Source organism: Lycorma delicatula, chromosome 9, assembly GCF_047948215.1.
Source record: "Lycorma delicatula isolate Av1 chromosome 9, ASM4794821v1, whole genome shotgun sequence".
Taxonomy (NCBI): Eukaryota; Metazoa; Arthropoda; class Insecta; order Hemiptera; family Fulgoridae; genus Lycorma; species Lycorma delicatula.
In genome coordinates this window covers 2,479,538-2,535,931 of record NC_134463.1, presented here as the reverse complement: position 1 = coordinate 2,535,931, position 56,394 = coordinate 2,479,538, and the positions used below count along the sequence as shown (strand labels likewise).

General features: G+C 32.0%; 1 protein-coding gene and 1 pseudogene across 5 annotated transcripts; both read left to right on the top strand.

Moving 5' to 3' along the window:
• Positions 1–823: 823 nt before the first annotated feature.
• LOC142329927 (coiled-coil domain-containing protein 137-like) lies at positions 824–46,101 on the top strand. Of its 5 annotated transcripts, XR_012757624.1 has the most exons (8): positions 824–1,019; positions 5,024–5,205; positions 9,324–9,433; positions 15,986–16,190; positions 16,528–16,718; positions 24,332–24,522; positions 25,331–25,401; positions 28,584–28,953. XR_012757624.1 is itself a non-coding variant. In XM_075374887.1 (7 exons), exons 1-6 carry the CDS (start codon positions 943–945, stop codon positions 24,509–24,511), a joined length of 945 nt encoding a protein of 314 aa, XP_075231002.1. In that variant the 5' UTR covers positions 824–942; the 3' UTR covers positions 24,512–24,522; positions 45,926–46,101. The 5 variants fall into 5 exon arrangements, 4 of the variants coding, with proteins under 4 accessions (XP_075231002.1, XP_075231003.1, XP_075231001.1 ...); XM_075374887.1 differs by lacking the exons at positions 25,331–25,401; positions 28,584–28,953 and adding an exon at positions 45,926–46,101; XM_075374888.1 differs by lacking the exons at positions 25,331–25,401; positions 28,584–28,953 and adding an exon at positions 32,217–32,464.
• On the top strand, positions 41,820–47,366 carry LOC142330380 (phosphatidate cytidylyltransferase, mitochondrial-like; annotated as a pseudogene).
• Positions 47,367–56,394: the final 9,028 nt, after the last annotated feature.

Sequence of the window (56,394 nt, the reverse complement as noted above, 5' to 3'; positions counted from 1 at the left end):
TCTTTTACAGAATGGATGAGGGTGCGCGCGCAACGTACATGCAGTTATAGCACACTCTGATTGGTTGACAGAATGGTGGGAATCTTAAAAAAACAAAATTCGCAATCGTCGCCTCCCTGTGCAAACGCTACGACGACCAAGAACATCCTCGAGTTACGTCTAAATTTTTATTCACACACACACATAATGAGATTCAAATATATATAAATATTGTGTGGTAGGTGTGCCGTCACATACTATGGGACTATAATAATTAAAGAAAAAAAATTTAATTTATTCACGCACACACACATATATATATATATTTGTACGTCACAAGATGGTTAAGTATATAAATATATATTTCATTTTTTCACCGCGCAACTTATATACAGTATTTTTTCTTTATTTAAGTGTTTGACTGCTGTAGTCGAGTGGTCTAAGACGTCAATCACTCGCGTTACGTCTATAACACGGTTCGAGTGCTCGTTCAATTCGTTTTTTTTTTTATTGTTATTATTGAATTAGTATTTATTGTAATATTTTTTACAATCAGAGGTTAATAATTATTAATAAATCAATATATTTAAATTGAAAAAATAAGAGATGATGTCTGATTCGAACCGATGTGCTTTCCCGTTGTAAGATCCAAATATTTCATTATTTAAAATTTTATTGAGCTATAACCCTGGAACCGATGAAAATAAGTACCTCTTATGATATATCGTTGAAAAGCTATCAATGCGATTGAGAAAAAGTCAAAAATATTTAATTCCTTAAAATGTGAGGAAACGATTATATCACATTAACAAACGATTATCGAAAAGGTAAGAATCGATTCATTGCAATTACTGCTCGACTTTTCAGGTTATAACGTAATTTGAGTGTTAAGAAAGTTATTAGTGTTAAACATTTTGTTAGTTTCTGTTTTACTTACCGTATTCGGTTAGAAATTGTTTTCAAATGGGTCGAAAAATTCCTGGAAGAAAACATAAAGGTGTTAAAGACCCTGTTATTCAAAAAGCTGTTAGAGAACAAAAGTAAGTATAATATAACCCTACTGTTTTTATTACGACACGTGGAAATATTCCATAAACGTACTCTACCACTTCTGAATAAATACAAACGTTTACTTTTTAATAACTACCTTTCCATCATTTTAGTTTTCTATGCTTACTTATAATAATATTGTATGTCTCTGTAACAACACTTAAATATGTATTTGGAAATATATTTTAATTTTGTTGTAGCAAAACCACAGCATTATTTTATGTCTACAGCACCTACCTTGTTGATAAAATTTGTTTTTTTCTACATAGGTTACACTTTCATCACTGGCACTTGTGCTAATAATATTTTGATGAAACTCATAATTATCTTTTGTATCTTGTAGATTACACTTTAAATGTTAATGTAAAGTGTAATGTAAAAGCAAAAAGGATAACCACTAGAGTTTACTGTGGCAGACTACTATGCCTCACACCCTAGTCATTCCACTACCAACTTAATCAGATTTTTAGTCACTTTTTAAGTCATTTCTTTGTCTCGCTATGATTATGTAGCCAAGACCTGTAGTTATATGAAATGAATGGAAAAATAAATGGCACATTGATAAATTTTTTTTTAAAATTTGTTATTCATGACATTCTTTACTTTAAAACTGTTAACTTAAGAAAATGACTTCTACTTTTTTAAACAGGGAAACTGAACTGCTGCTAGAATCACTTTATATTGCTTTGTTAATAGATATAGTGCTGGTGTTAGTGAGAAAGTTCTGGAAGTTTGTAGTTGTTTATGGTATTTTTAAAGATTCTTTATAAAATTTTATTGGTTCTCAAACTATTATTTTTATGTCTTTTCTGATTTGCTAAAGTATATTTGTGTCTTGTATTATTTATTTGTTCAATTTTGCTTTTATTTGTTATGCATATGTGATTGGTTCCATTGAACTGGTTTGTAAAAATGAATTCTATAAAGTATTTTTGTTGGTTCTTTGTAGTATGAGTTACTGAGTACAAGTTTTTAATATTAATAAGTCAATTTTTTATCTAAATTTTTTCTCCCATTGTGTATTTTATTTGAGGTTCTCTATATAATGTACCCTGTACATTTTTAATTTTATACAAATTGTTTTCAGGGTTGTTAATATAAATCTGTTTTTGCTTGTTTTGTTATGTGAGATGTAATTTTAAAAAATGAATTTTTTATTTCTATTAAAAAGAATTTACTTTTTCTTCATTATAGATATTGTCTTCTTTAAAGTAGTACTTGAGGGGTATGATGTAATTATTCGAGTGTTTCTTTCAATCCTCAAAACATTTGTTAGCCCACATTTGTGATCATCTTTTTTTAAATTATATCATGCAAATGCTGTAAAACTGCTAAGTAATACTGTTTACTGACTATTCAATCATGTGACAAGAATTTATAATTGGCAACATTACAGTTGAAAGAACTGTAAGAAAAATCTTAACACTCAATCGAATTTGGTGTTCTTTTTTTAATCTTGGCCCTTCAGGAAGAATCCATCAATGAAACCTGTTCTTCCATTGAATGGAAGATTCCAGTTTATGATTGGAGTTTTGTTTCAGTCATAACTGCATATTCATGTTTCATCAGCTGTTGTGACATTATGATGACACATTTGAGTAATTCTGAGTCATCAATGATGTCAAGCCAACAATTATTCTGCGAGTGGCTTTTGTTGAAAATTCAAGTTTTGGAACAAATTTTGCTGCTTCTTATTTCATACCCAAAATTGTAGTAAAAGTTGTTTTACTTTAGCAATAAGGGATTCCTTCCTCTTCAGTAACTTCACTATTATTTATTCAATGATTACTGATTGCAACATCCCTTATTTTGTTGATATTTTCATTAGTTGTATTAGAACATCCTATCTTTTTGTTGTCTTCAACTTCATGACTTTGGAACCGTTTGTACCACTTATAAATCTTATCAACTTATGGTGTTGACATAACATCTTCACCGATAACCATGATTAAATATCTTCACTGCATACATCAAAACACACTGCATAATATCTCCATCAAAAACCTTCTCTAAACATCTTCACATCACTATTTCACTGCATTTTATTCTATTTTTAACAAATTCTTTGCTCCATCATTTTTAAATAAAGTAAATTACCATTTGTAATAAAATGTATTCTAATTACTCGGCTACCAAATTTGAACTGCATTTTAATATAGCTGAAAATATTGATGTGTATTATAGACAGAGCTGCCATGCGTGGGGAAAAGGATGAACCCAGTAAAAGGATATAACGTGCATTATTTTTAAAAAATTATTTTTTTTATCGCACCTCATATTTTTTATTATGAAATTTGTGTCTATCCGTGTTGTTATCCCCACTTGTCTTACCTAAATATTTTATTATTTGCAAGTTCATCTTGGTATTTTTTTGTACCAGGATGAAAAAGGTTGATTGTGTGTATGTTCATGTTATGAGTTTGTATGGCCAAAAGGTTAATGCCTTTTTTTGTGTTAGTCTGTGAATGTTATTACACATTTCTGAATTTTTTTTGTAAATTTAAGAAGTTTATATTGTTTGGGTATTCCTTGTGAAGAAGAGTTATGTCATATACGCCAATTAATATTTAAGGTGGGTAACCCATAGGTATGCATAGTTGGTATATTGTATTCATAGTTTGTCAGATGTCTAGTTTTTTGTGATTATATTGAGTGTGCCTTTTATTTTAATGATAGGTTATTTTGTTTTTTTTTCTATACAGTTAATTTGTTAAAACTATTATTGGGAACTATAACCTACCACTAAATAAACTTACAACACAAAGAAGATGAGTAGCAAAATTCAAACATTTCCAGTATTGTGTAACATTAATATTTTAATCGGGAAAATCACTAGACCATTTTTTTTTTTTTACCAAGGCTAGCTGTGAGACTGCCCCAGTCCAATATGTTATTCAGAAGAAACCTCAACAATTTTTTAACATTTCTCTTTTGATGATTAACATCAAAAGAGATGACTAACAAAACTTAAGATAATCTGGGTTTTATCATTATTACTTTGAACTCATGTTTGGGTAATACCCTCCTGAAAAAAAGGAGAACCACTGAGAATTTATGATAAATAAACTTTTCTTGACTAACCAATCTTTTATTGACTAACCAATTACTTCATAAAAGTTTTCCAGTCAAAATATCTTGAGTATGCAATCATACTGTAAAAGGTTATAGAATATAGAATATATCTTCGTAGAGTAATAGACTACAGAATATATCTTGAGCTTTTTCCTTACTTTCAAAGATTTCTAAAATAATCTTAAGTTTATTTTAACTGTGGATTGTATCCAGAATTAATCTTTTCAAAACAAGACCATCCATAAAACAGGTGACAAAACAAATGGATTCTGTATGATTTTACCCATGATCTTGGTTAAGATAAACTGATCTTGGGAGAAATAAACTAGGATGATAGCGTGTGGCATTATTGTCACCTTCCTTAAATACATGTTCAAGTTTTTCAGAATATCAAATCAAACTCTTATATACATACATTAAAATGACATGTCAACAGTTGGGTCAGAATGTCAGTCATTTCTGTAATTACTTCGTTGAACATGCCAAAGTAGTAATTATATTTATTAGCCTTTATCATAGTGAAAAAAAGAAAAACATTAATGGTTAGGGGAGAAATGTTTGGCTTCTATGTTGGAATTACATCATTTAAAAATTGATTTGTCAACATACAGTAACAATCCTCTGGCTAAAATAATGTTAGTTATATTTGAGAGATAGATTATATCTTTGTTTATAGATTTTATCGTAACATAGTACATTTAATTCTGTAAAAATATAAAAGTAAAAAACAGCTATAAAAACTATCTTTAGTGTGGATCAATTGTAAGATTTAGCATTGAGTAGATTGTGTAATATATTTATTTTTATTTACATTTTGGTAATATCAACATAATGCACCTAGTGAATTAAAGCTTCTGATCATAGACTATTGTTTAAAGTATTATTATGTGTAATATTAAGTATTATTATTACTTTATTCCAGATTAAAAACTAAAATAAATGCTCCACCAACAGATCCTAATGAGCAAGAAACACCAAAAAGTCTTGAAAACTTGATACGTTTGAAACAGATAGCAAAAAATACACAGTTTAAGAAGAAGAAACGATCAAGAAATAAATTGGTGGATACGTCTAAATTTAATAGAAGAGAATTCAGATTACCTGGTAATTATTCCATGCTTTATTTTTTTAAATACGGTACTTACGTATTAACACCACCGCAGGTACAGCTTTATTTAAAAACAAAGTAGTCAATCAGATTTCGGTGGAAAATGGGCTGATATAGAGTTTAACATAGATTTAAAACAGTCTCTTTATTAATTTTAATAAATGGTTATTTATATTTATTTATTTTATTTAACCAAACTTAACCTACGCTCGCTTTGCTCGCTAACCTTGACTAATTAACAGGAGTGTTTTGATTATTTAAATAATAAATAAATGCAATAATTACTGTATTTATTACTGGAAATAAATACTCAAACAATTATGGTGTTAATTAGTCAAGGTTAGCGAGCGAAGCAAGCATAGTTTAAGTTTGGTTAAATTATTTTTATAAAATAAATAAATATAAATAACCGTTTATTAAAATTAATAAAGAGACTGTTCATTTTCCACCGAAATCCCACTGACTACTTTGCTTTTTAATAAAGCTGTAGCTGCGGTGGCGTTAATATGTAAGTACCTAAAATACACCCAATTTATCTGACAAATGTGCTTATAATGAGTCAATTTAAAATAAAGTGTTACAGTGAATTTTGAATCAGAATCATCATTCTAGTTTGGAAAATGTGCTTCCAAAATAGTTATTAATGAGAAGGTTATATTATACCCAGATACAATTCATCAGGCTTCATGCAGTGAATTAATCCTTGATAAAGTTAAAAATATTTATACTCAGAAGTTCTGGTTTTATGTATAATTAAGTTAATCAACTATAAAAAAATTCCCTGATTTGGATTACTGCATATACTGATGATTCTGTGAAATTTGCATTTCTCTTTGAATGAATTTACATCTTTTCACTTGCCAAATAATTAAAAATAAATACAGTGATTATAGAAAACTCCAACGTTATCGGTGTAAGGAGACTTAAAAAAAGGTTTTTAAACCCACTGTTTGTAAAAATATTTAAGAACAATGCTAGTGAAAGAAGTTAGAGGATTTATTATTGTAAAGTTCTTTTTTAATGTTTAAAAAAAAGTCAGTTCATTTCAAAATATTTTACTTTGCTTTTTTGGATGTAAGTAGAGATTCAAAATGTATTATTCTGGCTTTGGAAGACCTAATCATTTCCAATTACTTTTTTGTGTTTTCAAATATCAGTAAAGTTCATTCAAAGCAAAAATATTTTATATGTTTCTTTAGAAAACAAAATGGTGTGTTAATACCAGTACTGAAAAGAAGGCCTGGTGATCTTTATTTTATACTATATCACAAAGTTTTAGATATCTTCATGATTTTTTCTAATTCTTAAAGTCCTTGAAATAATATTTCAGAAATTAAAATTTGTAAAAAATTCCACATTCAATAAGTTGGGTAATAGAAGTTCATCACGTTGTGTGCTGACTGGTTATCATTAAGTAAATTTACATTTAGAAAAAAAAATAATTACAAAATCTTATATTAAAGAGCAAAAAAAGACAAGAAACTCCCTTGGAGCACTTATTTAGTGAGTCAAAATGGTATAGGTTTTTCATGATTTTTGAGAGGTTATAACTTTTTTATTAGTACAATACACCAGAAACTTTTTTATTTTCTATAAACATCTACAAAAAAACTGTAAGTTGTGCAAATGTGAGATTTTTATCACCTGCCTCATCAGAGTTATTTGAAGCCAAAATTTAAATTTAAAAAAAAAAATAGTTTTCAAAAATTCATAAAAATTTAGGGTAAGTGTATCGCCATTAATATTATTTATGATAAAACTACTAACATATACCTACATATAAAAAAAATAATTTTAACTGTGTATGCCATCCCAGCCTCTTGATAAAAATTATTAAGTTCATTTTCACCGTTTTTCATGTTCAAATTGATTGGTAATTTTCTCTTTTACCTTGAGAAAACATGAATAAATTGCTTTTTGTTTCATCCTTCTAGGACCAATAGTTTTTTAGTTATGAGTTTTTCTGTAATCCCTTACAATCACAAAAATAGGTGTGCACACCATAACAAAAATGGCTGCCACAGGTAAACTGCTTAAATAAAAAACTTAAAAAAATATTTTTAAGGTCATGAGACATGTAGAAAACAAGTGAATAAGTTCAATTTGTTTTGAATTGGTTAAGCAACCACCTTATGTTTTTTTGGTGTTTTTATATATGGGTCGATCCATTTGAAGTTTATATATATATATTGATATACACACTAAAGTATATATGTACATATATATGTATATATGTACATATATACATATATATGTACATGTACGTATATATATGTATGTATATATGTAAGTATATATACTTTCTTTGAGATTATCTTGTACTTGGTTTTTACAGGATGAGAACTGAGTTTAGATATCGTAAATTATTTTTATAGATTTTTTAAGATGCAACATTTTCTAGACATTAATGAACTAGAATATTTTTGAAATTGAACCTTTCATTTAGAATTTTCTTTTTGAAATTGTTTTACAATGGCAAAATAGTCAGACATATCCATGTGCGCATCCAGCCTCTTGTTGAATTTATAATAAATTAAGAATATTAAATTTGATAATAAAATATCATCCCTCAATGTGTTAAACATATCTTACACCAGCTGTTTTTGATATTTACATCTGCACTACAGCATGCAGAATAGTAATATACTTAGTATATGAAAGAATGTTGTCAAAAAATTGATAAATCTTGTCAGTATGCAGTTATGAATATTTCACAGATAGCGACTGCATTTAGTAAAAAATAATGGAAATCATACTGTGTGAGAGTATTATTTGGCAAGTGTAATCGAAATTGTATATGTATAGTATTAGGCTGTTCATCTAACACAGTATAATTTTATAGTCATGGTTTTCTCATCGAAACGGGTTAAATTAAAGTAACCATTTGACCCATTTTTCTGGAAACAGTCCCTTTTTTGCAAAATGTCCCAGTGTCCTGAAAGATTTTTTCAGAACATTCAAATATTCTTCTTTTTTATGATAATAAAAAACTTTTCAAAAATTTTCAAAAAAGATTGGACCCACTCCAATGTGTTTTACTCACACCGACCCAGACTCCAATTTTCACTTCATGTAAAAATTCTTCTTGTAATTCATGGGGATTAATGTTTGACCACAGTTATATATTTTATGAACTAATATTCCCTTCCAGATGAAACCACGCTTCATCTGTAAAAAAAGCGTAATGTTGAGGATACCTAATTTTGGTCAATAAAATGTTTAAATTGTTGACAGTAATTTAGTCTTTTGGAGTGATCTGTACGTTTCAGTTCTTCAATACCCATTATTATGTAGGGGAAAAGTTTCAGTTCTTTTCTTACAGCTTTATGAGCGGTAGGAAGTCCAATATCTTGCTACTTTCCTAACGTAACATCTGAAATATCAAACAGCTTCATTCGTTTAGTTTAGGTGTTTCGCTTTGATCAGTGTCTACAACAGAGCCTGTTGCCCGAAAGTTTTTGATAAGAGTTCAAACTGTATTGCGGTGGGGAACATGCGTATTTGGAAACTTTTCAGAAAATGTGTGCTTCACTAAATCAGAATATTTGTCACCTTCACGAAAGACATATTCAATGAGAAAAATGCGTTCCTCTATCAAAAGAACCATTATGTTACTCACAGCTATTGTTTCCAATAAATGAAACAAAGCATGTTCAATCACAACTAAACAACTTATGTCTTGGTTTATTACTGAACAACCGCCAGTGAGCCCACAGGTGAACCAACGTAACACTGAAAGAACAGGATACACCACATAATTCTAAAGCACATCGCACAACAGCTTTCTATTACAATCTCCTGCTAGGTTCATAATCTTTTAAATTTATTACATTCAAGTCATCCATTCCGTCAATCTTGACTGCAAATCTTTCAATTTGTTTAGGGTGTATTGCTCTAATAATTCAAAAGGTGAACTATTCTATCTAACTGCTATATAAGTTATTATATTAATTTTATTGTATTATATTGTTAAGATAAGTGTATAATTTTAGGAACTTTTCTCTGTAGCGTGATAAAATGAAAATTGCAAAGACCTTTATTAATAATCAAACAATAAGATGTTGGCTATCTTTTTTTTTTTAAGTACATAAAAATTTTAGTTTATACTTCTTAGGAATGAAGAAGCCAGATAAAACACTGCCTAGTTTAAATCAATGGCAAGGAGAAACAGATGAAACATTTTTAAAACGAATCGATGAAGCTACACAGAATTTGATAAATGAGGTAAATCATTCAATTTTTTTTATGTAATGTATGATGAATTCATGTTGTTATCATCACTTCAAGATGCACTGCTTGCAGTAAGATTTTTTTTTTAACAGATCATAGATTTTTTTTGTTCACTATCATCCTAGTAGAATGTTCATAGTGTAAGCCTTTTCTTTCTTTTTCCTGTTTAGCCTCCGGTAACTACCGTTTAGATAATTCTTCAGAGGATGATATGTATGAGTGTAAATGAAGTGTAGTCTTGTACATTCTCAGTTCGACCATTCTTGAAATGTGTGGTTAATTGAAATCCAACCACCAAAGAACACCGGTATCCATGATCTAGTATTCAAATCCGTGTAAAAATAACTGGCTTTACTTGGACTTGAACGCTGTAACTCTCGACTTCCAAATCAGCTGATTTGGGAAGACGCGTTAACCACTAGACCAACCCGGTGGGTTTCATAGTGTAAGCCTAGCCTGTTCATTACTTACATTTATGAGTTAACTTAATCATAAACCTGTACCAATAATTCTAACTTTATGTTATAAATTTACCGAAGTCGACAAATTTACTGTAATTGCTAATAATTATCTGTAGTCTGTGATTTTTAATGTTTGTTGAAGTTTATTTGAGTTAATGGTTCCTTCCAACTGATCACGACAGGTTGGGGATTTGGTTATCTATCACTAGCTCATCCACTCTTCTGTTAATTTTGCAAGTTGAGTCAGTTCTGTACAGTTTTAGTGTATTATCTTCTTTGAAAATATGGGTCCAGTTTTTCATGGTTGGTCTTACTATCTTTGAATCTTTATTCTACTGTAACATACAGCCTCTTTAGTCATCTCATTTTATTTTCGCACTTTACATGATTTACATAACTTCTAACATTGTATCATGTTTTTGATTGGTCTATACTCATCCATTTAGAACAACCATGACAGCACTAAAGATTCATATACTTGCTTTCAATCCTTTACTACTATTCCCATCTTTATCAATACTTTTATGTAATTCATAATTTTTTCTATTTTATAATTGTGATAAGTTGTAGTGATATCGGCAACATAAACATTAGTAATAATGATATTGTTAATGTAAAATGTTTTTCATTACTACTGCACACAGGTTTGGCAATAACAAACTTGATTTGCACAGTTATTGAATCTTACTATTTATGTAACTTGTTTTGACCTTTTTTGTGTTTATAGATTTTTGATAAACATTTTATTATGAATGCTGTTGTTTTTTATTAAACAAAATTATCGAAGTCAATGAATACACCTAAACAGTAAAATATGTAGAAGATTTAATAGTGTCTGTATAAGGATAGAACTTTTGATTTATTTATATTTTGTAATAAATAGCATGTCTGTTATATTATTATGCTATATTTAATAAAATTGATCTTATTTTGAATCATTTTCTCTAAAGTAATTCCATGACTGGTTTTGATCGTATCTCCTGGTGACTGAAATACCTTCGAAAACATGTGAATTATTGTAAAATAAGAATAATGTTATGAATAATAACAAAAATATAACAAAGACATGCTGTTTATTACAAAACGCGATTCACAAGTTTTGGAGGTATTTTAGTCACTAGGATATATTTTCAAAACCTTTGCAATGGAATTGTTTTAGAAGAGAATGAATCAGTAAAGCTAGAATTTTATTTAATATACAAGTAAATCAATCAGTCAATCCTTCTATATTTTATTCTCTTTAATTATTGTGGCATGCCCCAGTCTGACTGTTTTTTAGAGAACTAGGTTTCTTTGCTGCTGATAGAAATGATCTCGTAAGTATCAAAATTCTTTTACCTGCTTAATTAATTAATTGATAATAAAATGTATTTCAATTTAGTCGGCCATTGTTGTATAACTTCATTCCTAAATCAATTGCAGCCCTGAAAGCTTCATTCATCATCTTTTTAAAAAGAGGTTGAAGGTGTGATATCCCTAAAAGTATTCCATTTCCATTTCATGTTGGGAAAACATCAGATTTTGTCATTCAATTTATATCGTAACATTTACTATCTAACAATTCTTTCATCTATTTCATCAGCTTTTAATATTTTGATCAGTTCCTTTCTCCACATAAAGTCAAATGATTGCTTAAAATGTATGAACACATAAAGTATTTATTTTTCTATTTTTCAGCAAGTTGAACTCTCATTAAGATAATGAAGAATCTACCTTCCATTATGCAAGCAACCGATTATTTTCATTAACAAATTAATTATTGCTATTAGGATTTTATCAAGATATATGATCAGTTCCTGGTGATTGGACAATTAGTCTGTTTAATAATCCACCTGCTTCAAGAAGTTCAGAGAAATCTGTCTTTTCTTTCAGATTATGATACTGTGGTATTTAACAATTCATCCTTATTATCCTTTTCTCTAAAAATATTGTCAGAATACTTTCACTAGATTTCTTATACTTCTTTTTGCAGCTTTTTTTTTGTATTTCAACCCTGTAGAATTAAAGGTGAGCTTTTTGTTAATTTCTTTTATGAAGTTGTAGAACAGTCTTTTTCCTTATTTTAAACTTCTCTCATAGCATTAATCCATTTTACTTTTTTGTAAGTTTATGTATTTCATTGTTGGGTTATTTTATTTCCAAAGATGAAGCTTCCTTCTTTAATATAGTTTTAGTTACTTTTTGTAGGTCATCTACAATATTGAAATGATTGTTATTTATATTTATAAATCCTTTGTAAGTTTCATGGTTGAACAATTGGTTGATGATTATGTTAAAATGCAATCTTCTCAGTACTTTGGTGTACAGGACATATTTTGCCTATCTCTTTTTTATTAATATAAAGTGAAACATAATTTTTAGTAATTTGTTTCAGGTTTATACGAATAAATTGCCTATGTTTTTCTGCAGAAAATATTTGAAATGCTTATTAACATAAAAACTACATGATGCTAATTTTCATTCATTTTTATCTTTCAACTGTCATGTAGCTTATTGAAGTATAGTGCTGACATAAACTACTGTTTGCATGAATTTTTACATTTCTACAGCTACTAATTCTATTATTATTTTAGATGGAGTTTTGTTTTAATTTCTGTTAAGTATGATAAAAAAAAAGTAATTTGGTTTCTTTCTTAATCATCTTGCAGTTATGAACGATCTCTCTATAAAAAAGAATAGTGTGTGAGTTTGTTTGTTGTATGTGCTCTCATTTTTATTTTAGCTGTTACTGGAGCAAAACGGACCAATGGTGGTGCACCAGGCGGCTGCTTGCAGTGTGCAAATGATTCATTCATTTGAATGATTTATACTTCTCAACTATGATACTTCTGTGATTTATACTTGTTGATGTTAATGATTTATCTACAATTATATTTGTGTTTTGGGGATAAAAAAGGAAAACTGAGAACTGCATTAAAAAATTACAACTCAAAAAACAGTTAAAAATGTTAAGGATTTTGAAACTTACTGAGACAGAATTGGTAAAAACATTTAACAAAATCATGTGTAACGAAAAATAATGAAAACTAACTAATAAACTATGTAACATTTTTGCAGCTGGCCATAGGCCCGCCTTTTTTCTATTTATATATTTTTATATTTTTCATTTTATATTCTATTAGTGAATGGTGAAATAGAACAAAGTTAAACAAGAACCCAACTATTAAAAAAATTTTTTGTTTCATTTATAGGATCATATTTTTTGGCTTTTTTATAACAGTAGATTGAATTTTATTTCCTTTCTTAAAAAAAACTAGTTCGTTTTTGTTAACATAAAATATTTATATTTTATTGTCATATTTGTATTTTTTATCAAAAAAATAAAGTGCCTTATATTTTGATCCCTTCACCATAAAATCACTGTTTATTTTGATCATGAAATATTAAACTTGAATTTATATTAAAATTCATTCAGCATATTCTTATTTGGATCTTCAAGATCATATTTATAATTGTTTGTTCTGTTCAGCTTTCTTAGTTTCTAACATCTAATACAGTTCAATAGATTTTGTTGAAAGTAACTTTGATAGAGAAAGCTGTAGTACCATTCACATTATCAGAAACAAATTACTGTATTTACACTGCTGTTTTCTGTTTTTATATGATTTTTCTGATATTAATATTAACTAAATTTTATTATAGTATTAAATAATTAAAAATGATAATGCTTTATAAAATGATTATAATCATGATGGTAAAACATTTCAGTAGTTTTTTTAATATCTCAAAAACCCCCCTGGATTACAGGATTAATAAGTTATTATTAGAATAACAATAAAGTTTATAAATTACCAAAGTGCATTGATGTCTGTCTGTTATAGTATAAGTTAAAACACTATGAACCTAAATCATGAAACCATATTTATAGAATTTATGATATGAACAAACACATTACAAGTTTTGTAAACGTTTACTTATAAGTGTTAAAGGATTTTTTAGATTTAGTTGTTTAATTCAATGGATATAATTCTTGTGGTTTGTAATTATAAAAACTGAAAAAGTTAATTTATATATTTTATAATATTAATATACATTTTGCCTATGTAATTATTCTCTAGTTTAGAATTTGCATTATCTTTTCAGTTGTGATAAAATGTTTTTTATGTTAACAAAACAAACTTAGTTTTCGTTAGTTTTTTAAGAAAGAAAATAAAGTTCAGTCAATGAATATCATTAAAGATCCAATAAACAAACCTACGTAAAAATTTGGTTCTGTTTTCATTAAAAATTATTAATTAATTTATAATAACATGATCTGAAAGGTGTGAGGTTATAAAATACCATTTAATTTTATGCCACAAACTGTTCAGGTAACAGTAAAAGCTAGAATGTTTCCATAATTACTAAAATGTTTAGACAGTTGCTAATAAAATGACTTGGAAGTAAGCATAAAACACTCATATTGTTAACACTTAATAATTTGTTTTCATTAAATATCAAAATTAAATTGAACTACTTTACAAAGGTCTGAAATATAAACACGGTTCATTTATAAATATGAATATGGCTTGGAGGGATATTGATGATGGAGAACTGGACAGGGGTTTGACGCTCCAGCCACCTTGGCATTTCACCCCTCTGTAATCAGCAGCATGATCTTAGAGCAAGAGATGTCAATCCCAATGTCAGTGAAGTAAAGGAATCTGTTTCCAGTTGGCTTGTGACATGTCCTCAAACTTTTTATGAAGAAGGAATCCACAAACTCCCCACATGTTGGGAAAACCTTGTACAGAGTTTAGGAAGGTTAAGTAGAAAAGCAATGAATAAATGTGTTTTGTATTTTTATTCTATACTTACAAATTTTAATAACAAAAGATCAGTTTATATTTCATTGACCTAGTCTAGTACTAATGTTTCATACAGTTTCATGAAGTTATTTATGTTTTTTTTTTTGTATAAAGCCTAAATAGTTGAACTGGTTTGTATAAGTTTGTTATCAAATAATTAAAGAAAAATGGTTATTGAATTCAGTGAACATAGAATTTTAATGAATCATGTGGTTACATGGGTGCATGTGGTTGACACATTAATCCGTCACTTACTAATTCATTTTCTACTGGCATAATTATTTCTGATATAGATGTATAGACCTTTTTTAATTAAAATATTTTTTTTTTACACATGATTGGCTTCACCCCGTCTGGGTACCGCTGACAGAAAATTCTGTCATACATGATATTCCAGAGAAGGAGCTCGAAAACTGATCTCTGGGGAACCCTCGCCAGCATGTCAAAGTCATACTCGCCAGCATCTGTAACTGTGCTGATCCTCCTGCATTAAAGATAGCTCTTGATGATATTCTGGAATTGATTATCAACATCAAATGCCTCTAATCACCTGCCGCAGGAGACTGTTAAAGGTGTTTCTTATATCCAATCCAGTGATCTTCTGTGTTCGCCATGTCCCCGAAGCCGCATCATCAGCAAAGCGTAGTACTTCCAAGACAGCATTAACCCCGGATCTCCCCTTCCTAAAATCATACTGCTGAGGGGGAAGTCCTCGATCTGCTTGGAGGCAATATGTGCCATTCCGTAAGCTGTAAGAGCGAGAATAAATGACTGACAATATTGTCGATATTATTGGACGGAAGCCTCTTTCCCAGTTTTTTAGTCACAATTCTATAGAGGTTTGACCCCAAGGTTATTCTGCAGCTCCTGTAGGATTCTCCCCGAGGACACATGTTTTTCTTTCCTGAAAAACTCCTTCTTCAGTCCAGACTAAGCAGCTTTCAAATCCGCACGCAATCAATCAGCACTGGTCCGACCCCTCGCAAAACTGCATTGGTATCTCCTATTGAGTTTCAACAACCCCCCTCTGACAGTTCTCCGATAGCTGCAGTCCACCAATATACCTGTTGCTTAAGCCTTCTCCTCAGTGGAAGTACATCCTGACAAACCATGACCAAAGATGCTGACAACTTGTTGGGATCCCTTAGACAGTGCTGATTGTACATGTCAATTAATTGTGCCCTCAGTCTATACAAACGACCCTGGTCAATAGGACTTAACTTTGTAAAAATCAGCTGCATTTTGGAATTTTCTCATCAGTATATTTTTTTAAATGTAACTTCTTTTATACTTTTTAGGTGGAATTTGAAGAACAGTTTGGTGTTCGTGTCAGACATAATTCAGAGACTGGTGATGTAGAAGAAATTGAAATGGCTGAACGTGATGAAATAGATTTGTTAATGAGGAATTATAACAAAGAAAAGAAAGATAATTATAAAAATAAAAAAAAGGAAAAGATGTTGAAAAAGTTTCAGAAAAATACTAAAGATGTTAATTCAATTGGTAAGGCAATATTAATTCTATGCTTCAATGGCATATTTTGTGTTATACATGTTCATGTTTATTGAAAATGTATATTATATTGAAATATTATATTATATTGTATTGAAATATTATATTATATTGAAATTGTATATTATACATGAACATGTATAATACATGTTCATGTATATTGAATTAAATTTCCTATTCTGCCTTTTTGATTCTTTTTTAAAGCATTATTAATGCATTAACTAAGTCTTTCTGTTGAATAATAAATTAAATTCTTCCATATTTCTAAACGTTCCTTGGTAATACAGTGCTTTTTTTGTTTTTTTCTTGTTTTTATCTTGAATGACAGGTGATGCCAGTGATAATATTGCATTAAATAGTAAACAGAGGAGGAAAATGAAAGCTTTGCAGAAAAAACAAGAAAGTGTTTTAGAAAATGGAGAGAAAATTCAATTTCATGATGTCATTAAATTTGGTGAAGTTGTTCATCAGCCTCCTCAAATCACGGTTAGACCAAAAAATGCTAATAAAATTAAAAAGGTAAGTTGACTGGATTCTTATGAGTAAATATGTGTAATTATTATTTACTTATCTTTTCTTATGCAAATTGAAGTTAACCATTAAATAGTGATCAGCAGTGCAGTTCTTTGACTTCTGATTGTATATTAAATTACAAATAGTAAATATTGTGACACATCTTTTGTGTCATCTAATTTTAAATTATGTCAACTAAATTTTTACTTTAATTATAAAAATATATATATGTATACACTAATTTTTATTTTTTAAAGATTGATAATTCGACATCCTTTAGTCCGACACCTCCAGTAATCTGACACTTTTCATCTAACATACTACATAAAATTTTTTGATCGCAATAATAGTAATTTAGACCTAATTTTTTCCGTAGTTTAAATAAGTATACAATGAATAAATCAGTGGACTTCTGGTTTGGTCCACCAGGGAGTTGAGGACAGAACTACTGCCTCCTATGTAGCTCTATTGCAGAGTCCTGAATGACATTTACTATTGCCCTGCTCTGGTGTGCCAGGAAGTTGAGGACAGATGTACGCCTCCCAGTACAGCTCCATCGCAGGGTTATCACATTAACAACAAATCGATTCATTCTTGATAGTGTGGATACTTCCCTGCTGATCATAATCACTACACATTATCTTCACCAAAACTATCCGAGGCTCGATGCCAGGTACGCCTACCTTTGGCCAATCAAGCGCTGAGACGGGACCCTAGCCACTTGGGGTACTACTCTACATGATCAGACCCCCTCAGCTGAGGGGGTCTTCACAGGGCTAAAACCGTAGGAAGCCAGCCACTATTGACCATTCTCTGTGGGTTTTCCAATTAATCCACAGATGCAGAAAAGAATTTACTTTCTCAAGTTTCCTACCTACTCTGGTATGTTCAGCCTTGTACCATGAGCAGTCATAAAGGACGTGGTCCACAGTGTCATCGACTCTACAATTCGGGCAAAGGCTCGAGTCAACCATGCCAAACCTAGCCAATTTTTCTCTAAAGGTACCATGTCCTGACAGAAATTGTGTTCTATACTGATAGGGGAAACTCACCTAATCGCTTGCAAACAAGTAACGTCTGGGGAAACAACCATGGGTACGTTGACCTGTAGAAGATTCGTTCAACCTAACACCTGTCAAGATTCAAAACCTTGGTCTTCAATTTCACGCATAGGCCCTGGGGTAAGAAGGCCTGTCTTAGAGATATAATGCTTGCTTGCTACATTCTGTAGGGAGGATGTCGATTGGTTACATGTTGGCAATAACAGAGACTGCCTCTTGCGAGACAGTCCTGTAACCCCCAACAATTGCTAACAGAAGATGTAAGGCTCATAATAAAGTGTGCCTATAACTTTTGAATTACACACGATGAGCCCAGATGGGCACAGTGTAAGATTATTGCCTCACAGCCACCTTTGTAAAGATTCTGCATGGTTTGGAAAGTCAACCCCCAGTTGGGGTGGATGACTCTACGAACGCCAAAGAAAGCCTTACTTGTCTACTTAGTTACAAACTGAAGGTGCTCCTTGAATCAAAGATTCTTGTCAAGGATTATATCCAGATACTATTGAATAGTGACATACCTACTGTGAAGGCTGGCCATCAATATTCATGCTTGACATGTATCAGCTAACCGACCTTTCAAAAACATCGTAAAGTGGTTTTTTTCTGGACTAAAGACCATTTTATTATGCTGAAGACTTCACAAGCTGAAAACTTTACATGCCTGGGTTGCCTGTAAGTTTATCTCATTCTGTGAGTTTCCCTCAACCAGCAGCAGCCCATCACCAGCATAAGCAATGAAACATAGACCAAATGTAACATTTGGGCATTCTTTGTCTAAACTTCAAATTCAGATTCTTATTGCAAAAAATGGGCTTCCTTCTAAGAAAATTTGTTCTGGCTACCTCTATCCTTTGTTTCACCTTTTTATCAGGATCCAGCTGGTTGTTGTTGAGGCAGCCTAAATGCTTGAAGAAAGTAATTCTTTCTACTTGATGGCCATTGACATATAGACTAGCATCAGAGTATTGTTCATGACTGAATACCGTGAACTTAGTCTCTGATGAGTTAATATTTAAACTCTTCTTGATTAACTCGATTCAGCAAAAGTTGAAGATCTTCAAGTTTATCACTTAAGGTCATCATTGGCATAGATATGCCAATGATTACAATTAGATTGTAATGATAACTTCTCCATTCACTCTTATCTCAATATGTTGGTCCATGTAAACCTTCCTTAAAGACTTGGTTCAAGTGCACATTAAATAGTAGAAGCGAGAGAATACAATCCTATTTTACATTGTACTGAATATCACATTTAATATTTGTTTTGTCTCTAAATCTTACTTTTGCCCTTTGCTACCAATACAAATTCTTAATAATTTGTATGTTTCTGTTGTCAGTATTTACGTTCTGTAGCACTTCTACAAGATTATCATGTTTAATTTTATTGAATGCCTTCTCATAATCAATAAAGCACATGAAGACATCTCTGAAGTAGTATATTCAAGGCAAAGAGGGCATCAATGTGTTCTTAGACCATTTCTAAAAGCAAGCTACGAACTGTCAAGACTCTGTTAACACTTTTTCCTAATTCTGCCGTGGGTGACACAAAGAAAGACATTCAATGTGTGACTCAATAGACTGATAAGTTGATAATCCCTGCAGTATTTAATTCTTTGTTTTTTGGGTATAGTAATGAAAACAGTCTCCAGGCAATCCTCTGGTATGACACTTGTTGAGAATAACAAGTTGAAAAGGTTTATCAATAATTGTATGTTGTCATCTTTATGTTCTTGAAAATATGAGAATATATAATTGTTATTATATAACAACATATATAACATGTATATAACATTATATGTAGTTACATGTAACAATGTAACTACATACGTTTATGTAGTTACATTGTTACAATGTTACATATTATGTAACATTATATGTTACATAACAATGTAGTTACATGTAACATGTATTAACATATAAACATGTATTATTAAAACATATAATTGTTATTATAAAACAATTTGAGAAGTTCTATGGGTATGCTGTTCAGCCCGGTAGCTTTCCTTGCTTTAATCACACTTTAAGCGTTTGTACACCTTGCTACTCTTAAGCTCAGTAAAAAAGATGCCTTAACTGCTTTTTGAGTATTGCTTGTAAAAGAGGACTTAATTTTCTTTGTGCATTTTAACTTCTCTGTTTCATTTTTATTAATAAAAGATGATTTTTTTTCTTTTGCAAAGACTTGATTATTGATTTTTAAGACTAATTGTTCAAAATTAAACTTAGTTAATTAACAGTTCTAACCTGTTTTACACTGTCATCAAATTTAGCTGTTTTTGGTATTAAAGAAATTATATTATTTTTTAAATCAGTTGCAAATTTTTTGTTTATTCTGCTGATGAATAGGAATAATTTCTATTTGTTTAAATGTTAAGGACAAATACCAGTTTCCTTTGACTTGTTTTTAATTAAACGTAATTATTATTTAATATATACTGTTGTGTAAAGAGGAAGAAATCATTATTTGTTCGGGATAAACAAAAAAAGTACGCTATCAGTCGCAACCAAATTTTTACCCATGTTTCTTGGCATAAATGAGAATTTTTTTAGATATATTTCTTCACAAAAAATTTTTAAAAAATAAAGAAAATGTATGTATTTGGTATTTATAAACCACCAGACACACACATATAAAGCAAGATCAGTCTTACCTTAGGCCTTTTCAAATCCTACAGATTCATTTTCAGTTATTGAATACAACAATTATCATTAGTATTGAGCTACTTCATCAACCAAGTCATGACTGATTAAAATTGTTAGTTAGATGTTAAAATTCTATTATACAGGCCTACCAATTTAAACAGATCATCCTACTCAAAATTTACCCGGTAGTTTATTAAATTGAAATTTTTATATTTGTAAATATAATATTTCTCTAAATGCTCCAGGTTATTCTTAACGTTATAAATTTCTAATATTTTAAGATTATTTTCTAAATCTGTAATTTTATGTCCATTTGAAATCAGGTGATCTGCCATATTTGAAAAATTTTTCTTTTTATTTTTGAATGCTCTTATATGTTCCAAGAATCTTTCTTTAAATTATCTATTAATTTTATATATATATATATATATATGTATATAGATAGCATCACAGTTTCTGCATTTAATTTTATAAATGCCAATTAAGTTAAATTAATCAAAAATATAATAATTAGTATTATAATTAAAGAATTTTTTAAAAATATTATTTACAGTTTGATATGCAGTTGTATACTGTTCTTTATTATTATTATTATTATTATTATTATTATACTTTTACGGCCAACATGGGACCACTTAAGTCAATTTTAGTTGGATCTTTTCTGAGAAAAGCGTGTTATTTTACTCTTTCGAGCTGCCCAGTATTTCTTCATCTGTTCAGATCTTGCTTTCTTTTCTTCATCCGTAAACACCCTCTTCGTTGTATTTTGTAGTTTGTCTGTCTTTTATTTAAATCTAATGCTCTTATCTTTTAGCTTTGTAATTTTTCCAGTTTTATTCTGTAGGTCAGTCAGGGAAATTCCCAATTCTTTCATATCTTCTCTAATTTCTTTGATCCATTCTACTTCTAGCTTTTGGAACCAGAGCTTTTCAATGATATTTCTTGACAGTCTTGTTTGCGGTGTCCTTATGAGATGACCGAAGAAAGAGATTCTTTTTTTCCGCATAGTATCAGTAACAGGCTCTATTTCTCGATACACCACCTCATTTGGCACAATCCACCATTGGCCTTCTTTTTGGTGTTTTTTATTGATACACGTTCTGACAATTCTCCTCTCTATTTTCAGAATTTTTTCAATTCGGTTTTTCTGAGTGATTTTGAAAAGGGTCTCGCTTCCGTAGGTGACTTCTGGCTGTACTACAGTTTTATAATGTTTAAGTTTTGTTTTAGTAGAAAGGCATTTTTTGTTATATGTTGACCGAGTTAATTTTTGGGATTTAATCATTTTATTTGTCCTGTTTTGCCATGTCACTTTTTCATTTAAATTATAAGTTATTATTTCCCCTAGATATTTAAATTGTTTTACTATTTTAATTTTCTGATTGTTTACCGTAATGTGCTCTATTACCAGAGGATCTATGGCCATTAGTTCAGTTTTTTCGAAAGAGATATGAAGCCCTATCTTTTGTGCTAGGTTTTGAAGGCTCATGATTTGTGTTTTGGCTTCTTGAATATTATTTGCTAAAAGAGCGAGGTCATCTGCAAATCCTAGGCAATTTAGTGTGATGGAGTTTTTCTTAGTACCCATTTTTATATTTTTGGGATTTATTTCATACCATTTTCTCATGACAAATTCGAGGGCGCAGTTAAAAAGGAGTGGTGAGAGGCCGTCTCCTTGCCTCAATCCAGTTTTTATGTAGAAGGGTTGAGAGAGTTCACCTCTGAATTTCACTCTGGACTGGGTATTGGTTAAAGTTAATTTTATCATGTTTACGAGTTTAGGGTGAAGGCCCAGGTTTCTCAGAATATTCAGCATGGATGGTCGGTGTATACAATCATAGGCCCTTTTAAAGTCGACGAAGGTGATTATTAGTTGTTTTTTCCGTCTTTTATATAAGTCCATCATAAGTTTTAGGGATATTATTTGTTCCGGGCAACCTCTCCATGGCCTAAATCCCCCTTGGTATTCCCCAAGTTCCAGTTCAAGTTGGTCTTTGCATCGGTTGTATATGATTCTCGACAGGATTTTGTATGTGCAATCCAGGAGAGATATGCCTCTGTAGTTTTCCGGATTAGTTTTATCCCCTTTTTTATGTAATGGATGGATGAGGGCTGTGGTCCAGTGTTCTGGAAGTTTTTCTTCGTTCCATATTTTCACGAGGCATAGATGTAGGGAAGTTTTGACTGAATAAACTGATGAGTGTTTCCAGAGTTCTGCGAAAAGCTGGTCTTCTCCGCTTGCTTTGTAGTTTTTTATTTCATTTAAGCCTGCGAGAACTTCTTGAATTGTTGGCGGGTTGATATTTACCGGTGAAGTTTTAACTGGAGTTTCAGTGTCAATCTCAAAAAGCTCTGGGGGGTCGTCACAGTTGAGGATGCAAACATGATCCAGTTGCCATTCTCCTTTTTTCCAATCTGGGTGTTTCCAAGTCTTCAATTTGTTTGGTTTTCTCATAAAATAGGTGGATTTTGAGATCATATTATGGTTTCTGCAAAATTCGACAAGTCTTTGGCCGTTCTTGTTAGTTTTCTTTTGGGCAGGCCATTTTCCGATAATATCACGATATCTTCGTTCTTTACCAAGTTGGGCATTAAAGTCCCCTATTAAAATCTTTGTGTGGGTCTTATTTATGTTGTTTGCAGTTTGGTCAAGAAGTTCCCAGAATTTGTCCATCTCTTCTCTATCTTTTTTAAGATTGTTTTTGTCATTGGTGGGAGCATGGACATTTATTATGGTGTAGAATTTATTGGCTGATTTTAGGGTTAAGGTTGAAATCCTAGGGGAGTAAGACTTAAATTCTACGACTGAGTCAATTATTTTAAGATTGATTGCAAATCCTGTTCCGAACTGTGGGCAATTCTTCATCACACGTTTCCCGGGGATTCCTTTGTAAATTCTGTAACCCTGAGATTCAAACGGCTCTCGATCGGTGTTATACTGTTCTTTATTATAAACATTCATTATTTTATTTGTGTTTTTGTTTATATAATTGTATAAAATATATTTTCTATCATAATTTTTAAATAATATATTTATAAATATAAAAATTTCAATTTAATAAACCACCAGGTAAATTTTGAGCAGGATGATGTGTTTAAATTGGTAGGCCTGTATAATAGAATTTTAACACCTGACCAATAATGAAATAATTATTATTGGCCTGACCAATAATTTTAATCAGTCATGACTTGGTTGATGAAGTAGCTCAATGCTAATGATTATTGTAGTAACTGATGATGAATCTATAGGATTTGAATAGGTCTTATTAGATTGAAGGTAAGATCAGTCTTGTTTTATATGTGTGTATCTGGTTGTTTATAAACACTAATTATAATTTAACACACAGGACAACATGTTTAAAAACTTAATATATATATATTAATTTGGCGGTTAAAGACAAACTTTTCATGAATTAAAATAACAAATTGTGAACTGTGATTTGTGTCTTGTGATTGTGAGCTGGGTTTGGACTGAATAATTAACAATAGCTAAAAACCAATTTCTAGATTTTTTTTAAATTCCAAGTTTCAAAGGTTAAAATTAAAATGTAAACGAGATAATCAGTAGATTTGGGCTTGCAAATATTCTTCAGATAATTATTTAAAAATCATTTATGATTATTTTTAATTCCAATTCTTTTAAGAAGTGTGAATCTATATGGCGCTGTGGCTCTGCTAACACAGCCACTGCCACCATTACTGTATGTAAGATTGGCTGCACGTCCCCGGTTACTTGACAAAAAAATATGAAATAAAAATATTGATTGCTATGGGAAATGCAAGTAATCATATAACATGGGTGAAGCTGCAACGGGGAGCTAATTAAATTATATTAATTTAATTGTATATGTCTTAATTGATAGAATCTTACATTTTTTAAGTGTTTATTTTTTTCTATTTTGGTTTTAGCCTGGTGCAAAAGGTGATCTATTACTTGAAAAAATGCTAGGTAATAATAATAAAAAGAATAAGTATAGTTCTATATCACCATTACAAAGGCAAAAACAAGAACAGGAAAGGAATCATATTGTTGAATTATACAGAAAAATTAAATCTCAAAATAAAAGAAAACTGAATATAGCACTCTAATATAATACAAGGTAATGTTAAAATATGCTGTAATATTTTTTATATATATATATATATATATATGTTATGTTAATTTGTTTTTTAAAGGGTTTATAAACAATGATAGTTGATTTGCATAGGATAAACTAAATCCTCTTATGGTCTGTTGTTCTACAATACCTAACAACTCTGAAAGTAGCATCTCAAAAATGTCATTAATTTATTAATTATATTTTATTTATAAATAGCCGCATGACAGGAAATTCTGTAGTTTTCTCTTCAAGTCCTCTTCAAATAAAAGAAAAAAGATACATAATTTAGATACATAAAAATAAAAATAGAAACATATCAATAAAATTTCTATATACTTTAGGATTAATATCACAAAACAAATTAAAGGTGACAAATCACAGAAAAAGATTATATACATAATTTTGTATTGTTGTGTTTACGCAATATTGTGAAGAAATGGGTTAACTTAGTGAACTATTGAAACTGGTTTATTAGATGTTGCTTAGACGTTAAATATTTTGTTCTTACTTCCTTACATGCTTTCTCTAAAATATTTCATCTGTTGTAGAATTCACAAAATCATAAGGAATGCAGTTTATTAATTTTGTTTATTATGAATTAGGTAGGATTGTTTTTAAAAATTAATTTATTATTAGATATATACATTAAAAATACTTACTTTCTCTTAGAGCGGTTAAAAATATCTTTTATATAAGTTCTGGATTTGAATCCTGGTCAGGCTTCCTATTTTTCATCTATCATTATGAAATTATAATTCGGCATCAAGTTGTTTCTAAAAAAAATAAATAACTGGGTTTTATTTTTCAGACTTTTATACCAAGTTGCACCGAGTGGAGAAAACTAATCTAATAGTGAAAACATTTTATTATATACTGAAGGTGATGTTAAAAGAACCAGTATTGATTTATTATGTTTTATAAAATCATTGTAATTAGATCAGAGAATTTTAAACAGAAATATTAGGCAATGAATAAGGTTTTTTCAGAATCTTGAACAAGGTTGAGCAAGGTCTTGTATATAGAACGAGGTTTTTTAAATGTTAAATTACGTTAGACACGTTTGTTTAATTAGTTAACAATTAATTGATATTATCTGTTATTTATGCAGGTTAAAAAGAACATTAAGGTTCTGGTATTAAAATTCTAGTGTGAACTATTATTTTTAATTATATTGCATCTCTATTTATCTATTTAAAATAAATGTTGGATCCTGAATGTCGATTATTCCATCTTAGTTGATGGAATGATTGGTATGGAGTAAAATTATTTATATGATCATTCCTTCATCTCTTGTATTTATCTATAAATGAGGTAAATTACATTGCTCAGATAAATGCTAAACCCAAGCTGAGAATTAAACTGTATCCTGTAGTATATCAGTTGATTTCATAGAGCTGTTGCACAGATTTCAGCTTGATTTTAATATATTAAATTGAATATTTTATTTTATGGGTTGTATTTTTTTTTTATAACCATATTTTTTATAATTAATTAATAGCCCTTAATTTTTACTTCTTATTCTGTTTCCCAACTATTTGAAGTATTATACATTCACCTATCATAACCTCATTATTTTTATTTTCCCTTATCTTCCTACCGTTATAATATTCCATCTTTATTCTTAAGGTAAAATACTTTTAATTTATTATTTTATTTACATTTTTTGAAAAAGTATAATATTTTTATTAGCATTCTTGTGGATGGAAATTCAGGTTTCACCTACAGTGGTTTTGCAATATCTAATATATTGATTTGTGGATTCAACAAAATTTAGAAATACTTAATAATAATCAGGTATTTCATCATCACTTTTAAAATAAGTAAAAGTCATAGCTACTTAAAAGACAGTAGTATCACATAATCTAATAGAGACACTCTACTGTTAGAAACTTAATATTTTTATAAAATAATAAAGGGATTTATACAGGTTTAATTTATATTTATATCCATTGATAAAAGATAGCAATACAAATATAATACAAAACAAATGTTGGGGCTGTTATTGCAGTTAAGTTATAGTAGAATTTAATATCGTACTAGGTAAAATCCAATTAGGAAGTTGCTAAGAAATCTGTACACATTAGACATCATTGCTGATGTTTCAGATTCAGAGCATGAATTTCATTTCAGTTTAATCTAACCTTTTAATTTTTCCAATTTAGTTTAATGTTATTGTAGTATTAGTTGAATTTATCTTTTATATTAATTTTTTTTTGTAACAAAAAAAATTTGTTAAAAGATGATTTTAGACAGTCTTTTTTAAAAAAAATACGATATTTTTTAAGTATTGCTGTATTGAAGATACAGTAATACTTTTCATATTGCTTCATGATAATTGTTCTATTTTTGATTGATATTTTTAATTATACTAATGACATAAGTTTTTGTTTAGAGTAACTATAAGTGTATATTGTAACTGCTAGTTCTTTTTCTTTCAGAATGATGTTAGAAATTTTTTATATATAATTTAATAATGTTAGTAACAGTAATATAAATTTATTAATTTTTAAACTGGCAAATTTAAAAAAAAAACATTGTGGAATATCCATTGGAATAAATTGCATTGAGTCAGTTTCAAATGGATTCAAATGATATAAGAAGGTTGATTTGACTTATATGAACTGATAGATTAATTGCCATTGAAGAGTTTAACTGTAGTATATCAAATATTTATGTAATTAATTCATATTTACTTGGTGTTACTATACTGTAATAGGTATAATTATTGGAGTACATAAATAGCTGTATTTTTCACCAGAAATGTATGGTGACATTCACTAGTTCTTTTCTATTAATTCATTACCATTTTAAATATCACTATTTAACACCATGTAATGTTTAGTTTTAAATATCACTTGTATTATTAATAAGTTGTATATTTAATGTTTATTAAACGAGGTTAGTGAGGGAAATGAGCGTTAGGCTATGCTGATAGCCCACCGGGCTGCTCTAAGTGGTTAACTCGTCATCGCAAATCAGCTGATACTCCAGAGGTAAGCCTCTCTAGGAACTCATCTATCCCACCTACAATGCCTTGAGAAGTTAGAATATTTTATTCAGATGTGAGCAGCAACTTATTGATCAATAATTTTACTTTGATCAACTTAATATATATGTTGCAACAAAAATTGCTTTCTTCCAGGTGAAAAGAGCCACCCTAGAATAAGTCTTAATGATACAACCTTACATGTTCCCAGAGTTATTGGGCATGTAGATGTATCCGGCTAAACCATAAACTGTTTACCAGATATCCTTTAGAGGAACTTACATTCAAGTTATAAAACATGAATAGGTTTTTTTATTTGTAAATGTAATCCATTAATGCTTACAAATGTTTCCTTTCACCTGTTTATGATTTTGAGCTACTTTTCAATGACTCATAAATCATCAGTGCCCCTGATGTAAGAGTCTATAAAACATTTGTGACTACATTGCAAGTTCAATACATACAGCAGTGTTTTTTTAACTTGTGGGACGCGTCTCCCTAGCGGGTCATGATAACACCAAATGGAGGGCACAAGCATATCGAAAAGAAAATATTAAAGAAATTTATTAGTTTACTGAAAGGATAGCAAAACAAAACACATTCTGATGTAATAAAAAGTAAAATACACAATTACACCAATGTAATACGCTTATAAATAGGATTGTATCAGAACTGCAGTGTATTTAATAATAATTAACTTATCAATATTAAATTAAAAACAAGTTTATTAATTATTAGCGACTCCCTTGGGCCTGTCTTGCCGAGCAAAGTTTTTCAGACTTTCCTGTGTTGAACTAAAAGAAAGAGCCAAGAGGACTTATCATTATTGATCAAACGACTCCACCAATGTACTTGTCACTGTATGGAATGATAACAGCACAGTTTGTGTGGTAAATAATTTTGACAGTGTACATCCCATTCGTCAGGTTGCATGTTACTCTCAACAACAGATAAAACGAATTTCAGTTTCACAGCCATGTGTAATCCATAATAACAATTTACACACGGGTGGCATTGACGAAGCTGATCAAAGCATTTCTCTTTCCAATAATTGCACACCTGATTGTTGTTGCAGAACACAATTCCTGGCAATTATATAGGTAAGATGGTGGAATATTAGACCACCTAGCATTTCATCAACAAGTCACCACTGTAATACTCAAATCAAATCGACAAATTGTGTCTCGAAGAGACACTATCTCATACGTCAAAAGTGGAGTCTAGATACGATGGAATGGAGCATTATGTGGTAGGTGGAAGGCAAAAGAAACAATTATAATGCTGGCAGTGCAAGAAAAAGTGTATCACGCAGTGCATAAAGTGTATTGTAGCACTCCATGTGTTGTGTTTCATGGGCTACTGTTTAAAATAAAACCAAAACAATTTTCATAACAAAATGTAAACTTGTTACATAGTGTTTAAAATTAAAAATAGATTTAAAAGTATTTATGTGAATTTTTATTGTAAACCCATTGCACTATATTTTATTGTGTGTTTGTGCCAAAACTTCATGTTTTCATATTGCAGGGTGTAAAAATTTTAAACATGTTTATTGTATGTGTCAAAAGAATGGAAATAATGTGTATAATGCTGGTATATTAGGCTGCAACACTTCTGGAAGGATGGGCAATATTTTTAAAATTATAATTTGACATATATTATATATTAGCACATACATATATTACACATATATGACATATATTAGCACGACATATTAACCCACTGCACGTGCAGTCCAGTGTTCGATGCAGCTTTGGTGGTCGTGACCATACTTTAACATCTGTGGCGACTTACCAAGCGTTCCTGGATACTCTGTTTCCAGATACTTTGGAGGGTGAAGCAGTGGTTGGCATTAGGGCAGGGGCTACGCCCTTCCCTGGCGTAGGGTGGGTTGCCTTAGCCGGGGCTGCTTCCCGACTTGTTAAAAAGTGGTTTTGGTAAGGGTGCTTTTAAAACCAGGAAAGGATCCTAATGAAGTCGGCAGTTATTGGCCCATCAGCCTCTTGCCGGTAATCAGCAAGTTGCTTGAAAGGCTGGTTGTGGAATTGCTCTGGGAAAGCACTGAGTTGAACTGTTTTATAAATTGAGGCCAGTATGGCTTTACGAAAGGGGTTGGCGTTGAGGTTTGCATCTTAAATACTCTTGCTGAGGTGGAAAGTGCCGACTGTAAATATGTTTGGCAATTTTTGTAGCATTTCCTTCCTTGTGTGGAGTTTTGTCCTCTATGAGTTGGAACGCCCTGCAGGCTGTAGTGCGTGACTATTTGTCTAACCGTACGGCTCTGTTTAAAGATGTGTATGTAGCTGTGGAAAAATCTGTTACCAGGGGAAGCCTGCAGATCCCCTGCTGTGGAACCTGGGATTAAGATTCTCAGAAGGAGTCACAGGCCAGGCTTTTGCCGATGACTGTCTCCTTTAGTTCATGGTAATTCCTGACCACAGCTGGAAGATCAAGCACAAGCGGCCTTGTCAACCGCAGAGGGCTGGTTGCACATTCAAATTTTAAAGATTTCTGTGCCCAAGACAAAGTTTATGCATCTCAAGGGTGCAGACAAATAATCATACAGTCGAAACGCTCATATTAAGTATAAAGGCTGTGTAATCAACCAAGTGAGAGTTCGTAAGTACCTAGATATTTTGTTTGAAGAGGTTGCTGTTTAGCAACCACGTTACGCAAGTAGCGGTGGATGCTGTCTCGGTGATACATATACTTAGAAGGATTGCTCGGAAAGACTATGGGATGTCTGGCCATCAAATATACATGGTGTACCGAGGTTTCTTCAAAAACATGACCTCTTACGTGGCATCCGTTTGGGCGCATAGGTTGGATATGAATAGAGCACTTGTTTAAAATTTAAATTTAAGTGTTGCCCAGTGCAGAGCCCTAATTGTATGCACTGGTGTTTTTAAAACAACCTCATATGAGGCTACCATTGTATTGGGAAATGCCCTACCTATCGATTTAGTGGTGAAACTTCAGGCAGTCATGTGGAGATTGCGAAGAGGCCGGGAGGCCAAGGTATTTGGGATATGTTTTCTAGCTGGGCTAGTACTGGAGCGGAATGGTGCCGCACCGGATCTAAATTTCTTTCAGTTGCCCATCTCCCGCCTGCAGAAGAGCTGCATAGCCTCGTGATGGAAGCATGGCAGCTGGAATGGGACATCACAACTAAGGGAAGATCCTTATATAAGTTTATACAGGATTTGGGGGGATGGTTTGCCTCGAGCTCATTTTTTAAGGGCAACGAGTGCCCGGGTGCTCACCAACCACACTAACTTGAACCAATATCTGTTTCGGTTCCATTTGGCAGCTGATGAACTGTGCATCTGCAGAGAGGTCCAGTCAAATGAACACCTGATGTTTGACTGCCCTGATCTTGGAGGGGCCAGAGACTGGGCCTCCCTGGAACTTAGAGGTCAACGGGGAAATTGGTCACAAGTGGCGAGTGGTGAGAGCTGCATTGTTGGACCATGTGGGAGTTTCTTGATGCAGTTGCTATGTTCAACCGACATCAGTAGTTTACCTAAGGGTAGACTCCTATCGCACTGCTGTCGAAAGCTAACCTAGAAATATATGGCTGACCACCATTAAGGTTCCAAGCGCTTTAATATGGTGGACAGGTACTTGCTGGCATTCAGCAATCTAGGCATCGCAACAAATTGCTGTCTAGACAAAGTCCTCCGTTAAAGCCACTGCTGGCTAGGAACGGAGGGGGTGGTGTAGCGACCGGACACGCTACGAGGTGGGTTCTTCTCCCCTCGGGGGGGAATCGAGATGTCTAGACAAAGTAAATTTTAATTTATATTTTTAGTAGTTGACGGGGTGCGCCTACCCATTTTAGTAAATATATGACTAATGAGCAGTTGGGACATGTAAGCTGTGGTGTATGGCACCGCATTTAGTCTACTCATGTTGTTAGATAAGCTGTAGGAGCTATTTAGGGCACTGGTCGCTAAATTGTTTCGAGGCTCAGTAGCCATTTGTGGCACAAACATTTGGTCTTATGCTTTAGGGCGACCGAATGGGGTGGTGGCAGGAGAAATGCCAAGAAAACCAGTCGCATATTAACACTATTAGAAACTATTATCCAAAAAATTAAAAAATTTTCAAAAAAATTAATTCAGCCTTATCTGGGTTAAGACTTGAAGAGTAATGCCTGTTGGATCCATTTAGATTTAGTACACTGATGGGAATATCACACATATCAGTGGCATAGTGACTGAGGCCAGACTGCAAGAAGTCTCAAGACTTGTTGAAGACAACCTTCGGTAAAGTCCCTAAAGGCTAGGTATGGAGGTGGTGGTGTGGTGACTGGATCGGTCACGTGGCGGATGTCTTTCCCTTTGAGGTCAAGCTGTATTGCGCCCGTGTCTTCACAAAGTGCAGATAATATTCTTGATTTTAGCGGTTTCATTTTTATATAATTTACTACGGTTACAACCATCGTTATCACAATATTTAGACCAGAACTCATTTCTTTGGAAGCAAGAGCTTTTCTGTTAATCATGCAATGTGTTCAGACACACTGTGGAGATTTTTATTTCACAAGTGCTTGTGTACTTTGGAATCTTCCAGACATTTAACAGGCACCATCGGTGTACATTCTGATGCAACTTTTCCACTCTATGTTTGCCCAATTTATAAAATGATTAAGATAGCAAATAATGGGAGTGCTGTTGTTTTAAGTTCTGTTGCTTTTGGTTTACAGAAAAGTAGTTCTACTGCTGACATACCATCACAGAATTGAACATAGGCAATGAAATGAGTATCTTTATTGCTATCTGTTGCCTCATCAAGCTGAATTGAAAACAATTATCACACAACTTCTGAAAAGCTGATGTACATTATCAGGTATATCACCAATTCGAAGGGCAGCGGTATCATTTGATAGAGGTGTAGACTGCAATTGTTTGGCAAAATTATCTCCAAACATAATTTCTACAATCTCAATTGCAGCTGACAAAATAAGCTCTTCACCAATGGTGTGAGGCTTTTTATATCTGTCTACTTTATATGAAATTTTGTAAGAGGCAAGTAAAGCTTTTTCATTCACAAAGTTTTTTTTTTTTAAAATGATGTTTACTTTTCATATGAATTTAATTTTAATTCAAAGAATTTTTGGGGTTTGTTAATGTACTCACTGTGAAGCATTTGCAAATGTTTAAATGTATTAAGTTTCATGTTGTCTGCTGTCAAAATTTTGAGCAAATGACACATAAGGGCCTTTCTTCTTCATTTACTTCAGTACTGGTAAACCCAAAATTTAAGTATTTTTGAGAATATTTTCTTGATTTTATTTTCAGAACCAGTCGTCTGAACACTTGTTGATGCTTCACTATCGTTTAATGCTCGCGTACGCCCACTTAAAAATTTATCCACGGTTCTGAATAAATCTAATGCCGTGAATATTTAATAACGTGAATTGCAATTAACACACAATTACAACATACACATTCTTGATAGATTCAATATCAATAGAAGGGTCAACTCAACTGAACTGACTGCAATCAAATGAGGTGTAACATTTATACATGTTTACGCACATGTTTCAGAATGTTCAAGATAAATCGCAACTTCTCGCAAAGCCATGAGATTGTCCGATATTGTGGACATAATATACAGAGGCATCAATTCTGGTTTTGTCAATGCAGCTGATCAGTGTTGCCAAATATCAATTAATTTACTTATTCATGGTAATTTGTAAAGTTTGTTATTAAGATTGTAGTGTAGTGTTACCATCAAAACATTCAATATACTTATTATTGCATGAGAAGGGGTGCGTGATAAAGTTATAATTAAAAAATTGGGTTACAAATATTGAAAGATTCAGAAATGCTGACATACAGTAATCAGTTATAATTATTAGACAAGAATTCAGTTCAAATAAGATTATGTAAAAACTTATTGCAGCTTAGATTAACTATTAAATTTTCAATTGGTTGAATAGTTGCATTATTAAATATACTTTGATATTATTATCACATAGGAAGATTCTTATCTTGCATTTTAAGCTTTACATTTTAAAATCGTCACCAAATTTAAATTACATTCTTCAATTCAGTACATGTTCCTTAGAAAATTGATGAATATTACCTCTTTGCAGGTACTTAAAAGCTAATTATCCCTGATTCTTTCATTTTTTCCTGTATTTGTTTTGTTTAGTTACCTAAATTTAGTTCAGCACTCTTTTTACTTTATTATGCAAAGTAAAGGAAGTATTGTGATTGTGAATTTCGGTTTTCAGATAACAGAAATATCCATTTTGACATCCTCGAATCCATTTTGACTAGTTTTGGCATGACATCTGTACATATGTATGTACGTATGTGTGCATTTATCACATAACTCAAAAACAATTAGCCGCAGGATGTTGAAATTTTGGATTTAGGACTGTTGTAACATCTTAGATGTGCACCTCTCCTTTTGATTGAACTCAACTGGACCAAAAGTGTCCCAAAGAACCAAAAAATTGGATTTTGAGCTTTTTAACTGCAGTAAGCCCTCACTGAGAGCTTTTCAACAATATATCATAAGTGGTACTTATTTTCATTAATTCCAGAGCCAAATAGCCAAATAAAATTTTAATTAATGAAACATTTGGATCTTACAAGGGGAAGGCATGTGATTTGAATCTGACTTCATCTCCTTTTTTTTTAATTTAATTATATTGATTATTAATAATTATTAATCTGATTGTAAACAAATTTTTACAGTAAATAATAATTTTCAATAATAACAGTAAAAATATAAATATCCAAAGATATTAATGAAATAAAATTTTATGTATTTTTCATTTTAATTCAAAAATTTTTACAGAGGTTAATAATTATTAATAAATTAATATACTTAAATTGAGAAAAACGTTAAAAAAATATATGTATCTGAAGTTGGATTCAACCAATATATGCATGATTATGGATCTGACACGTTTTCACTTACACCACGTAACTACTTGAACAATGTTAAAAAAAATTAATATATAAACTAATATAAAATGCTGATACAGACACCACAAAAAATGTGTCCACCATTATGCAATTGTGTAACTGTCCACCTTATTAAAGAATTGGAGGATCGTATCTCACTTTCAAATGAAATAAGTTTAAATGAAGTGCAGCAAAAAATGTGTAATTTAATAGGTGTACAAAGAAGTCATGTGGTGTCCACATTAGATTTTTTTAATGAAATTTGTGGATCACATATGGCACTATCACAGACTCCTGCAATTATCTGGAAAAACAAACTTTTTTCATAATTTAACATTTCCAGAAATGCTTTTTCCCATTGAAGAAGTTTAATCTTGTTTCCTGTAGTATTTTGTCTGTTTTCCGCTCTACATTTGTCTACATATTATTAAGAAGTTTTTTAACCTTCTAACAGTATAATTTTTCTCCAAACTTCTGGCAGATTCATGTTTTATTTCTACCCATGCCTTTACTTTAGCATGTACAATTGCCGGGATCATAGATTTATTGAAACAACAGCACGATCTTTTAAAAGTTTTGCGAATAAAAATCATCCACAACTAGTACTCGTCAGGCAATTCTGCAGGCAATTCTTCCTCATTCAAAAACATGTCAAATGATTAAATAAAATCCTTTGTCCTAAAAGAATTATAGCTACGACTATAACTAAACATGTTTGTTTATGTTCTGAAATCACACATGTATTCCATTAATATTTAGATTACTTACAAATTAAGTAATCACTTATAAGAGAATACTTATCCACCGCAAACATTTTCCAGTGTTATTTATTTACAATCAAGAAATAACTTATGTTTAAGTGTTTTATTCAATAGACCAAAAAATATCATGCATCTTGGGTAACCTGAAATCATGTTTTTAAATAATTTTATTTCACTCTCTTAAAATTACATTATTATTTGACTTATGATGGCTGTCTAAAAATAAATTGAGTAATTACTGCTGACCATAACAGTTTAACAGTCAGAATAGTTGTATCACAAGGTGTGTAATCACTGTTACCATTGAATTAAGATGTACTTTAATGTAAGTTTAGGTTTCTTCTAAAAGTATATTTTTTGGCATGAACTGAAATGTGTATGATCTCATTGTTAACAATATTACCAGATTTCACTTTCTCAAATTAAGAAAGTGAAATCTGGTAATATTTGTCCACTATTCTTAAAAATACCCAGAAATCTCGCATTCTGAATTTTTTTTTTGTTCCAATAAATAAAAATAATAGATATTAAACTGTTTTTATAAATAGTTATACTAACTTAAATTAAAAATTTGCTCACTAGTTGGAGTAGCAGAATTTAAAATAAGTGTACTCTTACATCATAAAATATTAAATCAAATCAGATTCAATTAAATTAATTATTAGTATGATATAAAATCAGAATTCAGTCTATCATGTTATGATAATCTATTATAAGAAATAGATTGATGTAAGGCAGCAGAAGATTATTACATTAAAAGATTAAGTATATTAAAAAAATGGTTATCAGTTATGAACAATTAATAACAATGATGATAGTGAATACTTAATACTAATAAACAAATTAATACTAACAACTATCATTTGAACAAAAGCAAGCAGTAACAGTAGCATAAAATGGATTTTACACTAGAAAAAGAAGATGTGAGAGAGTAAAGAACAGAAATCAAAAACAATATTAAGCAAAATTTAATTATCCAGTTTTTCAGTCCCGTTGTATGATTTTTATGGCATTATTTTTTTCTATTAAATTAAAAGGGATAATATTAAACTGCTTGGGGAACTGCATAAATTAGCTGTCTACTACCACAATTAATACTAAATGATGAATTCAACATGTAGTTGAGTTCAGGATACTATATTTGCTGTTATAAACAGTCCCAAACTCACCTTATGCTTAAAATAGTTTTCAATTTTCACTCTTCCAATTACCACACATCTCCATCCATCAGTTCCCAAACAGTTAAAAGTTCAGTTGGATTTTTACACCATGAATTTTAATTTTTTAGATATATAAGAAATATTAGTCTCCCATGTAAGATTTTTATCCATTATTATACAGATATTTTTTATTACACAGATATTTTTTATTACTTACTATTTCACTCTACATTCATCAGTTCCCAGATAATTGCACATACAATTGGTGTGCAATTTTTTTTTTATGTGTAGAACTTATATACTCTGGTTTTGTTGTGTTTAAGCTTAAATAATTTTTTAATTTAATGAGCAGTCATTTTTTTTATTGCACAGAAACTGTTTTAGCTATCTCAAACACGGATTCCCAAGATTCTTGGAAAAATAATTTATTCAAAATTCAACTTAAACATATCATTCACTTATAATAAATAATAAATAAAAGATCAGGGATAACATAGTTCTTTGTGGCAGTCCATGAGGTGTTATGGTGAATTCACTTGATTCCAAACCCATCGTTAGAATTTGAGTTTGATCTTCAAGATGGTCTCTGAGAAGATACATTGCTAACTTTCTGATTCTATGCTTTTCTCTCTTTGAATAATTTCTCAAAGGGAAAAATGTTACAATGCTTTTTCCAAATTGAGAAAAGTTGCTAATGTTTATCATCTTAGTTTCTGTTTTTGTCTAATAAAATTCATCTTTGTTTAAGGCACAATAGTCTTTGAAAATAAAACAAAAGTCTTTAAAAATAAAATAAAAGTGTCTAATGTACTTTTTTATTTAGAAAACCGAACTGGTTACTTTTTGTGATATGGTAATGTAAAAATGTAATTAGTTGATTTTTCCATGAATTTAGTGTGAATGATGTATAATTTTCATGAATTGGGCTACCAGTTTGAAAAATTGGTTTTATATTCACTATTTTTAATATATACAACAAGCTACCTGTCATCTAAGTGCTTTTCAAAAAGCATCTATTTATTACAGAAAAAATGGAAACCTATTTGTTTAACCATCCAATCCCAGATTTCCGTTATTTTTTAAACTTAGAATAATTCCTTCCACATTAGAGAAACAGACAGAATTAAAGAATAAGAGATTTTTTACCATCAGACATGAGTTACTGATTGGCAACACCATGCTCTAAATCCTAATAAAGGTCTGTTGAGAAAGGTTTTTGCCTGTGTTTAGAAAAAATATATATTAGTGTTAATTTTAATATTATTTGTCTTTATCATTATAATTTTGTGTACGTAGTACTCCACTTACCACTCTTATTTTCAAATTCATCAGTTTTACTCTTATAATTGCTTCTTTGTTTTACTGATAATTGCATTTATTAAATGTCTGTAATCTTTATATTCATTTTTAAATTTTGTAGTGAAGGGCTTGTTTTTAGTTTATTAAACATTTTATAACTAAATATAAATAATTGAGTTTATAATAAAATTTTGTAATTTTGGGTTTTAGGTATCTTTTTTTATGGGGTAGCTTGAGTAGCTCTTTCAAAAGTTCAGTATAATTTGATAATTTGGAGACTAAGATGTCGGTAAATAAACCACAAAATCATCTTTACAACTAGACAGTTACCAATTTTCTTGAGTTCAGAACTACTGTAATGAATTTATATTTTTTTTTTTTAGTACATTTTGTCTTGTGATTATTATCATATCCCCATGTTAAAATTGAATTAGTTTTAAGATATTTCCCATTTTATAATTAAATTTTTTTCCTAAATATTTAAAAAAAAATAGTGAACCACAAATTTCCACTTTTTCAATAACCCTCATGTAACTATTTACATGTGATTGTTGTCCATTTTTGCTCATAACAATATATATTCATAAATTAAAGGATTGCTTGCCATATTATCAATGTTAACATCGCCAGCAGGAGTAAACTCTTATTCCTGGGTAACTTTTCTGAAGTATCAAATAAAATATCAAGAAATGTATTTACATAAGGTGATTCATAAATCGCTGTGATTTGTAATGATTCACTATTATCAAACTTCATTTTAATGCTTAATGAGTAAGCTTCCCAACAATTCATATGAATAATATCAAAATTTAGATTATCCATGATAAAAATAATTATTAAGTTTACAGCATTTTTTTATTAGTTTGTAGCCATCTAAACTAAAATTAATTGGTATGCATAAGTTACCAAAATTTTATTAAACTTGTAATTCAATTATTTAAGCAACTCGTAAATTCATTAATGTTTTTGTAATGCTAGCAATATTCATATGTAAAAAATTTTATCTTGTGTTTATCTGAATTTGTAGATTACAACCAAATCAATTGTTGATTTCACCTGTTAGGCAAATATCTTCATTCACACTGATTATTAATTCCAGTCATCAAAACCTTTTATAGAATAACATACTAAATATCATTAAGGTTCAAAAATATATTAACTGATGGCAAATCAACTTCTTGTTTACTGATTACTTCCTGTAATTAGGTTTACTGGTACTTCCCAGGTATTTCCAAATCATCTTAAGTTTGATTGCATTGTCTTTCTTCCTAACGTAAAGTTTCCATTTCAAACCCAGGCATATTTATAACTGTTAATTTTAATAAACAATTTGGCTTTATAGAGAATTAAATAATATTACTAAAGGTTTTAATTACACTGGTCTGTCAGGTAAATTTCTGTTAATTTCTAAAGTAATTAATTAAAAAATAAAGTAATCAATGCAGTTTTGTTTTCTCTAGCCAGATTATAATTATTTTCACTCTGAAAAACATAGATTTATTATTGATAAATAATGAAAGGATGATAAGTAATGACAGAGTGAAAAGCATATTTCACTCTGTGGTTAAATAATATACAGTACATTTGTAGATCACAAGCAGATATCTTCATTTTAGTTATTTTTGGGTGAGGGTGTTTAGATACATTTTATGTTTCTTGCTCAAAATGTGATATTTTAATATTTAAACAGCCAATTATGAAAAGCAGGCCTAGTTTTCTTGCAATCAAAGAATTTAATTCTGCAGTATTTAATGATGAAGAACTTGGGAATTATGAAACAAAGGATCTGCTTAAAGTATAATTACAAAGCAAATATTTGAAATTTCATTGTTTTTTTTGTAAGAAACCTGAAAAGAAAATCATTCCACTTTAAAGATCACCAGTCCTTGGCTTCCCCTTTCACATTTCATTTGGTACAATTATTTCTGTATCAGGTGATAAGATTGAATAATACAATATTAGAAAATACTGTGTCAATATTTCTAAACTCCACTGGATGGATTGTAAGTATCTGAGTTTCAATTTGGATAAAACCAATTAATATAATTTCCCGGTAGACGTACAATTAAAAATTTCATGGATGGTGATAACTATCATTAACAGATAGATTTTTGTGGATAATAAAATTGAATTTATTTGCAACAAAATTGAACAATTTTTTTTCACGTAGAAGGATTTTATTATAACGCTAAGCTACCACTATTATGAAATGTATAGGTATCATAAATTATTCAAAATATTTTAGTTGTTAAACATTACAAAGCAATGTACTTATGTTACTGTTTTATTGTTAAGCATTTTAAATAGTTTTAGTTATAACACTTATTAACTTCAAACAAGTTCCACATGAGGACCTTTTGAGATGCGTAAAATGTCTTGATGATATTCAATTTCACGCCACACATTATGAAGAATATCTGGTGTTATTCCATTAATTACACCTTTGTTTCTTCCTTTTTAGTTCATGATGTTGACAGATTTCATTGCAAACACCCTGTCTTTGACAAACCCCCAAAGAAAGAAATCATGTGGTGTTATGTCAGGGGATCAAGGTGGCAGGGAATTGGTCCATCATGACCAATACAACATGAGGAGATTGTTAATGTAGGTAATCGCTAACATGTAAACCCCAGTGAGGTGGTGTGGTAACATCTTGTTGGAAGTCAAAGTTGGGTTACCAATATACATTCAATTTGTGGTACTGCATACTCCTGTAACATGTTTAGGTAACTAGTACTAGTAACCATTGGCTCAGCAAAGAAGAAGATCTTTTCGTAAGGAGTCACGCACCCAAACGTTATTTTTCAGGCTATCACATTGTGTTTGTCAAACTGCATGCAGGTTCTCACTACCTTAAATCTGACAATTATGATGGTTAACATGATCAAAAACATGAAAGGTAGCTTTGTCAAAGAAGATTATTTTTTTCTAAAAACGCATTATCTTCATTCATTTTATTAAAAATGTCTATGAAATATTGTAACTCTGTGGTTTATTGTCTTCTCCAGTTGTACGCACCAACTGAATTTTTGTATGCATGAAGTTTTAGGCTCTTGTGCAGAACCTTCACAATTGTCGATTGCAGCATTCCAGTTCTAAACTCACACAAGTCTATTTACCTGGACTTCTCTGAAAATTTTCTGTTACTCTCTGCAAAACTTCCTCAGAGAAGGAAGGTCTTCCAGCACTTTTTTATGAACTACACTTCCTGTATACTTAAACTGTTAATGCCTAGATTTAACAGTCACAATTGCATCCTAAGTGAAAACATCCTCAAAAAATGTACTAACAGATCCGCTTTCATGAAACACACATAGCTTTCTCCTGCAAGGTGGCCATTACTCAATTGATCGATCTCCCCCTGTCATTACATACCATCAGTGTGTTCATTCAAGGTCATCAATGACTATTGTACATACATTAAAATTTGAAAAAACACTACACTGTTTTGTTCATTTTTTATTAACCCTAAAATACGCTAAATAATATATGTTCATGTGCATAGTTTGCCAACTATCACCATTTGAAATGTACCACCTAGTGTATGCTCTTAGCTATATATATATATATATATATATATATATACTACATATATACAAACTACCAATCTAAAATGCAATTTTACTTGAAAAAGTTACAATGAGTTTTCAGGATAAAAAAATTGGCTTTCAGATCTTTGTTTGTTCCCAACAATTATTAATCATATAGACAATATTTAGTAATATAAAAAGGATTCAAAAAAATGTAAGAACCTTGCATCTATCTATACAGTAATGCTGTTCTTTGCGTAAAAAATGTATCCAAAAAAAATAAAATTTGCTTGCGTCAGTCCACCTACAGAACTATTTTCATGTTAGACAACATTATATGCCTACTTCAAAAAGAATCTTGCCATGTTGCTGTTGTAATAAATTAAACCATGATATTGAACTATCATTCTTTGAAAATTAGGTTAAAAAATTAAAGCAGTGTAAATAACATTTTGACATCAGAATGAAAGCAGGAGATTGAAGACCGGGGCGTTGCATCTTGGCAGATCAGGTGGGACGAATTTCGCACAGGTTGCTACACGCATAGTATATTTCCTATAGTGTCTGATTTAGGTGCGATTAGATAGGTTTCCCCAATTGGTATATCACACAGATTCTCTTGCCTGAAAGGCACTATGCCTTTGGATTTGGTGGATTCGAGTAAATGCCCGGATTGTGGGACTGATGATACAGTGATACACCCTCTATGTTTTTCCTCGTTACGAGGTCGAACGTTCACAAGCTGTTAGGGAACTTGAGAGAATAGATTCCTTTCTGGATCTCCGTATTAACTGGATGATCCACGAGGAGTGGTCTGTAATGGCTGGCTTTCTTCGCGCCCTTGCGGTGTGTAGGTCTGCAGAGGGAGTTTAATCGAAGTATTTGATCATGGTAGGATACTGGATGGCTAGGGTTCTGGCCTAGACATTGGGTTGTTTGGAGATAGGCCCATTGGCATTGTGCTACGGTTATATTGGTATCGTTTATGATTCAATTTGTGGCTGCCCTGCCGGGGTATGGTAGCCCGTGCGACCGGGGGCGTGGCTTCGTCCTGCCGGTGGCGGTCCCTGATTGTGACTTTGTGTTGCCACGTGAGATTTAATAATGGACCGGGAGTAGGGAGTGCGGGGTTTGTCCCCGCACTCCCTACGCGGTCCGCTCCTGCGCGGACCGGAATGAGGTTACGTTCCTCTTGTTAGGTGACCTAATTTGGTTAACTTTTTGGGTTTAGGTCTGAATTCCTATGTTGCGTAATATATCATTTTGATTGGTATGAGTGTAGTACTGATTTGACTTACAACTCGTTCGTTTTCTGAGGCATTCGCAGTCACAAACGGTGTTGTCAAATTTAGACTAGGTGCGAGATCCGTGGTTTCATTAGTTAGTTTTAGGGAATCATGTTATGTATGAATGTAAATGAAGTGTAGTCTTGTACAGTTTCAGGTCAACCATTCTTGAGATCTGTGGTTAATTGAAACCCAATCATTAAAGAACACCGGTATCTACGATCTAGTATTCAAATCTATTTAAAAGTAACTGCCTTTACCTGGATTTGAACCTTAGAATTCTTGACTTTGAAATCAGCTGATTTGCGTTGAAATGTTCACTAGACCAACCTGCTGGGTTTATCCATATTCTCAAAGCACCAATCCGCTTTTCACTTGAATTTAAATTCTTTCATTTATGCTCTTTTTTGTCATACATTTGACCAATAAAATTGTAATCGTGCTCTTTAGACAAAGAAACTGATCAAAAACCTTACTTTCTGGGAAGGAAATGTTCTTTGAGGTAAAATAGCCAGAGTATTTTCTATTTGATTCCAATCAGGGATTGCCTTTAGCATCATCTAGTCAAAGGTGGATAATTGCTGAAGGGACTCGCTCTACTTATCCAAGTAACCATAAACTGTCTGGTAAACTTTTCCTTATCACTTTCTTTCTCTTTAGCAATTATTTACTTAGTTTAAACCTGATAATGAGAGATTCTTCTCGTTGTTTAAGAGCCTTCAAAGTTTTGTTGAAGATTGATTTAATCTCAATAACTGAAATATTTGAAGATTCAATTGTTTTTATTTTTCAATGAATCAAAGACAGCTGGTTGTGGAGTAACTATAGATAGGCCTCATTCAGTGTGGTTAAGAAAAAATCTAGGAGTATCTTAGGAGATTTTTCCTGACTGAGGAAGTACGCCTTCAAAGCTTACCACAAACTTAAAATGCATTCAGCTGCAGGCATAAGCGATACCCATCTTGTTCTTATGTGGTAAAGCAACTGTTTGTAAGTTATATCAACAAACTTTTAAACTCTTCAGTTCTGATTGTGTAAATATAGAAATAGTTGAAGAGATTGACAAATATTGTTTTAACAACCACAACAAGGATATCAGCTGCATGAGAAACTGTGCTGCATAGTATGTGTGCAGGGCACCCAATCCCCTCTATGTCTTTCCCTAAATTACCTTGAAGTTTGTGGAGAATGTTGTTTATCCCGTTGTAGTTCGCACCTCCAAAATTAGTGTTTGTATTAACACCACAAAATGATGAACACCTGTCTAAAGGGGGGAAGTTTACTTAAGGTTTATGCTCTTAGGCATGTTAAGAAGTAACTTGTTATGGTATCTGAAGTGTTATCTTTCACTGATGAAATCTTTATTATTTTTCCTTAATATTTTTTGTGCTATATGGTTGCTGCTAGCATCGGTTGAAACCCCATAATATGGAATTTTTTCTAATTCTGAAACGCAAGTACTAACTGAATGTGGAGAAAGCACGTTATTGATAACTGCAGTAGCTTTAGTGTGTGCTGTAGATTGTTTTGCTGCAATCTTAGAGTCGGGATAAATTGTCAGATTTAACTTATTTGAACAATCATCTGATTTGAAAGAGTGATGGTGTTTCACAACATGGTAAGCAAGCTGTTGTAAGCTCAGCAGTAGCTACCATTATATCTTCTTTGGAATCCCTTTTTCACAAAAAAATTTCAATCGGCTTAGAAGTCACGCCATGCAAGCTGTTACTACTACTACTACTACTACTTTTATGTTTGTTTTTAAGTGGTCTAACAAATCAGCTCTACCACCATGACTTACTGAAATAAAGCTGTTGCTGAAAGAACAATACGCCTCTTCTTCATTTCTCCTCCTTTTTATAAAATTCCATTCTTTAGAATATGCTTTTCTGTAATGACATTTTCATTTTGACATTGTGCACGCACACACCACAACAACTTAAATATGAAATAGGTGCACAATGAAATTGGCTAAAACGCCAAAACAACAGTAATGACACTGATGTGAGCAGTGAAGTGACTGACCTTGATTTGGCTTTTCTTTTGGTTTGACATCTGTTGTCTGTAGGCAGGTGCGCAGGCCAAAGATTGCCAATCCTCAACGCATGAAATTTCCCTAAAGTAGAGTGAAAATTCTCTTCTGCAAAAGTTTTACCCTCATACGTTTACAATATTTACTAAACTGGGACAATATGATATCCCAAAAAGCTCTCAGTCTTTTCCTGATAATTCTGTTGTAAATAATGGATTCTTATATTTATTAAAAATGTTTACTGTTGCACCTCACATATATAAACAAGTTCACTCTTCTTCTGTGCAATAATCCTAATAAATTTAAAAAAAAGAACCAATGAATAAATTAGTATTATAGTTGTAACCCATATTCATTTCTTTACGTGGAAAGGGGAATTGTGGCTGTGGTGTTTGTACACTGTAGCCAAAAACTTATTTTTTATAAAGAGTTGGAGTTCCATTTTGCAGTTAATTCCATACCAGTGTATTGAAGCTGAGGGATAAAACAGTTTTCTAGCATGTTAAGATATAAAAAGCTGTCAACACTAACTTAAAGAAATGTGGTCCTATTAGGTGCTTTTCAGATATTACATGTATTTTCCACATTAAAGTGGGAATTTACTTTACAAAAAAATACAGAACTGATTGAAGGTCTATTATTCAGATGAATGGCACACTTTTTGGAAGAAGAAAACTGTTTTGTGTAATTGATGATTGGGAAAACAATTTAAAAGAGCTTTGTAACAGTTTTTACTTTAAATTATCCCTGGTCAGAATGGTCATTAACATGTGCAGGCTTAAAAAATTTAGATCTAAAAAATTATTTTATTATTTCTGGAGTGTTGAGTATAAAATATTTAACTCCTAAAACCTTTTCCAAGTTGACTTAAGAAATCATAAACAGGATTCTTCTACAATATCAGAGCAATTGGATTGACTGGAAAGATATCTAGATCATTTCAAATGGAGGATGATCTGGTGGAAAAGTTTTTCCCCACTTTAATGTTATTACTGGTGGAATTTCCTTGCTGAAACAATGAATGAAAGCACTTGTTAATGCATTGGTTCTTCAGTTGGGTGCTTGCTTGTATCTGCCATTTTAATTTAACCCTGCACAATTCAAAATTTTTACTGAATATATGAAAATAACATCAAGTTTTTACAAACTTGGCTTCAATTTGGTTTCTTATAAATTTTTGAAGCTCCTTGTTTGATTTTATTGTGTATAGCATTTTAATAGCAAAAGATTATTATTGGACATCTGCTTCAAAATACTGGAAAAGTTCCTGGACAACAATTTTTCTAAACCAAACTTAGTTGATTTAATATTATTCTTATGTGATAAAACCTTGGATTTCAGGCTTTTATTACCACATGTTCTACTATGTATTTATCTGAATAAAGATTTACTTTTTTATTTATGAACTTTTTTTTATTTTCAGGTAATAAATCGGAAAATGATGATGCAGATGAGTTATCAGAGTAGTATTGCTAATATTTAATTTAATTGAGGTAAATATTTTATGAAATAAAACATTTATATATTTGGTTATTTAATCAGCGATAAAAAAAGTACAGTAATGTTTTTTATTACACAATATTATCATAATTATTTTTAATGTCCAAAAAACATTCAAATGTTTAAGTAAATTTGATTATGATGTATAAATGATTAATAGAATATTAAAAAAATAATAGAAATCTGATGTGTATTTTTTAATAGATTGTGAAATATTTGAACAATTGGAGTGGATAATTATTTTTGTTGAAAAAATCCAAATTTTGTCTCAACAAAATTTTATTAAATTATTACAATGACATTATTAAATAAAGGTTTGGCATCTTTACCAACAATTTATCAAAAAATACTTTCCAAATTCCCATATGAACATTTTACGTTTGTTTTGTATATGGTTTTGGAGTTTTTAAACAAGCTGGTAAATTAACAAATAATCCATTGATAGATATAGTATTTGTTGTTAAAAATACTATTGATTTTTATGCACAAAATATATCAATGAATCCGAGTCATTATTCTTCACTTAAATATTTTGGTCATTAAGTTTTAGCTAATTTACAAGAAAATTGTAGTGCAAAAGTTTATTACAATACTTTGATACCTATCCTGGAGGAAAATGTTTCAATTAAATATGGTATAATATCAAATAAAGATTTAATAACCGATTTATTAGTCTGGAATGAGTTATATATTGCTGAACGTTTGCATAAACCAGTGAGAGTGATTATACCATCGACTGATTCTGCATTAAAATTAGCTTTAAATCAAAATCTTTACAATGCTGTTCACACTGCATTATTATTATTACCTGACACATTTACAGAAAAGGAATTATATAGAACAATTACAAATTTATCATACTCTGGTAATTTTAGAACTGTGTTTGGTGAAGATAAAAATAAAGTTAACAATATTGTAGAACCACAAGTTGATATATTTCATCAATTATATAAACCAACTATTAAAGCGTTACATGAATTTGTTGATATGCAAAATGATGGTTCAACTAAAATTTGTAGACAAGATACTAGTCCTGTTGCATTTTTGCATCATTTAAATCAGTTACCAAGAACACCTCAGAGATCAATTGTTCAATATTGGAATGAACAAGCCAGTGGTCAACGACAGGACACTGAAGATGTTCTAAGAGCTGTTTCACTTGATGCAGACATTGATGTTATTATTGAAAATTCTATTAAAGATATTGTGTGGAATCAGGTATGTCTCAAGCTTTAAAAGGAATCCTTACAGCAGGAATTGTTAAATCTGTACGCTATAGTTGTAAGAAAATACTGAAAATGTTTTCAGTCTTCAAAAATTAATTAGTTTTTCTTATTTTTATGTTATATAAATAAATTTTTTATTAGTGACAATGTTATACTTGTGTCAGTTGATTTTTTAAGGTTAATTATCAGTCTAATTAAAAATCTATTTGATTAGATAATAGTATTGACAGATATAATTCATAATCAGGCTTATTGATAGGTTTGTTTCATATGATATTATAAATAAAAGACATTGCTATTAAATTTACTATAAAATTGTATTTCATTTTAAATAGGTCAAACATATTTAATATATAAATCTGGGGTAAAAGACAAAAGATCGAGGTCAAAAAAGCACCTGTTTTATGTTTGGTGTAAAATAACTTTGTTAATTGGTTAATAAACACAAAAAAGTATTAACAGAACTTGTAGAGAAATTGATTCTGAATAAAATGGTTAAATAAAGACCACAGAAATTAAATACAAATGTAAGAATTTTGAAGTTTATTAAAAATAAAATGTGGCAGATTTTAAGTAGGTATTGAATGAAACAAGTTTTTCAATTTTACAAAACAAAAGAATTAAGTATTTCATTAAAATAATAGATAAACAATAAAACCAACTTGCAAACAAATAAACTGCTGAAAATGTTCTCTGCCATAGTGAATACAGCACTGCCTGATGAACAGTATTTTTGTTTGCTTACTGTATTTCAACAGAGTTGTATTGTTTTAGTTGTACCACACTAAGAATTCTAATAGCTAATCCTTCTATTGTATTACATTTTTGTTCATATATTAATTAATACAAATGACCCTACAGGTAGTAGTCCAGAGGTGTTGAGTCAATCACATGACCTTAGAGGGCAGTTAATAGATCTGCCACGCCTATTCTACTTATTCAAAAATTTGCATCTAACTGTTAGAGAAAAGAGTAGAATTGCTTCTTTGTGTTGGAAAATCATCTGCCTTTTTGTTATCAGAGTAACATCTTTAGTAGATCTGGCAAATTATTCTGTGAGAACTTTAAGTGTGAAGCACCTGAAACAATCTTATTGAAAATAAATCCAACATTTTGTTACTAATCTCCATACAAGCCAAGCCCAGTTGAATCATATAAGTAATTCAACACTTCATCTCCTGATACTTGCACTTGCTTTAAGTTTACATTGACACCAATAGTCTGGAAAACCAAAAAAAAAAAAAAAAAAAAAATCTACAACAAAACCACCTATCTTCTTGAAAAACATTACTGCAAATGTTACAAAATCTTATCTTATCTTCTTGAAAAACATTACTGCAAATGTTACAAAATCTTATTTTGTATTTAAAAAACAACAATCTTAATTGTATGCATTCATTTATTAAAGATGTAATATACCAACATAGTAATTGCAATGTTATAGAATAAAAATAGTCATAAGTAATCACATTTGTATTTCATATAATGAAAGCAAATATATCTTCATGCAATTATGAAGATTTATTTAAGTTACCTTCTCATACTTTTTATGTAAATAAATAGAAATTTTTTTCAGAAAAAAAAAAAATCAGTGAATTGCTAGTGGTAACCTTTCAAAAAGGGCTTTAGTTTATACTTTGAAGTTAGTCCCCTTAATGGCTCAGCTAATACTACTATACATGTTTAATATTATGTACTGAATCAAATGCATGTAAAAAGCAATTGCATATTGAAAGTTATAAAATATTTTGTGTTAATTCAGTATTACCATATTTGATAATGTAAAATTTAAATCAAATATATTAGATATATTTTGCAAAAACACAACCATAATTTTCTTATTTATTTTTATTCATGTAGAAGGAACCTTTGTATAAATAATTCCACAGTTTCTTCTTCTGGAAGACATTTGGAAGAATAATAAGATAAAGCTGTAAAAGGCTACAATTGGAAATAAGATAAGCTGTTATTTAAAATTATGAGGGATTGATAATTGAGTAGAGAAGAAAATGCCGGTATGAAGGCCATAGCACTTGAGAGCAAGGGTTAAATATTAACTATAAAATCAAATGATTTTTACTTTTTTGTCTATTACCCAATCAAACTGTTTCATTTCAGAATTATTTAATTAATAAATATTTACACAAAAAAAGAATACAGTTTTAATAAAAAAAATATATCTAAACCAGGATTTTGGGATTACCATAGAAATTTAATTAACGGAATGTTATACTATTGTAAAGTTTACATTGGCATGCATTACTGATTTTTATGTGTCTTGAAATTGCATGTATGCATTGGATGAAATGTATATAAACATAAAAAAGAAAAAAAAATTATTATATTAAGATATTTTAATTTAGAAAACAGTTCAGTTTGATTTTGTTGCAAATTAAATCAGTTATTTGATCATCAAGAGAATTTGACATGAAAAACCCAAAAATTTCACTTTATAAGTATCGGAAATATTACAGTTATCATTAAAGGGAATTCTACCAATGCAAGTGGCAATATTACTTATACTGAGAAGCAGAATGCATTAGTGTTTTATCCATATTTAAAGTTAGTTTTATCCAGTGAATAACTTTTAAATAATAACAGAAAATTTTCTAAATCCTTTTAAATATTTATTTGCTATTATAAATCTACACAACCTACATTTCATTAAAACAAACAAACAACCACTTTTATATCTGAAAAATATTTTTTTTCTTTATGAAATAGCTCGAAGGATGTTATGTTTTAGGAAGAAATATATGACAGCACAACCATTAAAATCTTATCTATATGTTTTAAAGAAAAGAATATAGTTTCTTCTTTTTGTAGACAAACTACAAACTAATTGACCGTTACTTTAAAAGTTATCTCACAAAAAATTAAAAATTTCTTACCATTCAGCAGAAATTGCTTATGAGGTACCATTTTCATTTAGTAAAGTTATAAATTTCTAAACAGAAAATTTTAAAAAATTCAGAAAAAAAAATTGTTATTTTTATATTTAAAATTAATCTAAAATTTTGCATTTGTCTATAATTTTTTTATGTTTTTTTTTTTTTATAAATTTGTCACTATTGTTTAGCATAATTCTTTCTTATTAAGCATTGATATTCCCTGCTGAGTAGCATATTGTGACAATTTTGTACATATTTAAAATAAAATGTTCCTACTGTAGATAGTTATTCAGTTTGGCCAGATAAATTAATTTCTTTTCCTAAGATCACATATTCCTCTGTCATTACCTAATTAAAATGAAAAAAAAAATTGACCCATTTCTGAGTCTGCCCAATTTTTATATTTTTGTGACTTCTAAAAACTTTAATTCTTTACTTATAAATAGATGCATATCTTTTGAAGCAAATTATCTGTAGTTTTTACTATTATTTTTTCACATTTAATTATTAATGGTTAAATTGATACAAACATATCATGCTATGCATGAGGAATTTGTTTATTTACAGGTGGCTGATACTTGCCCTGTCACAGCGTCCTTTTTGGCGTATTGTATTTATAGGTACACTGCTCATCTGCAGTACTCCTTCATGCCTTAGACATTGCCATTGCCTGTCCACAACTGTTCAGTCAGGTTTTCCCTTTATTGCAGCTGACCATCATATTAGAGGCCCCTATCCACAATCTGCAGACACACCCTGTTGTCATCAGGTAGGTCCTCAATTTTTTAGGCAGGAATTTCTGCATTTATTTACTTTGTTATTGACCTGGCGACCAGCACAAAGGATATCTACGTGCAGAAGGCCTTCACCAGGATTTTCTGGCTTTGGCCACTCGAGGGGGCTGGGTGAAACCGGGTCAGGACCTTATAGACAGACCAGCCGCTGTGTTCGTTGCAGGCAATGCAGTGGAGGTTACACTGTGTCAAGACCTTTGTGGTCTTTATAGACTTCAAGGGGGGCGAAGAACTGGGCATCAGGGAAGTGCAGATACAGCTCTCAAAATAATGGAGATGTTGGACACGGCCAGACTTGGTGTCTGAGTTCTATCGGACAAGATCGGGCTTTGTGTTCGTCGCCTCGTAGAATACCTGGCAAGTCCATCGGACAAGAAGTTCGTGGTTTTTGTCGAGGGGCTGGATAGAGGCAGACCCAACAAATCTAGAAAGCCCACCTTGCAAGACGCCTCTAAGACTTATCAAGTATAGCGGGAAGTCTTTCGCCCGACACCTGAGATCAGTATAAGGAAGGGCAGGATCGACGAAGTACAAAAGCGCGGGCAACGCTGCCGAGTCGCTACGCGAAATGATAAAGAAAAAGGTTGCGGGTGCTGATGTGACCTTTTGAGGAAAGATTGATAAGAAGTATTTCGTCCACATGAAGGACTTAGATGCCGAGATGTGCAAAAGGGGGTCTTGCGTGCCCTAGGGGACAAAACCTCGGTGTCGGTTAGTCCCTTAGGCCGGCTTTTGGCAGTACCCAGAAGGCGACCATATGGCTGCTGTTCGTAAGCTCCACAGTATGAGTAGGGTCCAAATCGGGTGGATCAGCTGCCGTGTCGCCAGAAGGGAGCTAGAATCCAGCAAGATGCTGGGATACAGGCCATCTTGTCTCCTAAATGCAAGGGGTCTGACCTCTCGGCGACTATGGGAAGGCGACCATAAAGGTCCGAGAGTAAAGATGCGCAGCCTGTGAAACTACCAGCCACAGGACTGTTAGTAAATATTACCATAAAAATAAGAAATGAAAGTCCTCCGAATCAATACAAACTGGAGCCAGAGGGTTCACGACTTGTACTCAGAGATCGCAAGACTTTCCTTTCTTTTTTTCTGTTTAGCCTCCGGTAATTACCTTTGAGATAATACAGAGGATGATATGTATGGGAGTAAATGAAGTGTGGCCTTGTACAGTTTCAGTTCGACCATTCCTGAGATGTGTGGTTAATTGAAACCCAACCACCAAAGAACACCGGTATCCACGATCTAGTATTCAAATCCGTGTAAAACTAGTCAGTTATTTTTAGACGGATTTGAATACTAGATCGTGGATACCGGTGTTCTTTGGTGGTTGGGTTTCAATTAACCATACATCTCAGGGATGGTCGATATGACACCATTCTGCGGATACAGGACCATCTCAGGCGATGCCACCGGCGTATTGGTCGGACTTGCGCTCCTGGATCTCCTCGTTTGGAAGAGGGAGGAAATATACAGTGAAGTGGGTAAGGTAGCATTTACCTTACCTCCGCATTGGAGGCATCGCAGGAGAGATGTGATAAGTTGACGAAAGGCAGATGGAACTACAAACTGATTCCGAACCGCCAGAGACGGCTATGACGAAAACATGGGGGACTAGGGTACGAGTTGACCCAGTTACTTAGTGGTCACGGATGTTTCAAGGCATAGTTGTGCGCGTGGACGCTGAGACCCTCCGCGGATTGCGATTACTGCGGGGAGGATGACATCCCGGAACACACGGTGTTCGCGTGCGATCGGTTCCTGCAACATAGAGAAGCATGCTGGGGAGAATTCGGCGTGATTACCCCAGGAGAACATCATTGGAACTATGGTTTAGACCGAATGATAGTGGCACGCGTTGTCCACGATGCATGAAGTTGGCAGAAGATGTCCAGGAACCCACCGGGTTGGTCTAGTGGTTAACGCGTCTTCCCAAATCAGCTGATTTGGAAGTCGAGAGTTTCAGCGTTCAAGAACTAGTAAAGCCAGTTATTTTTACACGGATTTGAATACTAGATCGTGGATACTGGATAGTGTTCTTTGGTGGTTGGGTTTCAATTAACCACACATCTCAGAAATGGTCGAACTGAGAATGTACAAAACTACACTTCATTTACACTCATACATATCATCCTCATTCATCCTTTGAAGAATTATCTAAACGGTAGTTACCGGAGGTTCCCCGACGGGGAGTCTTATTCTTTAAGACTTTGGGGGTTGGCGTCCCCACGGGCCTAGCCTCTGCAGCTATTCTTCCCACTATACAGTGAGCTGCAGAACACTTTACATTATACACATATACTACACCAAGAACACTACATAAATTACAACATGCACACTTACACAATTACACAACAACATCCTACACTGATATTTCTTACATTAACACTCGGTGGTGTTGCGACATCTTACGAAACGCAACCGTAACCCAAGGTGGGAACAAATCGTGCCGATGGGTGAATGGCTCTACGTAGTGAGTCTTGAACGATGTCCTCTGGGCACCAGGGCGAACCCAGTTGTACTTAGCTCTAGCTCCAGTACGCGTGCGCTCTGCTGGAGTGGTCCATTTTTCGCCGGTACTCGTGGGACCAAAATTTCAGTTCCAACAATAAACACAATGATGGTTGGTGGTCCATCTGAAAAAACCACCAAATTATGTCTTGCGAAAAGACCTCGGTCAGCTTTGTCTGACGAGGATAAAAGTCCTATGGAAGAGAACTACAAATCTTTAGACTTGAACACTAAAAATATTCGATTCATTGTTCTCCGAAATAGTCAGGAAGGTGGCTCCCTCCAAAAGGTTTCACCTTTCCTTATAAATAAAACTCTAACAGGTGCAAGTGGCTCCCCAAAGAACATCAGGAAATTACGCGACGGATCGATTCTGGTTGAAACATTCAACGACGAACAGAGTCGATCAATCCTACGTCTCCGTAATATGGGTGGTATAAATATAAGTGCTGAAAGCCACAAAACTTTAAATACGAGCAGGGGTGTAATTTTTTGTAGAGACCTTCTGGATATAGATATCTCGGAAATAGTCGATGAGCTTTGCCACCAAGATGTTGTTGAGGTGAAACGTATAATGAGACGGCAGAACGGAACAGAAGAACCGACACCGTCTCTTATATTAACATTCAATCTCCCTGTTCCACCAGAAAAGATTAAAGTGGGTTACCTCTCGGTTCGGGTACGACCATTCATACCCAACCCACGGCGATGTTTCAGATGCCAAGGTTTTGGTCATACTACAACATCTTGCACGAAAACTGAGATCTGTGCTCGATGTGGTAAAGAAGGTCACAACGACACTAACTGCAAAAAAAGTGAAAAATGTGCAAACTGCAGTGGTCCACATACAGCCCGCTCCCGAGATTGCCCAACTTTTAAAGAAGAAAAGGCAATTCTCAAAATCTGTACGGAGCAAAAACTATCTTTTCCGGCTGCACGTAGAGAATATAAAAAGATAAACAACTCACGGAACCTGGTTAAACCAGACGTATCTTTTGCCACCGCTACAACTAAACAAATTCCTACAAATGCTAATAATCAGCAGTGCGATGAGCTTAAAAAACTTGTTCAGATGCTATCTGATCAAGTAGCTTCACTTACAGCCACTATCTCAGAGCTGACAAAAATGAATAAAAAGTCCTCCGTCGCAGCTAGTGAATCAAACAGTATGATACATACGAAAGTTCCTATTCCCAAAGTCGTACCGCCACGAATAGCGACTATCACAGCTGGCAGTAAGCCACCTAATAAGCTCCCCATAAAGGGAACCCACATAACTATCTCTTCTGGGATGTCAACTACAGCATCCCATTCAAATAAATCTCCTCCACCATCACCTCATTTACTGGAGGATATGGTTGAAGAACCACCCGACCCTAGGGCATCGGAGTTCTTTAAAATAAAAAATACAAAAAAGAAAAACCGAATCACGTACAATTAATTTTTATATAGTTTCCGAAATTTATTTTTTTATTTGTTTTTTACACTTATGAACATTATTCATTGGAATGTTAGAGGTATTCGGTCCCGCATTGAGGATATTAGAGTGCTGGCGCACACACATGATCCACTAATCATGTGTTTCCAGGAAACTCACCTTCTACAACATGACCGAATTACACTTAGAGGATACTTCTGCGAGAGATACGACTGCCTAGTAGACAGTAGGGACAGTGGTGGAGTAGCGATTTTCATGAAGAATGGGGTGTCAGCTACAAGAATTCAACTAACCACTGTCATTCCTGCTATTGCAGTAAAGGTCACTATTCCCTTCAAATTGCATATCTGCAATCTGTATCTCTCACCGAACACTGTGTTCAGTGCTTTAGATGTCTCAAATCTCCTTACACAAATACCATCTCCATCGTTAATAGTAGGAGACTTCAATGCCCATCATATTTCCTGGGGCTCAACCTTCTGCTCCACTCGAGGAAATATGATAAACAGATTGAGACAAGATTTTGACCTTTGCCTACTGAATAATGGATCACACACATTTATGTCCTTATCAACTGGTGCTGTATCTAACCTTGATCTTTCCATATGCTCACCGAATGTACTCCCTCATTTTAATAGGTCGATTTGTGATGACTATCACGGCAGTGATCATAGACCAATTATTATTAGTTTCGGTGTAGACTGCGAGATTAAAAGAATGCCACGGAGATGGATTGTTGAAAAGGCAGATTGGAACGGATACTGTAAAGCATTCCAATCTCAGTATGACGATGGAGCGAACATCCTCGACCAATATTCTTCTTTTACGTCCATGATACTTAAGAATGCCAACAGATATATCCCACAAACATCGGGTAATCCTAGACGTCCTTTCGTTCCATGGTGGAACGATGAATGCAAAAATGCTATTAGGAATCGACGGCAGGCACTACGTAAATTTAATCGTAGGCCCACAACAGAACATCTAAATTTATACCGCAGGGCTAGAGCGGTGTGCCGTCGAGTATTCTTGGACGCTAAGAGGAATTCATGGACGAAATACGTGAGCACTATCTCACGCACTACTTCCACGTCTACTGTATGGAAGAAAATTCGTGCAATCTTTGGATCACCGAAACAATCTATTCTTGGTCTTATTGATGAAGGAGAACTCCTTTCATCATCCTCGGAAGTGGCAAATAGTCTAGCAAAATCTTTCCGCTCGGTGTCTCTCACCTCATCATATAATAACGATTTTCAACGGTACAAGATACAAATGGAGGTGTTGTCGTTAAACATTGGTGATTCGGTTGGTGAATTAAACACTCCATTCGTATTTAAAGAATTGTTACATGCACTTAAAAATTCACGGGACACTTCCCCTGGACCGGACAACATTCGCCTTTCCATGCTTTCACACCTTCCTAATTCGGCACTACAACAACTTTTGAATATTTTCAACGGTTTATTCTCCGAACAAGTCTTCCCACCCGGCTGGTCAGAAGCATTTATTATACCAGTACTAAAACCTGG

Bases quoted from the DNA above. Each gene is read 5' to 3' on its own strand.
- LOC142329927 (XM_075374887.1), top strand. From the start codon at position 943: ATGGGTCGAAAAATTCCTGGAAGAAAACATAAAGGTGTTAAAGACCCT. The intron at 1,020-5,023 runs GTAAGTATAATA...ACTTTATTCCAG, and splicing joins AAAGCTGTTAGAGAACAAAA to ATTAAAAACTAAAATAAATG. The intron at 16,191-16,527 runs GTAAGGCAATAT...CTTGAATGACAG, and splicing joins TAAAGATGTTAATTCAATTG to GTGATGCCAGTGATAATATT.